Consider the following 70,537-nt stretch of genomic DNA (forward strand, 5'->3'; position numbering starts at 1 on the left):
ATCACCTCCAGGTTCTGTGGGATCTGAGGCTCTCTGCCCTGCCCTCCTCTGAATAGAGCTGCAGAAGATAAAATTACTCAGCTGCATCTGGAACAGACTCCTCAGCTACGGGGCATCCCCCAACTCCCCTTGCAGTAACAAGCCCCTTCTCTTTCAGGGTCTTCCTTTTTGGTGTAGAGGACAAGTACCGCAGGGGCTGGCACCTTAGGCCTGTCCTCCTTTTCACTGTCTATGTAGAGAATAAACCCTAAATCTAAAAGTGGTTCATCGTGACTTTACAGGTCAAATCAGTCAGGACTTGGCCTCTGCCTGGCCTTGTTGGATGTGAGCTTGACAGTGGCCTATTGCTCCACCTCTCGTTTTAACCAAGGCTGAATCAGAGAATTTGGGATAGAATTTGTGGCTATCACACAGGTCTAATAATGCCCCTCAGCTTGAGAGAGACAACTGATTTATGGAACCTCAATAAATATTGGTGGCTGGCTTTGAAATTAAGACACCGGGATTATATCTGGAAGGTTTCCATTTAAATGGGTCACATGAAAGGTTTAATCCCTGAAGGAATATATATATATATATATAGATAGATAGAGAGAGAGAGAGAGAGACAGAGAGAGAGACAGAGACAGAGAGACAGAGTTTTGCTCTTGTCATCCAGGCTGGAGTGCAATGGCATGATCTCGGCTCACTGCAACCTCCGCCTCTCAGGTTCAAGCGATTCTCCTGCCTCCAACTCCTGAGTAGCTGGGATTACAGGCACCTGCCACCACACCCAGCTAATTTTTGTATTTTTAGTAGAGATGGGATTTCAACATGTTGGCTAGGCTGGTCTCAAACTCCTGACCTCAGATGATCCACCCGCCTCAGCCTCCCAAAGTGCTGGGGTTACTGGTGTGAGGACACCTTGTTTCCTGATGGAGAGCCAACAAGATGTAAGTTACCAGTGTGCTGGACAAATACCCAGAAGCTCTTTCCCAAAAACCCTCTAGAAGAATGAGGCCAGGGAGTAGATTTCTTTGACCACAAGGGCGTGTGTGGAGAAGCTTCGGTGATCAGTAGCAGTGAGACAGTAGGATGGGGTTCTTGGAGTTGCTCCACAGTGGCGGCACAGGAAACTTCCAGATCGTCCAAACTGCACTCACGCTATTCCCTGCGTGCCTGCTCACCTGCCGCAACTTCTTGCAGAACTTCACAGCCGTACCCCAGAGCATCACTGCCAGACAGGTGATAACTGGACCAACAGATTTCCTGTCCAAGCCATGTCAGGGATAGGGACCTGCTGGGGGTCTCCATTCTGCTGAGCAAGGACCCAAAGCCTGAGCAATGCTTGAGGGTCTCTGAGCCCCAGTGGCAGATCTTAAACCACAGCAGCTCCTCCTCTTTGGGCCTGGGCACTGAGGCCTGCCTGGATATATGACCAGAGCACTGTGGCCTCCTCCAGCATCACTGAGCAGGGGCAAAGCTACAGCGGAGTGCTGAACCTTCAAATCACCTTTTAAACTTTCTTTTAATCAAGATATAACCGGCCGGGCGTGGTGGCTCATGCGTGGTGGCTCACGCCTGTAATCTCAGCACTTTGGGAGGCTGAGGCGGGCGGATCACCTGAGGTTAGGAGTTCGAGACCAGCCTGGCCAACATGCAGAAACCCCGTCTCTACTAAAAATACAAAATTAGCCGGGCATGGTGGCACATGCCTGTAATCCCAGCTACTAGGGAGGCTAAAGCAGGAGAATCACTTGAACCTGGGAGGCAGAGGTTGTGGTGAGCTGAGATTGCACTATTGCACTCCAGCCTGGGCAACAAGAGTGAAACTCTGTCTCAAAAAAAAAAAAAAAAAAAAAAAGATATAACCTTTCACATTAAATGTAAATTTAAGTACTGCTGGATAATTTTTTTTATTTTGTTTTGCCTATGTTTGAATTTCATATAAACAAAACCACATAGAATGTATTCCTCAGGCTGGGCATGGTGGCTGGGTGACAGGGTGAGACTCCTCCTCAAAAAAAAAAGAATGTATTCTTTTTTTTTTTTTAGACAGAGTCTTGCTCTGTTGCCCAGGCTGGAGTGCAGTGGCATGATCTTGGCTCACTGCAACCTCCGCCTCCAAGGTTCAAGCGATTCTCCTGCCTCAGCCTCCCAAGTAACTGGGATTACAGGTGTGTGCCACCATGCCTGGCTAATTTTTTGTATTTTTAATAGAGATGGGGTTTCACCATGTTAGCCAGAATGGTCTCAATCTCCTGGCCTTGTGATCCGCCCACCTTGGCCTCCCAAAGTGCTGAGATTACAGGTGTGAGCCACCGCGCCTGGCCTCCTTTTTTTTTAGAGACAGATTTTACTCTGTTGCCCAGGCTGGAGTGCAGAGGTGCAATCACAGCTCATTGCAGCCTTGAACTCCTGGGCTCAAAAGTTATTCCCAAATTTTAATTTTTTAAATTTTTTGTAAAGATGTGGGGTCTAATTATGTCGCCCAAGCTAGTCTTGAACTCCTGGGCTCAAAAGTTATTCCCAAATTTTAATTTTTTAAATTTTTTGTAAAGATGTGGGGTCTAATTATGTCGCCCAAGCTAGTCTTGAACTCCTGGGCTCAAGTGATCCTCCTACCTCAGCCAAATATATCTTGGACCAGGTGCAGTGGCTCACGTCTGTAATCCCAGAACTTTGGGAGGCCGAGGCAGGTGGATCACCTGAGGTCAGGAGTTCGAGATCAGCCTGACTAACATGGCAAAACCGCATCTCTACTAAAAATACAAAAAGTAGTGTGTGGGTGTGGTGGTGCACACGTATAATCCCAGCTACTTGGGAGGCTGAGGCAGGAGATTCGCTTGAACCCAGGAGGCAGAAGTTGCAGTGAGCTGAGATCATACTATTGCACTCCAGCCTGGGTGACAGTGAGACTCCATAAAAAAAAAAAAAAAAAAAGAAGAAGAAGAAGAAAATTGAAACATTTCAAGCAAACTGGGTCTAGATTTGTGTGGATCATCCGTCTAGGTTAGAGGTCTCCTAAGGCAAGGGACTGGACTGTGTGCTTTGTAAAATGTCTGAGATAATGTGCTAATTTTATCATCCTAACATTATAAAGGTTTGTACCATTTAAAATAAGTAGGCTGGCTAGGCCATGGTGACTCAAGCCTGTAATCCCAGCACTTTGGGAGTCCAAGGCGGGTGGATCACTTGAGGTCAGGAGTTTCAGACCAGCCTGGCCAACATAGTGAAACCCCGTCTCTACTAAAAATACAAAAATTAGCCAGGCATGGTGGCGGGCACCTGTAATCCCAGCCACTAGGGAGGCTGAGGCATGAGAATCGCTTGAACCCAGGAGGCGGAGGTTGCAGTGAGCTGAGATGGCTCCAGTGCACTCCAGCCTGGGCAACAGAGCCAGACTCCCTCTCAAAAAAATAAATAAAAGGCTGATGTTCATGACAGCAGGACCACTGGACCCCCACAGCTATCAATAGACCCACACAATGCAGCGTGGCAGCTGCCGGCTGACATCCCCTTCTCTTCCCCTCCAGTGGGACCTGGTGTGTGCGTACAAGTCTCGGAAGTGCATTGTCCAGTCCATATACACGGCCGGACAGGTGGTGGGGGCCACTGCCTTCGGCATCTGTTTTGACAGGTAAGGGAAGGAGGCCCAAGGAGGTCCCTGGAAGTGTCTGACCGAGCTGTTGCTCACACTGTCCCCAAGGAATCAGGATCCTCCCTGAGAAGATCCCCCTTCCCTTAGTCCTGCTCAGCACTTCAAGCAGAGGGGAGAGTGCTCCCCCCACCCTGCTGGAGTCCTGGGCCCCCTGCTTTTCTAGTGGCTCCCCGTCCACTAGGCATGCATCTGTCGCAGCTGGAGTGATGGCACCTCCCCTTTTTGTTGTGAAATGAATTTAAATCACTAATATCTAATTATTTTCTGCTTGCTGCCAAGTTCTGGGTCAGGTGGCAGAATGCCTTTTGTCAAGCAGAAGGTGCCGAAGCCCCATGTGCAGTCACTTTTCTGATGACCTGCGTGATTTCACCGGCAGTGTTGCCTCCACAGTTTGCTTCCTGAGGAAGGGGGGGATACTACGGTTATGGTTATTGTGAGTGGCCAACTTTATAGAGCACCTATGCCTGATTCGTAGGTTCTCAGTAACCCCACATTCTCGTAGGTTCCCATTTTACCTATGAGGAAATGAGGTTTAGCACTGCCCATCTTAGAGAAAGCTGATTCCAACAGGGACACTGAACCAACGTCCTTGGAAGCAACGATGATTTGCTGTGAGGAGGAAGCTCTGTGCTTGGTGCCGCATCTAGATGGCTAATCCTGGTTGCAGCTGGGACAGCGGAAGCTGCCAGGGCCCGTGTCTCAGGAGGCCAGCACTGGGCTCTACCTCCTTGGGTTTTGTCAGCACCTCAAATGAATCACCCTGGCGGGCTAGAGAGAGCATTTAAATGGACATCAGAAGAGCTGGGTTCTGGTCCCTCTGTTGCTAACCTTCCGTGAAACCTTAGGAAATTAACTTAGCCTCCTTGGATCATTTCTGCAGGATTGAGGGGCTCTCCCAGCTATCCCAGCTGCCCCCGTCTTCCTAGTCCCCCATGGCTGGGTCTCAGGGACACTCAGCCTCCTCCTAACCATCGTACTCCAGGCAGGAGGAGCCAGCCAATCAAAGGCCTTACTAATCAAGATGGAGGCCAACGGGAGGGCCCTGGGCTCTGTGCTCACCCCCACCCTGCCCAGAGTGAAAGGAGGGGCCCAACTCATTTTTACAGGAGGGGCTGCCCATGTGCTCATCACTGCCCCCTACCGGGGACATCTACACTTTAGGAACAGGCAGAGGGGAGCAGTGCCAGGCAAAAGCCCTATGCAGATAGATGATAGCGACACTTGGCAGCCAAAGAGCGGCCCCTGGCCCAAGGAGGAGGCAAAAGGCTGGAAGAGCCCTGGCAGCATCGGGTCCTGGGTTCAGTCCCCAGGCTCAGCGCGGCCGATGCATATCGGTTGCAGGTGTGGCCACAGGACATCGCTGCATGGAGTGGCACTGCTGGTGGTTGCCACAGGCACCTGTAAAAAGTAAAATAGAGGTTCCTCTTCAAAGACTTTCCTCCCCGTCTAATCAGGAATAAATAGTAACTTCTCTCAAAAAAAAAATTTATTCAAAGACCTGTGCTAACATTCTTGAATATCTGCTAGCCATAATAAAGAAATCAATGTACTTTATGTTCTTAGCTCCCACAGTTTAGCCTAAATATTTGCCCTGGTATGCTTATACTGGTCCAAGCAAGCATTAGGTCATAGCCTGTTCCTCTTCCTTATTTGAAAGTGTTTTTATCTTTCTCAGCATTCCACAAGTTACTTCCTCCTTCCTTCGTTCTCCTCGACCTTTGCCTCTTTTAAAAAGTTCTAAGTTGCTAGCCAATCAGAACAAACACAGAATGTGAGGTCCCGTTCCAGCCAATGGAAACCGGACACAGCAGTAGGGTGGACGCGTTAGGTTATAAATGACCCTGTCTCCTTTGTTCGGTGTACTCTCGTGGCAAAACTGCTGACAAGTGCACCCTTTCTCCAGGAAGTAAAAATGGCCTTACTAAATAAATTAAATTTATGTTCAAGTGCTATTTCTTTATGGCACTGGAGAATAAGCATTTCAAACATACTGATACCACCTCCGTGCCCATGTTTGCAGCCCACTTCATGCTCTGCTTCCTCAGTGGGTTGGTGCTCACCAGGGATATCCTCACAAGCCTCTTCCTCAGGGAGTACCCCAGGGCGGCTGTAGTTCCAGCCCTAGCTCCTCCACTAACCAGCTATGTGACCCGGGGAATGTTGCTTAACCTTTCTGGGCCTCAGTTTCTCCACTGGTAAAATGGAGGTGATTATGATAGTACCTTCTTCATCTCACATCTATTTATGAATAACGCCTGGCACACATGAAGAAGTCTTAGCTCTTTTAAGGTAGTGGGTTGAGGGCCCTAGCCCTAGGCTCAAATTCCCAGCTCCATCACTTACCTGTTACATTTTTTTTTTTTTTTTTGAGACAGAGTCTTGGCTTTCACCCAGACTGGAGTGCAGTGGCGTGATCTCAGCTCACTGCAACCTCTGCCTCCTGGGTTCAAGCAATTTCCCTGCCCAGCCTCAGTAGCTGGGATTAGGTTTGATTGTTCAGGGAGCAAACTGCAGAGCCAGAAGATCCTGATTTCAAGTTGTTCCTGTGGCCGGGCGCGGTGGCTCACGCCTGTAATCCCAGCACTTTGGGAGGCCGAGGCGGGTGGATCACGAGGTCAGGAGATCAAGACCACGGTGAAACCCCGTCTCTACTAAAAATACAAAAAATTAGCCGGGCGCAGTGGCGGGCGCCTGTGGTCCCAGCTACTCCGGAGGCTGAGGCAGGAGAATGGCGTGAACCCGGGAGGCGGAGCTTGCAGTGAGCCGAGATCGCGCCACTGCACTCCAGACTGGGCGACAGAGCGAGACTCCATCTCAAAAAAAAAAAAAGTTGTTCCTGACTGTGATCTTGGACAAGTTTACCCACTCAGGCTCAACTTGCCCTCACCACTGTTGGGGAAAACAAGCAAGATGCTCTTATTGAGTGTTTATTACTTGCCAGACACTGCACTGGCACTTGGCATGTTTAACTCATTACTCCTCAGAAGGACTCCTTAAGGTATCTTCGCGACTGAGGCAGAGAGGTTAGTGACTTGTCCAGGGGCACACAGTTTGTGTTAACATTCGTTAAAACTGAGGCCAGGCACGGTGGCTCATGCCTGTAATCCCAGCACTTTGGAAGGCTGAGATGGGAGGATCGCATGAGGCCAGGAGTTTGAGACCAGCCTGGGCAACATAGTAAAACCTCGTCTCTACAAAAAAAAAAAAATTAAAAATTACTAGTCCCAGCTACTTGGGAGGCTAAAGCAGGAGGATTGCTTGAGCCCAGGAGATCAAGGCTGCAGTGAACTATGATCACCCCACTGCATTCCAGCCTGGGCAACAGAGCGAGTGCAAAGGACCTGAGGCAAGGAGGCACCTGACACACTGAGGCATCCAAACAGGAGGTCAGCACTGATACTGAATTAACTCCCTGTTATCCACCTCCCACCCACGTCCTCCTCGCAGACATGAAGACCATTCAGATGACGTTCAGTTTATTTGGGAAAGGGAGGCTCGCTGGCTCTTTAGCTTGTCTTTACCTCTACACCATGGAGCCCTTCCCCACTGAAGTCAGGTGAGAAGACAGATGGAGCTCCAGGACCTAGAGGGCAGCCTCCGTCCCTCAGAGCTCTGAGCTGGGCCTCTGGGGAAACCAGCCTCCATTAGAAGAGGGCTTTGTGGTGGTCACATCTCAAAGGAGCAGATGCACAGGACTATTTTATTATGATTTTGATCATCATACAGTCGCGTTCCCAGTTCTTATGGCAAGCTCTGTCTCCGCAGGCGGATGGGGGATGAGCGTTGGGATTCGCAGCACTCGCCTGGGCTCCTGCCTCGCACCCCTGCCTCGCGCCCCTGGTCTACATCCTCAGCAACCACAGCCCACTGCTGCAGTCCTTAGAGTTTGGCCTGGTCCCAATTTTGGCAGTCGCCGCAGGCTCTTTCCTAATGGAGACCAACAACCTGTCATTGCTGGACACTGCCCAGGAGACGGAGCAGAGGCGGGACCCTGCCCACCCCATCCATCCAGCATTTTGGAAGGCCCATGTGGCCTGTGGGGATGGGGCAGTGGCAGGGGCAGGGGCTGATGGAGAATCCCCTGGCCAGTGTCAGGACCCAAGGGCAGTCCCCACTGTAAGAACAGCTTCCAGTTTATGAAACTTTGTAAACTGCCCGGGAGTCTGACAAGGCACGTGGAGGTAAATCATGCAGGGGTGTGGGCAGTCCTGCCAGATTCTCCCCTCACTGAATGCATGGTCACTGTGGGCATGGAAGAAACCCATCACATGGCCAAATTCCCTGCAGATCACCGTGGTGAGCGAGCCGGGTCAAAAGGCTGCCATTCAAGATGAATTTCAGCCATGATTTCCATTTCAGAAGGAACATGAGTCATCTAATCTATCCACGGAATACTTCTTTGCAAATATTGCAACCAAGCTGGAGCCTGGCTGACCTCAACTGGGCCCCTGGGTGCACAGGCTCCAGCTGGGCTGAGCTGGGGCACCTCCCTGGGGGCAGCTCTGCTCTCCCATCTCCCGCCCTCCTCTGAGACCAGAGGCCTCCTCCTCCTCCGGGCAGTGACGGAGGCCCAAGTGCGCCTCCACCTACAGAGCATTCCCGTTTGGACCACAATATCAAAGCTTGTTCTTCTGTGCTTCTCCTGCCAGGATGAAGAGGGCTTCTGACAAAAAAAGAAGCAACAGTGAAAACCTCACAGAGAATGGGGTGGTCGCACTTCTCCCAGAAACGACGAAAGTGGAATACGGCTGGTTGCGGTGGCTCACACCTGTAATCCCAGCACTTTGGGAGGCCGAGGCGGGCAGATCACTTGAGGTCAGGAGTTCAAGACCAGCCTGGCCAACATGGCAAAACCCTGTCTCTACTAAAAATACAAAAATTAGCTGGGCGTGGTGGCGGACGCCTGTAATCCCAGCTACTCAGGAGGCTGAGATATGAGAATCTCTTGAATCACTTGAACCCAGGGGGTGGAGGTTGCAGTGAGCCAAGATCATGCCACTGCACTCCAGCCTGGGCGACAGAGCAAGACTCTCTCTCAAAAAAAGTGGAATGCACTGTGTAACAGCTTCGGACTCACACCGATATTCTCAGCAGCCCCAGCTTCTCTTCACAGCTTACCATGTTTTAAAATGTGAAGCATCTTGCCAAGGAAATGCTGTGGCATTTCCAGGCCCAAGTGAGCCTGGCCTGACCTTCAGATGAGAAAAGCAACAATCGTGCTGTGATATGGGACCACTGAAAGGCAAATGAATAATCTGATGTCCAACTGGGAAAAGACATTTATCGGTCAATCAGAGACATCTGAATGTGTGGGATGAGTTTTAAGTAAACATTAAGAAAACTGTTGATTTCGTTAAGTTTGACAAAGGCATCAGGTCATATAAGCAAATATAGGCATACCTCCAAGATATTGCAGGTTCCATTCTAGACCATCACAATAAAGTGGGTCACAAAAATTTTTTTGATTTCCCAGTGCATACAAAAGTTATATGTACACTAGGCTGGTTGCAGTGGGTCGCACCCATAACCCCAGCACTTTGGGAGGCTAAGGCGGGCAGATCACTTGAGCCCAGGAGTTCAAGGCCAGCCTGGGCAACATGGTGAAAGCTCGTCCCTATCAAAAATACAAAAAAAATTAATAATAATAACCAGGCATGGTGATGTGTATCTGTGGTCCCAGATACTCAGGAGGCTGAGGATTTCTTGAGCCTGGGAGGCAGAAGTTGCAGTGAACCAAGATTGTGCTAATGCACTCTAGCCTGGGTGACAGAGTGATACCCTGTCTCAAAAACAAACAAACAAATACAAAAATTAGCCAGGCATGGTGACGGATGCCTGTAGTCCCAGCTACTCAGGAGGCTGAGGTGGGAGGATTGCTGGAGTCTGGGAGGTCAAGGCTACAGTGAGCTGTGACCGCACCACTGTACTCCAGAAAAAAAAAAGAAAAGTTATGTGTACACTATAGTCTATTAAGTGTGCAATAGCATTATATCTAAAAAGCCAAGGTACATGTCTTAATTTTAAAGTGCTTGATTGCTAAAAAATGCTAACAAGCTCATCTGAGCTTTTAGCAAGTCATACTCATTTTGCTGGTAGAGGGTCTTGTCTCAGGGTTAAGGGCTGCTGACTGATTAGAGTGGTGGTTGCTAAAGGTTGGGATAGCTGTGTGATCATTTCTTTTCTTTTTTCTCTTTTTTTGAGACAAGATCTCACTCTGTCACTCAGACGAGTGCAGTAGTGCAATCAGCTCATTCACTGTAACCTCGAACTCCTAGGCTCAAGCGATCCTCTCGCCTCAGCCTGCCAAAGTGCTGGGATCACAGGTGTAAGCCATGCCACCTGGCCAATTTATCATCTTCACAGATAAAATGGAAATAGCCTGCTATCATCATAATAAATACAATTAAAACAATGAAGTTTGCCACATAAATTGACTCTTTCACGAAAAATTTCTCTGTAGCATGCAATGCTGTTTGATTGTATTTTATCCACAGAAGAACTTATTTCAAAATCGGAGTCAATCCTCTCAAACCTTACCACTGCTTTATCAACTAAGTTTATGTAATATTCCAAATCCCTTGTTATTTCAACAGTGTTCTCAGCATCTTCACTAGGAGTAGATTCCATCTCAAGAAGCCACTTTCTTTGCTCATCCATAAGAAACAACTGTTCAAGTTTTTTCATGAGATTGCAGCAATTCAGTCCCATCTTCAGACTCCACTTCTTATTCTAGTTCTTGCTATTTCCACCACATCTGCAGTTCCATCCTCCACTGGTCTTAAACCCCTCAAAGTCATCCATGAGAGTTGGAATCAACTTCCTCCAAACTCCTGTTAATGTTGATATTTTGAAATGTTCTTAATGCCACCTACAATGGTGAATCCTTTCCAGAAGATTTTCAGTTTACTTTGCCCAGATCCATCAGAGGAATCATTTTCCACGGCAGATACAGCCTTACAAAATGTCTTTTTTTTTGAGATGGAGTCTTGCTCTGTCACTGAGGCTGGAGTGCAGTGGCACGATCTCGGCTCACTGCAACCTCCGCCTCCCAGGTTCAGGCAAGTCTCCTGCCTCAGCCTCCTAAGTAGGTGGAATTACAGGCGCCCACCACCACATCCAGATAATTTTTGCATTTTTAATAGAGACAGGGTTTCACCATGTTGGCCAGGATGGCCTCGACCTCCTGACCTCAAGTGATCCACCTGCCTTGGCCTCCTAAAGTTTAGATTACAGGCGTGAGCCACCGCGTGTGGCCACAAAATGTATTTCTTAAATAATAAGAGTTAAAAGTTGAAATTATTCCTTCACCCACGGGCTGCAGAATGGATGTTGTGTTCGCAGGCAGTGAAAACAGCACTCATCTCTGTGCAAATCTCCATCAGATGTCTCCGGTGACCAGGTGCATTGTCAATGAGCAGTAATGTTTGAAAGGAATCTTTTTTTTCTGAGCAACAGGTGTCAACAGTAGGCTTAAAAAGATTTAGCAGGGGGCCGGGCGCAGTGGCTCATGCCTGTAATCCCAGCACTTTGGGAGGCCGAGGCGGCGGATCACCTGAGGTCTGGAGTTTGAGACCAGCCTGACCAACATGGAGAAACACCGTCTGCATTAAAAATACAAAATTAGCCAGGCGTGGTGGCACATGCCTATAATCCCAGCTACTAGGGAGGCTGAGGCAGGAGAATCGCTTGAACCTGGGAGGCGGAGGTTGCGGTGAGCCGAGATCGTGCCATTGCACTCCAGCCTGCGCAACAAGAGTGAAACTCCGTCTCAAAAAAAAAAAAAAAAAAAAAAGATTTAGCAGGGCCAGTTGTGGTGGCTCATGCCTATACTTCTAGCACTTTGGGAGGCTGAGGCAGGCAGATCACTTGGTTCTAGGCTCTAGATTTAGTCTCTACTGTCTAACCAGGTTGTCACTGCCACACGTAGCTATAGAAATTTTTAAAATTAGTTAAAAGCACATGAAATTTACAGTGCAATTCCTCAGCTTCTCCAGCCCCATTCCAAGTGCTCAGTAGCCATGTGAGGCTGGCAGCTGCTGAATCCAGCGGTGCAGATCTAGAACGTTTCTACCATCGCCCTCCTCTCACTGCTTCTGCTCCAGCGTTGGCGTCCCACTGAGGCACTGGCACAAAGACTCCCTCATTTGCAAGAGGAGCCCCTCTCGTAATAAGTCCTAAATGCTTTTAACACATAAGGTAATGCATGATGAATATGACTGTTATGGGTGATTTCCTACCATTCTAGATGGAAGTTCTGTGCAAGAGAGGATGACTATGCAGAATTGCAAAAGAAGGAAAAAAGTTTAAATAATGCGTCCATTGTTATCTCCTCAGGGCCACCCTTCTTGGGTTCCCAGGACTACTTCTCTCTTAGCAAGCACTCACTCAAGGGCAAGCCAAGGTCAGTTGTCATATAATCCTAGCCCACACCCAGCTCACTCAGGAGAGGAAACCCAGCCAGCTCTCCTGGCTCCCCAGCCAGGGCTGTTCCTAGCATAGTCCTCCCTTCTCACAGCCATCAGCAGGTCTCAGAAGGCTATGGTGAGGATTATAATACAGCCCCACTGAGCAGAAATGGAGCAGCTGAGACACCCAAGTCCAAAGAAGGGCAGCTCACCAGAGTGGTCCCAACCTGCTGCTGGCTTCAAGCAAAGGAACCCTCTGGCATTAGCTGGGAGCAACTGTGAACACAGCTGGCTTCATGGACATGCAACCTGTGCAACTGCATAGAGCCCCGAGTTCAGAAGAGTCCCACACTTGGTTCATGTTCTGCTTGAACTCCTGGCCTCAAATAATCCACCCTCCTCAGCCTAGAAGAAAAAAGGAAAAAATCTTTGTGATCTTGGGCTACTCAAAATTTCTTAGGAAACAAAAAGCATAAACCATAAAAGAAAAAAATGATAAACTGGATTTCATCAAAATTAAAAACATCTCTTCAATGGCCAGGTGCAGTGGTTCACACCTGTAACCCCAGCACTTTGGGAGGCTGAGGCGGACAGATCACTTGAGGTCAGCAGTTCAAGACCAGCCTGGCCAATGTGGTGAAACCCCATCTCTGATAAAAATACAAAAATTAGCCAGGTGTGGTGGTGGACACCTATAGTCCCAGCTACTAGGGAGGCTGAGGCAGGAGAATTGCTTGAGCTCAAGAGGTGAAGCTTGCAGTGAGCCGAGATCGCATTACTGCACTCCAGGCTGGACAACGGAGAGAGACTCCGTCTCGGAAAAAAAAAAAAAAGAACAAGAAAAAGACAGGCCTTTTGGGTCAGATTGAGAGGCTTAATCTTCGTCCTAAAAGTAAGAGGAACTCACTGACAGGGTCCTAAACGGACGGGGAATGCTGACATGATCAGATTTGAATTTTAAGCAGATGACAGAGTCCTCAATAGGGAGAACTATGGGAGGTAAAGGGGGCAACAGTCATGGCACACAGGGCTGCCTAAGGGGTAAAGATAACTTGGGGGAGGTGGCCAACAAGGTGCCCATCCCAGCTGCTGTTGTTATTCCCTCTGAGCTCCCGCCACCTTCACCATGGGTCTAACTCAGTGCCTCAAACATAGTAGTAACTCAGTAAACAGTTGCTAATAGGTTCAAGGTTCAGAGTTTTGGGTTTTTTTTTCAGACAGAATCTTGCACTGTCACCCAGGCTGGTGTGCAGTGGTGCAATCTCGGCTCACTGCAACCTCCACCTCTTGGGTTCAAGCGATTCTCCTGCCTTAGCCTCCTGAGTAGCTGTGATTACAGGCACCCGCCACCATGCCCAGATAATTTTTGTATTTTTAGTAGAGATGGGGTTTCGCCATGTTGGCCAGGCTGGTCTTGAACTCCTGACCTCAGGCGATCTGCCCGCCTCAGCCTCCCAAAGTGCTGGGATTACAGGCGTGAGCCACCGGGCCTGGCCCAAGCTTTGTTTTTTTAAATCTTGCCTCCCACTATGCAGAAAGCCTCAGTTTCAGATAACAGCATGGGGGGACTTTGGGAGGAAGAAAATTTGAATAACAACAATATTGATGTTGGCAAGGATGTGGAGAAAAGGAAACTCTTTTTTTTTTTTTTTGCGACAGAGTCTCGCTCTGTTGCCCAGGCTGGAGTGCAGTGGCACAACCTCGGCTCACTGCAATCTCTGCCTCCTGGGTTCAAGTGATTCTCCTGCCTCAGCCTCCTGAGTAGCTGGGATTACAGGCACGTGCCACCATGCTGGCTAATTTTTGTATTTTTAGTAGAGATGGGGTTTCACCATGTTGGCCAGGCTGGTCTCTAACTCCTGACCTCAAGTGATCCACCTGCCTCAGATTCCCAAAGTGCAGGGATTACAGGTGTGAGCCACTGTGCCCGGCCAAAAAGGGAACTCTTATACACTATTGGGGGATTGTAAATTAGTACAACTTCTATGAAAGACAATACAAGGATTTCTCAAAGAACTAAAAATAAAACTAACATGTGCTTCAGCAATCTCACTATTGAGTGTCTACCCAAAGCAATCATTACATCAAAAAGGTACCTGCACTGGTACATTTACCACAGCACTATTCACAAGAGCAAAAATAAGGAATCAACCTAAGTGTCCATCAACAGATGATTGGATAAAGAAAATGTGGTACATATACACCATGGAATACTATTGGGTCATAAAAAAGAATGAAATCATGTCTTTTGCAGCTACATGGATGGAACTGGAGGACATACATGGATGGAACTGGAGGACATTAAGTAAAAGAAGTCAGACACAGAAAGACAAATACTGCACATTCTCAATTCTAAGAGAGAGCTAAGTAGTATGTACACATGGACGTAGAGTGTGGAATGGGGGTGGACGATCAGAGATTACTGAATGGATATAATGTGTGTTATTTAGGTGACGGATACCCTAAAAGTCCTGACTTCACCACTACACAATCTATGCATGTAACAAAATTACACTCGCACCCTATAAATTTATACACATGAAATAAATAAATATTGTAAAAGACAATACTGGAGAAACTCAGACCAGACCCTGAGGACCATGCTACACTGCCGCCACCTGGTGGCAATATACCTACAGTGTAGGGCAGTGCCTCCCAAAATCCCCAAATTCCCGGCTTCTGGAGAGCACCAAAAATAAACAAAACATGTACTCACACTACTGAACTGTACACTTACAAACGGTTAAGATCATACATGTTATGTGTTTTTACCACAATTAAAACACAGATGACTAGGCGCGGTGGCTCACCCCTGTAATCCCAACACTTTAGGAGGCTGAGGTGGGCGAATCACCTGAGATCAGGGGTTCGAAACCAGCCTGGCCAACATGGTGAAACCCCGTTTCTACTAAAAATACAAAATTAGCCAGGCGTGGTGGTGCATGCCTGTAATCCCAGCTACTTGGGAGGCTGAGGCAGGAAAATTGCTTGAACCTCAGAGGCGGAGGTTGCAGTGAGCCAAGATCGCGCCACTGTACTCCAGCCTGGGCAACAAGAGCGAAACTCTGTCACAAACAAACAAACAAAAAACAAACCACATAAATAAAAGTGTAAAATAAATGAAATAAAAGTATAAAATAGGCTGGGCATGGTGGCTCACGCCTGTAATCCCAGCACTTTGAGGGGCTGAGGCAGGTGGATCCCTTGAGCCCAGGAGCTCAAGACCAGCCTGGGCAACATGGTGAAACCCCGTCTCTACAACAACAATGACAACAACAACAACGAAACACTGTAAAACCCCATCTCTACAAAACAAACAAACCAAAACCAAAAATTAACCGGGTCATGGTGGTGTGTACCTGAAGTCCCAGCTACTCGGGAGGCTATGGTGGGAGGATCACGTAAGCCCAGGGAGGTCGAAGCTGCAGTGAGTCATGATCAAGCCACTGCACTCCAGCTTGGGCAACAGAACAAGACCCTGCCTGAAACAAAACAAAACAAAACCTAAACCTCCTCTTTGGCATCCTTGGTGTGTGTGTGTGTGTAACTATAAGCATAATATATATTATTATTTATATATGTTATATATTATATAAAATCTTATATATGTCACATACTATACATACTTCTGCTATCTGACTCAATTCTCTCAAAGCCACCCTTTATCCTTTTGCAGTTTCCAAACATATAAATTATCAGAGTTAAAATCATGTTCCATCTGATTTCCACTCTGTGCTCATTCCAGGTGGGCTACAATACATGTGACCATCCACCCTGTGTGTGCCAACAACAGCGTACAATTAGACCCTGCCATTAACCTCTTCTATCATTTCACACTAATGTGAGATCCATGAGGTCCCCATTTGCAATCAGAGTCCAGGAAACCAGCTACAGGAGCTGGTTGTAAATTTCACTCCATTTTTGCCTGAGTGTTCCCCACAACAGTTTCTGTAAACCCACCCAGATGCAATATAAAGGAACTGGTCCACAGTTACTTTCTGTTATTTACCAGCTTTGTGACCTCCAGCGAATCGCCTCTCTTTTATTGTTGACAATAAAAGACCGTGAATCACCTGTCTTTTATTGTTGAGTTGTAAGAATTCTTTATATGTTCTGGATACTAGACACTTCTCAAATATATGATTTGCAAATATTTCCTCCCATTCTGTGGATTGTCTTCTCACTTTCTTGATAGTAATCTTTGATGCACAAAACTTTTTAATACATTATCTTTTAAAAGACAGTAAGTGTTTATTATGATTAAAGTAACATATTTTCTTTCTTTCCTTTCCTTTTCTTTCTTTCTTTTTTTTTTTTTTTTTGAGACAGAGTCTTGCTGTGTTGCCCAGGCCAGAGTGCAATGGGCAATCTCGGCTCACTGCAACCTCCACCTCCCAGGTTCAAGCGATTCTCCTGCCTCAGCCTCTCAAGTAGCTGGGATTACAGGCACCTGCCACCACGCCCGGCTAATTTTTTGTATTTTTAGTAGAGACGAGGTTTCACCATGTTGGCCAGGCTGGTCTTAAACTGCTGACCTCATGATCCACCCGCCTCAGCCTCCCAAAGTACAGATTATGCATTTTTAACGCAACCCAAACACCCATCACACCACAGGAGGCCATGCTGAAGCCAGTACCATCAGAAACAGGAAGAAGGCAAGGATGCCTACTGTGATTCAACAATGATTCCAAGGTTTGGTTCAATGCACCAAGACAGGAAAATAAAATGATCAGTATCAATATTTGAGAAGAAGGGAAAAATGTATTTTTGTTAGAAAATGTTATTATAATCTAGGAAATCTGAGACTCTCCTAAAACATTAATATTATTAAGAGAATTTGGTCAAAGTGACTGGTTGAAAGAATTATGTCCAAGGCTGGGAGTCGTGGCTCACACCTGTAATCTCAGCACTTTGGGAGGCTGAGGCAGGTGGATTGTTTGCGGCTAGCAGTTCCAGATCAGTCTGGGCAACATGGTGAAACCTCGAATCTACAAAAAATTCAAAAATTAGCTGGGCATAGTGGCGTACACCTGTAGTTCCAGCTACCTGGGAGGCTGAGGTGGAAGGCTTGAGCCCAGGAGGTGGAAGGCTTGAGCCCAGGAGGTTGAGGTTGCAGTGACCTGTAATCATGCCACTGCACTCCAGCCTGGTCAACAGAGTGAGATCTTGTCTTAAAAAAAAAAAAAAAAAAAGTCCAATCCAAAAGCCAGTAACTTTCCTTTGAACTGCCAGTGACAAAATAGAAAACAATATGGGAGAAACATTACATTCATAAAAGCAACAGAAGATATTGTATCAATAAATTGAGCAAAAACAGGGTCTATATGGGAAAAACTATAAAACTGGATTGACAGACAAAGACAAAAAGCCTTAAAAAATGAAGAGATATACCAGGATCCTGTTTGGAATGCTTAAAGTATTCGTTTCTCCTAAATATATAAAAATATTTAAGTCCTTCCTATCAGAATGGAGGGGGATAGGATATACTGTATAAAATGACTTTAAAAGTTTAAAATGGTTTCCTAAAAACTAGGCCAGGCACAGTGACTCACACCTGTAATCCCAGCACTTTGGGAGGCCAAGGCAAGAGGATTGCTTGAGCCCAGGAGTTCCAGACAAGCCTGGGCAACATAGCAAGACCTCGTCTCTATTAAAAAACAAAAATATTAGCCAGGTGTGGCTGGGCGTGGTGGTGTAATCCCAGCATTTTTGGAGGCCGAGACTCGTGGATCACCTGAGGTCAGGAGCTTGAGACCAGCCTGGCCAACATGGTGAAACCCCATCCCTACTAAAAATACAAAATTAGCTGGGTGTGGTGGTGGGCGCTTGCAGTCCCAGCTGCTGGGGAGGCTGAGGCATGAGAATCGCTTGCTTGAATCTGTGAGGCGGAGGTTGCAGTGAGCCGAGATCGCTCCACTGCACTCCAGCCTGGGCAACAGAGTGAGACATTGACTCAAAAACAAAAACAAAAACAAACAGCCAGGTGTGGTGGTGCGTGCCTGTAGTCCCCGCTACTTAGGAGACTGAGGTAGGGGGATGGCTTGAAGCCAGGAGATTGAGGCTGCAGGGAGCTTGATCACACCACTGCATTCCAGCCTGGGCAACAAACCAAGATCCTGTCTCAAAAAAAAAATAGTAAAACGCTTCAACAGTTTTGGGAAGTTACTATAAAGCTACTTGGGGCAAACTCTACTAAGTGCTTACCTAGTATTAACTCCTTTCTTAGTAACAAAATTTGTATATTGATGGGGTAGCAATGGGCTTCCTCAATAATATTACAATATAACTTATAAACCTATAAGGAGGCTTTCTCAGCCTCCTTTAAAGATATGGCTATGTGGCTGAAGTACAAGCAAAAGTGGTTGGGAAGGACTTCTAGAAAGACTCCTCTTCAAAAATGGATAGACAACGGTTTGCAAAAGTCATTTTTTTTGTTTCTTTTTTTCCTTTTCATTTCTCTTTTCACTCTCTTTTCTTGTTTATGTTTTTAAAATTTTATTTGCCCATTCTTCTTCCTACTTTCTGCTACCTGGAATGAAATGTGAATCTGATGGCTGGAATTCCAGAAGCCATCTTGGACTATGAGGTGACCTTAAGGATGGAGATTAATTCGAGGACAGTGGAGCGGAAAGATGGAGGCCTGATGAACGTGAAGCCACCATTTTAGCCCTGGGCTACCTATCTCTGAAATTATTTTATCTGACAAGAGAAATAAACTTCTGTTTTGTCTCAGCTACTATTGTTTTAGGACTTGGCTGTCACAGATCTAAAACCCACCTGATTTACTCCTGCAATCAAAATATTATATTGACACAGAAAAGACAACAAATAAATCAGTGGAATAAAATAGAAAATCCAGAAACAGTTTCAAGTGTTTATGGGGACGGATACATGAAAGATCACAATTCAAGTCAGTTGGAGAAGAATGTTTTATTTACTAAGTATAACTGCCGACATGCTGGCTGTTTGTCAGGAATAAAACAAAGCTAAATCCTTCCTCACATCACAGATAAGATTAGTTCTAGGTGGATTAGCAAACTAAAGGCAAAACGTAAGTAAAATTAATAAAACAAAAATTGGAAGAATATTTGCATAAGCTTAGGTCGAGAAGACCTTATTAAACAAAGCAGGAAACCTAAAACCCATACAGGAAAAGAATTGCACGGTGTTGTGTGGTAGAAAAAAAAAAAAACCCACAAAGTTAAAAGACAGGTTGGGAAAAATATGTATGTAACACATTTGATATCCATTGGTTATTGCTGATGGTGGGAAACTGCAAACATTTTCCGTAAAGAGCCAGATACTAAATATTTGAGGCTTAAGGGTGTGAACCCTAAAAGAGGTTCATGATGGATGTGGAGTGGCTAACTAGGCCTAAATTCAAAATACAGCCAAGCAGCCATTGGCTGACTAGAGGTCACAGGTACTTCGGTTTTTGTTTGCTTTTTTTTTTTTTTTTAGGCGGAGTCTCGCTCTGCCGCCCAGGCTGTAGTGCAGTGGCACGATCTCGGCTCACTGCAACCTCTGCCTCCCGGGTTCACGCCGTTCTCCTGCCTCAGCCTCCCGAGTAGCTGGGACTACAGGCGCCCGCCACTACGCCGGGCTAATTTCTTTCTTTTTTTTTTTTTTTAGTAGAGACGGGGTTTCACCGTGTTAGCCAGGATGGTCTCGATCTCCTGACTTCGTGATCCTCCCGCCTCGGCCTCCCAAAGCGCTGGGATTACAGGCATGAGCCACCGCACCCGGCCTTTGTTTGCTTTTTGAGACACGATCTTGCTCTGTCGCCCAGGCTGGAGTGCAGTGAGGTGATCACGACTCACTTCAGCCTCGACCTCCCGAACTCAAGCGCTCCTCCAGCCTCAGCCCCCGGAGTGGCTGAGATCACAAGAACCCGCCACCACCTCTGGCTAATTTTTTGTAGAGAAGGGGTTTCGCCATGTTGCCCAGGCCGATCTTTAACTCCTGGGCTCAAGTTAAGGGCGGAAACCACCCCTCATACTGTATTACGCCCAATTTCTGCCTCCAAAGAAAGATAAAGTAAAACTAAAAGGCAGAAATGAAATCTACAAGCAGACAGCCCGGCGCCACACCCTAGGCTTGGTAAAGATGGACCCCTGACCTAATCGGTTATGTTATCTATAGATTACAGACATTGTATAGAAAAGCACTGTGAAAATCCCTGTCCTGTTTTGTTCTGATCTAATTACTGGTGCATGCAGCCCCCAGTCACGTACCCCCTGCTTGCTCAATTGATCACGACCCTCTCACGCACACCCCCTTAGAGTTGCGAGCCCTTAAAAGGGACATGAATTGCTCATTCGGGGAGCTCAGCTCGTGAGACAGGAGTCTTGCTGATGCCCCCGGCCGAATAAACCCCTTCCTTCTTTAACTCGGTGTCTCAGGAGTTTTGTCTGCGGCTCGTCCTGCTACAAAGTGATTCGCCGGCCTCGGCCTCCCAAATGCTGGGATTACAGGCGTGAGCAACCACACCTGGCCTGGGATGGTCATTTTTAAGGCTCTTGATACATATTGCTAAATTGTTTTCTAGAAACGCTCTACCATCCCACCAGCATTGTATGAGGCCTATGGGTGAGATTTTTGGCTCAAAGAATTAGGATGTATTTCAAGGGGAGAACCCTCTTCTCATCTTACCCCTAAACTCTATCCTTGAGTGACCTACCTTCACTCCCCAGCCTCCAGTCACCCACTGGGAATCTCTACCTGGAAATCCCAGAGGCACTCAAACTTAACGTGTCCAAAACTAAATTATCTGTCACCTTCCCACCTCATATCCCTCCCCAAATGCCCCAGATTCAGAAAACATACCCATCACTGTGGCTGGCACCACAGTGATAATCACGATAACAACCATGGCAACCAGATTCCCTACTGAAGCCATTCTTTTAGGATGAACCAAGGGCACGACAGGCAGAGATGACAAGGGGAATGGAGAAGGGGGTACAGTAAATTTTAGACAGTCGAAGGCACGCGAACGACAGCGCCTGCGCACCATGGAACAGGGCAAAACGGTGACAAACATGCGCCACTGAGCTTCACCGAGCAGCCGATGCCCAGAAAACAGGTATCCGCACACAAACTCAGTTTCCGTGTAGGCAACTCCCGGGCTTTCCGGGTCACAACCGGCTTTCTCGACCCGTGAGAGAGAACTGCGCAGCTGCTGACTAGCGGGCCGCCAGGCGCGTGCGTAGAGACGCCCACACGCCCACTGATGCGCACGCGCTCTGGGCCGCGCGTGCGCGCGTCGGGTCCCGGAATGAGCCGGGCAAAGCAAGGGGAAGGATGGGGGTGGGGGTGGGGGCGGGAGGCGGCTCCAGGTTTCGCGCATGCGTGCACTGAACAAACCATTTGGCGGGTTTTCCCGGCCACTCTGTTCTGCCACCCTCACTGAGAAGCTCAGCGGTAGCTTTTAGAAAGCAGGACGTTCTCTCCACGAGAGCGTCCTCTCGAGACTTCTGCTCCCTCCATTCAGGGCGTTTGGGGGCCACCCCTTCATTTTTTTAAAAAAAGTATTTCTCTGTGACCGACGGCCGGGGCCTTCTGACGGTCGGAGGTCCTGCTTGGGCCAGTCACCTCCTGTCACGGTTCGCGGAGGGTGGAAGGATAAGAGGGCGAGGAGCTCATCGCTCGCCACGCCCGTGGGTTTCTTGGGCGCAGGTCGGAGCTGGGTGGGCCGGCTCCCCGACCCCTGGCTTGGGCGACCATGTCCGCATCAGCCCAGCAGCTGGCGGAGGAGCTGCAGATCTTCGGCCTAGACTGCGAGGAGGCTCTAATTGAGAAATGTGAGTCCCGTACCCCTCCTGCCCTGCAGCCGTGCTCCACGCTCTCGCCCGAGTTCCTCGGCGCCTAGAACCGAAAGGGGAGCGCTTCCAATTTCCTCTTCCCCTGGAGCGAAGTTCTCGGTGTCTGTGAGATGAAGAGTCAAACTGAGTTTTGAGATTTAGGATGTGAGGACTTTGAAATGCCCACCGGGTACCGCTTGGATGTCAAATCAAAAACAGGAATATGCAGCACGATTTTAAACCAACTCGAAGTTCCCGAAAGGCGGAATTGGGATATGCTAGATCGAGACTAGGCACTGGTGGCACCTGAGTTTGGGAAATTGTTGAAGCCCCGGTAACAAAGCAAGAGATGTGGGGGTTTTGAAATGTAGCTTTTTATTCTTGGCTCCTCCCTTTCCAGCCTACACCTTAAACCTCTGCTGATCTATAAGTTCTTTTATCAGAGCTGTTGGTGGTCTGTGCAAATATGAATCTCTTGAGGTGGGTTCCTAAAATTGAATTTGAGCTGTGGAAGGAGATTTAGGGAGCTTTTTGGCTCCCTCTGTTTACAGATGGAGAAACAGACTAGGAAAGCTAATTGCCTGAGCTGTCTGTGAAGCCAGGTGTCCTGCCTTGGAGTCCCGTGCTACATCATACGGGTCCATCGTGTTGTAGAGCAGTGTAAGGAGTCATTTGAAGCAAAGCCTGGGAGATGTGGAAGTTCTAGAATCGGTATGAAGGTGCATCTGCCTTAACCACTCAACACTTTGAACTTCTTATATATAAAAAGATAACGAAACATGTTAATTTATGGTGAGAAATTCCTTTCAGAAACCAGAGTACTTCAAGTATTCATGCCCAGTGCCTTCTCTCTCTTTCTCTTTTTTTTTTTTTTTTTTTTTTGACAGAGTCTTGCTTTATCACCCAGGCTGGAGTGCAGTGGTGTGATCTCTGCTCACTGCAGCCTCCACCTCTCAGGTTCAAGCGATTCTTCTGCCTCAGCCTCCCGGGTAGCTGGGATTACAGGCGCCCGCCACCAGGCCCGACTAATTTTTTTTGTACTTTTAGTAGAGAAGGGGTTTCACCACGTTGGCCAGACTGCTCTCGAACTTCTGACCTCAAGTGATCCACCCACCTTGGCCTCCCAAAGTGCTGGGATTACAGGCATAAGCCAGTGTGCTCGGTCCTTCTCTTTTTAAAAGAAGACTAGCCGGGCGTGGTGGCTCACGCCTGTAATCCCAGCATTTTGGGAGGCCAAGGCAGGTGGATAACCTGAGGTCAAGAGTTTGAGACCAGCCTGACCAACATGGAGAAACCCTGTCTCTACTAAAAATACAAAATTAGTCGGGCGTGGTGGTGCATGCCTGTAATCCCAGCTACTCAGGAGGCTGAGGCGGGAGAATTGCTTGAACCTGAGAGGCGGAGGTTGTGGTGAGCCGAGATCACACCATTGCACTCTAGCCTGGGCAACAGAAGCGAGACTCCGTCTCAAAAAAAAAAAAAAAAAAAAAAAAAGACTTAAATGGAAAACCTGATCATAGAAATGTATGTAGTAAGCATGAAATCAGCATGAGAGAAATTAGTTATGTGAACCAGATTTGTAAAGGCTTCAGGCCAAGATGCCAGTTGCTTTCATCTCATGGCAATGGCTTTGGAATTGTGGACTTTGGATCACCAGTAACTTCAGTGGCACCTTAATGTTTCCTGACAGTCAACAGTATTTCCCTGTTTTTTTTTTTTTGAGATGGAGTTTCTCTCTTGTTGCCCAGGCTAGAGTGCAATGCAATCTTGGCTCACCGCAACCTCCGCCTCCTGGGTTCAAGTGATTCTCCTGCCTCAGCCTCCCGAGTAGCTGGGATTACAGGCTCCTGCCACCACGTCCGGCTAATTTTTTGTATTTTTAGTAGAGACGGGGTTTCGCCATGTTGGGCAGGCTGGTCTCGAACTCCTGACCTCCAGTGATCCTCCCACCTCAGCCTCCCAAAGTGCTGGGATTATAGGTGTGAGCCACCACACCCAGTCTACTTTTTGTATTTTTAGTAGAGACAGGGTTTCACCATGTTGGCCAGGCTGGTCTTCAACTCCTGACCTCAGGTGATCCGCCCACCCTGGCCTCCCAAAGTGCTGAGATTACACTGCGCCGGGCCCCTGGTCTCTTCACTCTGAGTCTTCCAGAAGACTGTTTTCCACCTTCTCCTCCTGTAACATCCTTCTGTCCCACCCTCACTCAGCTGACAAACTTCTATTTTTTGCTGAAAAAAATAGAAGCATTAGAAAACTTCGATCAGCTACCACCATTACGTCTCACTGACCCATATCTGTGGCATATACCTAGCCTTCTTTCCTATTTTTTTTTTTTTTTTTTTTTTTTGAGACAGAGTCTCGCTCTGTCGCCCAGGCTGGAGTGCAGTGGCGCGATCTCGGCTCACTGCAAGCTCTGCCTCCCGGGTTCACGCCATTCTCCTGCCTCAGCCTCTCCAAGTAGCTGGGACTACAGGCGCCCGCCACCACGCCTGGCTAATTTTTTTGTATTTTTAGTAGAGACGGGGTTTCACCATGGTCTCGATCTCCTGACCTCGTGATCCGCCCGCCTTGGCCTCCCAAAGTGCTAGGATTACAAGCGTGAGCCACCGCGCCCGGCCGCCTTCTTTCCTATTATAATGAATAAGATCTCCATATTCCTAGCAAAATCCAAGCCCTCCACTTGAGTCCTAAACCCCATTCCTTCTGAGGCAATTAAGGACATAACTGGTAATTCTCCTGTCTTACATATTTTCTATTTTCCTTGCCACAAGATTTTTTTCCTACTAGTATAGAAATGTGCTTCCAATCTTGCCTTTAAAATACTCTGTTGACCCTACTTCCCACTCCAGTTCTCTCCTTCCCAGTTACAGCAGACCTCAAAAGGGTCGGCTGGGCGCGGTGGCTCACGCCTGTAATCCCAGCACTTTGGGAGGCCGAGGAGGGCGGATCACAAGGTCAAGAGATGGAGACCATCCTGGCCGACATGGTGAAACCCCATCTCTACTAAAAATACAAAAATTAGCTGGGTGTGGTGGCGCACGCCTGTAGTCCCAGCTGCTTGGGAGACTGAGACAGGAGAATCTCTTGAATCGGGGAGGTGGAGATTGCAATGAGCCGAGATCGTGCCACTGCATTCCAGCCTGGCAACAGTGCAACTCTGTCTCCAAAAAAAAAAAAAAGGGGGGGGGCCTTGCCATCTTTAAATATTTCCTCCTTAAATCCATTTCAGTAAGTTCTTTTGTTGCCACCACTTCACTGAAGCTGCTCTACTCAAGGTCACCAGTGACCTTCACCTTGCTAAAACCAGTGATGAATTTTCAGTCCTCATCTGGAATTAACACGGGCACTTGACACTGTTTGTCATTTTTTCTTTTTTTAAACACATTTTTCTTTTAGCTTCTTAGACACTACTAATTTTTCTTTTTTTTTTCTGAGACAGGGTCTTGCTGTGTTGCCCAGGCTGGAGTATAATGGGCAAATCACAGCTCACTGCAGCCTCAACCTCCTCCTTGGCTCAAGCAATCCTTCCACCTCAGCCCCCGAGTAGCTGGAACTACAGGCACATGCCACCAAGCCCACCTAATTTTTGTATTTTTTATAGAAACGGTTTAACCCTGTTGCCCAAGCTGGTCTCGAACTCCTGGGCTCAAATAGTCTGCCCACCTCCGCCTCACAAAGTGCTGGATTACAGGCGTGAGCCAGCTTACTCCTAATTTTTCTTCAGCTTTGCTTGTGTCACCGCTTCTCAGGCTTTGCGGATTCATCCTCAGAGGCCCTAAGGCGCCCCAAGACTCAAGCCTGGGATCCTTTCTCCCTTCTAGATACACTCACTCCCTTGGTGATCTCACCTGGGGTTTCATAGCTTTATATCCCATGTATTTACTGATGGTTCCCAAATTTATACCTCTGCCCACACCCCTTGCCAGAACTACAGGCTGGTTTGTTCAGCCTACTGTCTCCAGTTGGATGTCTAAATGGCACCTCAAACTCTGCATGTCTAAAACTAAGCTCCTGGTATCTCCTCTCTGTCCTCAAAGTGGTTCCTCCAGCTGTTTTCCCCATCTCAGTTAATAGGGATGCCACTCTTCCTGTTGCACAGCCTAAAAATATCAGCAACATCCTTGACTTCTTTCTTTCCCTCATACCTTACATTCAGTTAGCAGATCCCACTGGCTTCACTTCCAGTATGTAAAGTCCTATCCAGAGTCCAACCACTTCTTGCCATCTCCACTGCCACCACCTTGATCCAAGCCACCATCATCTCTCACCTGGGCTTTTCCATGATTCTTTAATTGTTCCCCCTGATTCTGCCCTTATCCCCTTCTGTCTCTCCCCAGTAGTGAGCTTTGTGAGGACAAGGATGCTTCTGTTTTCTCATTGCCCAAAACAGTGCCTGGCACTAATAGATTCTGAATAAACATTGATGGAGTAAACCAGGATTATTTTTGCTTTTCTAGGTGAAAGCTTTGAGAAATGAACTAAGTTTTTACTCATCCAATTTTCCTTTCTACAGTGGTAGAGCTTTGTGTTCAGTATGGACAGAATGAGGAGGGAATGGTAGGCGAGCTTATAGCCTTCTGCACCAGCACACATAAAGTTGGCCTTACCTCAGAGACCCTGAACTCTTTTGAGCATGAGGTAAGAACAAAATGAAAGCAAACTAATAATGTGATTCTCCATTTTTGCTCTACAGGGGAGGCATTGTGATATGTTGAGAGGAGTGTGGGCTTTCGAGTCAGGCCTGGATTCCAGTCCCAGTGTGAGCTCAGACAAATTATGTCCCTGAGCCTCAGTTTCCTCTTCTGTCATTGGGTCTAAAAATCTGTATTTTTTATGATTGTTATAAGAATTAAATGGGGCTGGGCACCGTGGCTCACGCCTGTAATCCCAGGACTTTGGGAGGCCGAGGCAGGCAGATCACAAGGTCAGGAGTTCAAGACCAGCCTGGCCAACATAGTGAAACCCTGTCTCTACTAAAAATACAAAAATTAGTTGGGCATGGTGGTGGGCACCTGTAATCCCAGCTACTCGGAAGGCTGAGGAAGGAGAATCGCTTGAAATGAGGAGGTGGAGGTTGCAGTGAGCTGAGATCACGCCACTGCACTCCAGCCTGGGACAGAGCAAGACTCCGTCTCAAAAAAAAAAAAAAATGAGAATGGACATAAAGCACTTAAAACTATGCCCAGCAGGTGATAAATCTTCACCAAATAATTGGTGTTATTAGGATTGTTATGTGTTATAGACAGTCATGGGATGTCTTTGTTTTTAGTCTGTATGTATCTTAATTCTTTGAGGAATGTTAGATCTTTGATTATATTTTGAATACCTTTTATTATCTCAAGGCTTTGGAAAACACCTCTGCTATTACTTGACTATGAAGTACTGTATTCACTGTCTTTTCTTTTTCAGTTTCTGAGCAAAAGATTATCGAAAGCCAGGCACAGTGCCTGCAAGGACAGTGGCCATGCGGGAGCTAGAGACATTGTTTCCATTCAAGAGCTGTATCCTTTTCTGCTGAAGGTCTTTGCACCAAGCTACATGTTGTATTTTATAATTTATCTGTAGTTGCATGTGTAATTTAAAAACAAATAATAACAAGGCTGGGGACGGTGGCTCAGGCCTGTAATTCCCAAGCCTAGGAATTTGTGACCAACCTGGGCAACATGGTGAAACCCCGTCTCTACCAAAAGTACAAATTTTTTTTTTTTTTAGTTGGAGTTTCACTCTTTTTTCCCAGGCTGAAGTGCAATGGTGCAATCTTGGTTCACTGCAACCTCTGCCTCCCAATCTCAAGTGATTCTCCTGCCTCAGCCTCCTGAGTAGCTGGGATTACAGGTGCGTACCACCACACCTGGAAAATTTTGTATTTTTTTGGTAGAGACAGGGTTTCACCATGTTGGCCAGCTGGTCTTGAACTCCTTACCTCAGGTGATCCACCTGCCTAGGCCTCCCAAAGTCCTGGGATTACAGGCGTGAGTCACCGCACCTGGCCAAAGTACAAATTAAAAATAATAATAATAAGCTGGGCATGGTGATGTGCGCCTGTAGATCCAGCTAGTTGGTAGGCTGAGGTGGGAAAATCTCTTGAACCTGGGAGGCGGAAGTTGCAGTAAGCTGAGATCAGGCCACTGCACTCCAGCCTGGATGACAGAGGAAACCCCATCTCAATAATAATAATAATTGTAAAAATTACCTAATATTGAGATTTCTTCTAGCAATCAGCCCTTGGCTTATATGAAAGTTTATTTTATATATATATATATTTGAGATGGAGTCTCGCTCTGTCGCCCATGTTGGAGTGCAGTGGTGCGATCTCGGCTCACTGCAAGCTCCGTCTCCTGGGTTCATGCCATTCTCCTGCCTCAGCCTCCCAAGTAGCTGGGACTACAGGCGCTCGCACCACGCCCGGCTAATTTTTTGTATTTTTTTTTAGTAGAGACGGGGTTTCACCATGTTAGCCAGGATGGTCTCTGTCCCCTGACCTGGTGATCCGCCCATCTTGGCCTCCCAAAGTGCTGGGATTACAGGCATGAGCTACCGTGCCCGGCCATTATTGTTTTTCTTAACCAGTGTTCTTAGACTTGAAGTGGAAGAAGAAGAGGAAATCCTCTTGAACTCTTACACCACACCCTCAAAGGTAAGTGAACAGTGTTTGGACATTGCATTTTACAAGTAACATTTTAAAATAGGTTATCACAACATTTGAAGATCTAAGGGAAAAAAATCAACCACTCTTAGGCATTTCCTACTATATTTCCACTTACACGTCTTCCTTTCTGATATGTCTAAATGTTTTACATAATGGCAGTCCTTATAAACATACAGTTATCCTGCTTTTCTCAGCACAACATAAAACATTTCTATACATATAATTTCTCCATAATTGCCCTTTTTGAATAGTTGCATAGTTTTATACTATAATTGAATAATTCAGTTCTGTGTTGGATCCCAGTGTGAAAGATCAAGTAGGGTAGTGGAAAAGCATTGCCTTCAAAGTCTGAGTCAGAAGACCTAGGTGACCTGGAGTGAGTTGTTTTATCTCTTTGAGCCAGTTTCCTTATCCATAATATCAGGATTCATTCATTCAGTTATCCAGCAACAACTATGTGGCCGGGTGCGGTGGCTCACACTTGTAATCCCAGCACTTTGGGAGGCTGAGGCAGGCAGATCACAGGTCAGGAGATCGAGACCATCCTGGTTAACATGGTGAAACCCTGTCTCTACCATAAATACAAAAAAAAAAAAAAAAAATCAGCCGGGCATGGTGGCGGGCGCCTGTAGTCCTAGCTACTCGAGAGGCTGAGGCAGGAGAATGGCGGGAACCCAGGAGGCAGAGCTTGCAGTGAGCCGAGATCGCGCTACTGCACTCCAGCCTGGGCGACAGAGCGAGACTCCGTCTCAAAAAAAAAAAAAAAAAAAACAACAACTATGTACTGCACGAGACACTGGCTAAACAATGGTGAATGAAACAGACATGGATGGGCTCTGCCCTCAAGAAGCTGACAGCCAGTGCACAATATCCCCCATCCTGGAGGGCTTGAAGAGGAAATAAATAGGTAAAGGATCAGGCCCTATGCAATGTATTCAGTAATAGTAACTATTCTTTATACTAACTAAATAAGTTTGTAGAATTCATAAACATGGAGTGAGCCTTAATTATTCAAAGTAAATTACATCATAAGAAAGATGTAATTTACATTGCCCTACGCAATGTATTCAGTAATAGTAATTATTATTATTCTTATTTTTTTTTGAGATGGAGTTTTCCTCTTGTCGCCCAGGCTGGAGTGCAATGGCACGATCTCGGCTCACTGCAACCTCCGCCTCCTGGGTTCAAGCAATTCTCCTGCCTCAGCCTCCCGAGTAGCTGGGATTACAGGTGTGCGCCACTACGGCCAGCTAATTTTTGTATTTTTAGTAGAGACTGGATTTCACCATGTCAGCCAGGCTGGTCTTGAACTCCTCACCTCAGCTGATCCACCTGCCTTGGCCTCCAAAGTGCTGGGATTACAGGTGCGAGCCACCATGCCCAGCCCAGTAATTATTCTTTATACTAACTAAATAAATTTGTAGAAATTCATAAACATGGAGGGAGACTTAATTATTCAAAATAAATTACATCATAAGAAAGAAGGTAAGGGCTGGGTGCAGTGGCTCATGCCTGTAATCCCAGCACTCTGGGAGACCAAGGTAGGAGGATCAGTGACCAGAGATCATGCCACTGCTCTACAGCCTGGGTAACAAAGTGAAACCCTCTCTCAAGAAGAAAGAAGGTAAATAGTTTAGATATGCCTGTGGAGAGCAAGAGGGCCAAAAATGTGCCCCATGAAGTTGCAAACACAAAACCAGGTGCATATAATATTAAAATAATTAGGTGTTTGTTAGAGTTTCTTAAGATTGGAGAGACTATAACTCATTTGATTTTCCCCCTTAAGTGGTTTTCTGAGTCCATATCCCAGTGAAGGACACCACCGTTCTTCCATTGGCTCAGGCCAAGAACCTTGGAGACCTCCTTAAATCCTTTTTCTCTCACACCCCACATCCAACTTAGCTACCAGTCCTGTCATCCCTCTCCAGGGTCTGGCCACCTCTCACCATTTCCACTGTCACCACCAGGTCCACGGCATCATTGTCTCCTGAATGATTGGGACAGCCTCCTAACTAGTCCCTTGGCTTCTTTCTGCCGTGTCCACCTCTAACCAACTCTCCACCCAGCAGCCAGAGTGCTCCTTTCCAGCGAAAGGTCAGGTTTTCTTGCTCACATCTCTCCCACTGGCTTTTCATCTTTCCTCCTAATACGCAAAGTTTGAACCAGCATGTGTGAGGTTCTGTAGGAGCTGGCCCCCTCCTCCTTCTGTCCTCTTTCCCTGCTCCCCTTCGCTCTCTGCTTCTGCCATGCCAAATATAGGTTCATTTCCTGTCTCCTTGTCAGAGGGAACAAGCCTGCCTAAAAGAACAAAGCCCTTCCTCTGTTTTATTTTCTTGCTTTATTTTTCTCCTTATTATTCTCTTGCTTTATTACCACCAAACATGTTATATACTTTTTTGTTTTAGTCGGCCTTCCCTCCATTAGATGGAAGCTCCTTGAGAATAGAGACTTTGTTTTTACTTGCTGCTCTTTTCCCAGCACCCTGGCACGTTAATAGTTGTTGAAAGACCTCTGAATAAGGGAACGTGGTTGGCTCTCTCAATTGCAGTACCAATGGGACCACCACGGTTTTATCTGGTTGACAGCTTCACAGATTGAAAATTTTATCTAATTTGTCTGTGTATCCAGAATTGATCAAATTCTGGAGTCTGACTCATGGTAACCCAGATGTCAGTTGACTGATGCGTAAGCCAGATGCAAATTTGTTTACTTTACTATTGAAGTAGATACCCTTCCAATGACTGAAATCCCATATTTAGGATACCCCATTCCTGCTATGGAAATACTTAGGACACTAAATTGTGAATCAAAGTTTGTGACTGTGAGGCTGAGTGCAGTGGCTCACACCTGTAATCCCAGCACTTTGGGAGGCTGAGGCAGGTGGATCACTTGAGGTCAGGAGTTCAAGACCAGTGAAACTCCATCTCTACTCAAAATAAAAAATTAGCTGGGCATGGTGGTGGTGCCTGTAATCCCAGCTACTCAGGAGGCTTAGGCAGGAGAATCACTTGAACCTGGGAGGCGGAGGTTGCAGTGAACCAAAATCACACCACTGCACTCCAGGCTGGGCAACAGAGCGAGACTCCATCTCAAAAAAAAAAAAAAAAAAGTTCGTGACTGTGAATTCCACGCTAAATGAGTTGGAGTGAAATGTTGAGCAAACAATATGTCTGGGCTAGAGATACCTAAAATGCTTAGAACAGTACTCATCACGTGGAAATTGTTCAGTCACTATTAGGCCATGCATCAATGGCAGCATGATAAAATAGTCAAAGTGTGGCCAGGCATGGTGGCTCACACCTGTAATCCCAGCACTTTGGGAGGCCAAGGTGGGCGGATCACCTGAGGTCAGGAGTTCGAGACCAGTCTGGCCACCATGGTGAAACCTCATCTCTACAAAAGTACAAAAATTAGCTGGGCATGATGGCGGGTGCCTGTAATCCCAGCTACTCGAGAGGCTGAGATGGAAGAATCACTTGAACCCAGGAGGTGGAGGTTGCAGTGAGCCGAGATCATGCCATTGAACTCCAGCCTGGGTGAGAAAGTGAGACTCCATCTAAAAAAAAAAAAGTGTGAATGTTGACCTTTCCATACAAACGGTGCCAGGCTGAGGTTGCCTGACCCTTGTCAGGTCTTGGGAACAGGTGTCCCTCTGCTATAGGGGTAAATATGATATGTCAGTGATTTTAGCTTATCACTGTTAAATATTTCAGCTGTACAATTGACAGCCGTTCTTTTGCTTCCGTGTTCACCATAAATCTGCTGATGATTTGGCTGCCATGATGCTAACAGGGAGAGAATGTGTTAGCCTGAGGACTTGACGTTCCCATACCCTTAGCAATTATATTTCTAGTAAATTAATCAACTGGCATCCTTGGTTATAATTTGATTTTCTCTGTGGGTGTGAGAATGTGCTTACCCTAGGATATGAAAATATGGTACCATTGGTGACTACATTTCTGATTAAAAATGATGAAACCGGCCACTGCGGTGGCTCACGCCTATAATCCCAGCACTTTGGGAGGCCGAGACGGGTGGATCACCTGAGGTCAGGAGTTTAAGACCAGCCTGGCCAACATGGCGAAACTCTGTCTCTACTAAAAATACAAAAATATTATCTGGGCGTGGCGGTGGGCGCCTGTAATCCCAGCTGCTCGGGAGGCTGAGGCAGGAGAATTGCTTGAACGGAGGCGGAGGTTGCAGTGAGCCAAGATCGTGCCACTGCACTCCAGCCTGGGCAATCAGAGCAAAACTCCATCTCAAAAAAAAAAAAGAAAGAAAGAAAAGATGAAACTAGCCAGGCACAGTGGCATATGCCTGTAATCCTAGCACTTTGGGAGGCCAAGGTGGACGGATCACCTGAGGTCAGGAGTTAGAGACCAGCCTGGCCAAAATGGCGAAACCCCATCTCTACTAAAAATACAAAAATTATCCTGGCACGGTGGCGCATGCCTGTAATCCCAGCTACTCGGGAGGCTGAGGCAGGAGAATTGCCTGAACCCAGAAGGCGGAGGTTGCAGTGAGCTGAGATCATGCCACTGCACACTCCACCCTGGGCAACCCTCCGTCTTAAAAAAAAAAAAAAAAAAACCATGATGAAGCTGGCATTAAGTGTTAATAATGAATCTTATGAGCTTGGTTAAAGGGACTGGAGTTGGTGAACACTATTGGATTTCAGCCCTGAGGCTGAGGACTAGGACACCAGACTGTGCCTTGTTTACCGAAGTGCTGTCACCTTGCCACGTCCTGCGAGACAGACTGTCATTCTCTCAAAATATCCCTGCCCCACAACACTGGCCCTAGAGTGTTGTAGCCCACTGTATATTAGGAGACTCTTTTGGAGGGACAGTTTGAGAAAATGTATTAAAATTATAAAATCTCTTTTTTTTAATTATAAAAAAATAAAGACACGGTGTCACTATGTTGCTCAGGCTGGTCTTGAACTCCTGAGCTCAAGTGATCCTCCTGCCTCGGCCTCCCAAAATGCTAGGATTACAGGCATGAGCCACCATCCCTGGCCAAATTCGTAAAATCTTTTTCTATCCTTTGACCCAGTAATTCTCCCTAGGGGGAAAAAAAAAACCTCTTCTGAAGAAATAATTCAAATTATAGGAAAAGCTGTATGCATAAAGATACGCATTTTAGCATTTTTTAAATTTAAAATCTTAATTTGCCAAATCACTTTTCACCTGAGAATCAGCATCACTTGTAATCACTGAAAATTACAAGCAACCCATAATCCAGCAATAGAGAAGTAATTATGTAAATCATTGTAGTCAGTTTAATTAAATAACACGGCTACTAAAAAGGATAAAACCTGTAATCCCAGCACTTTGGGAGGCCGAGGCAAGGTGGATCACCTGAGATCAGGAGTTCGAGACCAGCCTGACCAACATGGCGAAACTCTCATCTCTACTAGAAATACAAAATTAGCTGGGCATGGTGGTGCGTGCCTGTAGTCCCAGCTACTCGAGAGGCTGAGGCTGGAGAATCACTTGAACACGAGAGGTGGAGTTGCAGTGAGCCGAGATCGCGCATTGCACTCCAGCCTGGGCAACAAGAGCGAAGTGAAACTCCGTCTCAGAAAAAAAAAAAAGAGGGAAAAAGATTGGGCCAGGTGCAGCAGCTCATGTGTGTAATTCCAGTATTTTGGGAGGCTGAGGCAGGTGGATCACTTGAGGTCAGGAGTTCGAGACCAGCCTGGCCAACATGACAAAACCCCATCTCTACTAAAGATACAAAAATTAGCCAGATGTGGTGGCAGGCACCTGTAATCCCAGCTACTCGAGAGGCTGAGGCAGCAGAATCGCTTGAACCCAGGAAGCAGAGGTTGTAGTGAGCCAAGATCTTGCCACTGTGCCCCAGCCTGGGTGACAGAGTGACTCCATCTCAAAAAAAAAAAAAAAGATAAAAAATGTAACAGTGTGGGAAAATGTTGATAATTAATATAGAGTGAAAAATTCAGCACGTAAAATACTTAGGTTTATATTTAAACTAAGATTATGAGTATAATTTGTATATTCTAATTTGTGTATTTGTAATCTTAATATACAAATTATAAGGCACCACACCTGGCTTTTTTTTTTTTCCTCCTCAGGTGTGAGGTCTCGCCATTGCCCAGGCTGGTCTTGAACTCCTGGGCTCAGGTGATCCTCCCACCTTGACCTCCCAGAGTGCTGGGATTACAGGCATGAGCCACCACCCCTGGCCTAGAAAAATATTAAAATACTATTAAGGAATATTCAAAACTGGTTATTATATCAGGGTGGTAGAATAAGGGATTTTTTTTTTTAATCTATCTTCCATTGCAGCTGGTTTTGATGGTTTTGAATCTGTTCTCTGACATTCTGTCCTGCAGTTGCCACCAGTTGACCACTCGGCAGTATAACTTCTTAAACTTGCAGCCAGGAGGAGCCCTAGGGCAGGGAAAGCTGCAGACTAGGGGGCTTCCTGGCTGCTATCCAGGCAAGGATTTTGTTTTCTCTATTATAGTCGATTATTCTAGACTTTAGGGAGCAATAGGTCTCTGGACTATAGGTTTCAGCCACTATTCTGGGCTTATCTTTGGATTCTTGTTGATGAGTCAAAAAAAAAGAAAAAAAAAAGGAGTGACCATCTATATTAGATGTTTGCTAACTCTTCAAGTATGAGCTCAACCTTGTTATCTGCCTGGAGTCATTTCCTTTGAAAATGTGTGGTAGACTTTGCCGAAATAAGTAGTAATGTCCCATTCCTTCTCAGGAAAATGTGTACACGTAGATCAAAACTATGCATTGTAAAACTAATATCTGTTTGAAAACAGAGAGGTGGGGACAGAAAGTAAACATATGAAGGATTTGACAGGACAGATTACCAGCCTGGTGGTCATTTTTGGAAAATATTTGCTTTCTTGTAATTGCCTTCAAAATAGGGACAGTGTCCTGAATGTTAGTTACAGTTGTTGAAGATTTCTTTTTGAGATTATGCTTGGATCATGGGGCCTTAAGAAGAGAACCCACCCAGTCCTATTTTGTGCCTTCGTTTGGACATGCTCTCCCTTTTCTTCCAAGGAACTATACACTTAATTAGTATTGGGTCGGACTGAGATTTTGTTTTCCTTTTTTTTTCCCTAGGGTTCTCAGAAGCGAGCTATCTCTACCCCAGAAACCCCCCTAACAAAAAGGAGTGTGTCAACTCGTAGCCCCCATCAGCTCCTCTCACCGTCAAGTTTCTCTCCAAGGTATGGATCATAATTCATTCAAGTGCCATAAAGCTGGCCTCCCCTCCCCTTTCTCTGGCTATCTGAGGAAGGCTAACAGCAGAGTTATTTATTAACTATAGGTGGGTATGTACATCAGTTATTTATTAACTATAGGTGGGCATGTACATCTGCAGTGAATTGGCTTGAAAGCCTATTGCTCTCTGCCTTCCTTGCTTTCCTTTTCTTTGTGGAAAATTACTGTTTCTTACGGTAATTAAGGAAACTCACTTTCCACCCACTTTTCTAGGGCTCATTTCCTAGATCAGGAACTGATATCTTCTATTGAAAACAACCTGTCTATTCAGAAGTCTAAGAGTCTTAACAGGTCTTGTCAGTAGACGCAAGTAGGTTTCCACCTGCTTCTGTTTGTGTTTTCCTGGGTTTCTTTTTCTTTCTTTTCATCTAAAGTTTTTTGTTTTTTTTTTTTTAAAGAAAAGCACATATCTTTGTTCATAATGTTTCATAACCTGTTTATTGTTTCAAATTCAGGTTACAACTAGTTTCTGAGAGTTTTCTTGTCACTGTGAATCTGCACTGACTTAATTGGTATTTTGTCCCTCTGCCACCATTGCACATAAATCCACAAAGATCATATGTAATTTTTTGAAATCCGTAAATGACATGTCTCATATTAGAAAATTCCACAGGCAAGTGCTCTGCTGAGTAGATGGGTTTTTAGGAGTTTCCACATCAAGATGAGGCTCAGGAGCAGTAGTATTAACCCTTTAGGGAAACACCAACTGTCAGGAGTCATTACCTCTACTTTGGATCACTTCTAGATGAACCAGAGCTTAAGATTTTTCAACTCTATCACTTTTTTTTTTTTTTTTTTTTTGAGGTGGAGTCTCACTCTGTCACCCAGGCTGGAGTGCAGTGGCACCATCTTGGCTTACTGAAGCCTCTGCCTCCCGGTTCAAGCGATTGTCCTGTCTCAGCTTCCCGAGTAGCTGGGTCTACAGGTGCTCGCAACCACGCCCGGCTAATTTTTGTATTTTTAGTAGAGACGAGGTTTTGCCTCTTGGCCAGGCTGATCTTGCACTCCTGACCTCAGGTGATCCACCCGCCTTGGCCTCCCAAAGTGCTAGGATGTCAAGCATGAGCCACCGCTCCCGGCCTTTTTAGCTCCATCACTTTAGAAAGGTGGTGATAGAAGCTCTGCAGTCATTCAAGGTAAGTGGTTATTGGATTTTTTTTTTCTTTCTTTCTTTTTTTTTAAGATAGGCTTTTACTCTGTTGTCCAGGCTGGAGTGCAGTGGCACAGTCATAGCTCACTGTAGCCTTGGCCTTCCAGGCTCAGGTGATCCTCCTACCTCAGCCTCCTGAGTAGCTGGGACTACAGGTGTATGCTACCAAGCCCAGTTAATTTTTGAAATTTTTGTAGAGATGGGGTTTTACCATGTTGCTCAAGCTGGTCTCGAACTCCTGGCCTCAAGCAATCTGCCTGCCTTAGCCTCCCAAAGTACTGGGATTACAGGCATGAGCCAGCATGCCTGGCAGTAATTGGATTTTGAAGGACAGTTTTACTTTAGGGTAGTCTACTGCTGCTTTGGGGAGTTCTCAGACTTTTTGGAAGAAAGCTTTCTAGACTTAAGAGCATCTTTGCAACCTGGTATGTAGGGATGGTTCTTATAGACGTGCCAGCACCACTGCAGGAGTTATATTCTCCAAATGTCATTACAATGCTCTGAAACCTATAGATCTGTTTACAACTGTCCCCATGTGAGCATCTTGCTGCATTAAAGGGCCTGCTGTAATGGATGGCTCATGGAGCTTCCCAGGGAAGAGCTTGGAGAAGTTGGCAAAATGCTGCCTAGTCATTTTTTAATGCACACTAATAAAGCTGACAGCAGAAACTGATTTTGTAATGTATGAAAGTAACTTCTAAATTATTCACGTAGAGGTGGCACTGGAGGTTGAGCTAATTAATCGAGCTCATTTTCTGTAGCCTGTGAAAAGAAAGAATGATGGCATTAATTCTGATGGTGCCCCACATAAAACTCGTTCCTGCAGAGTTTCAGTGCATTAAACAAAGCCTATTTTAAATAGACCTCTCTGTATGGCATGTTTACAACCAGAGGATTAGAAGACCTCACTGTCATCTAAGCAGATCAGCAATATCCATGTGTTCTTAGAGGTGTAATTTACCAGTCAGGGAGTGGAAACGTGAGAACTTGGCAGTTGAGCCTAGAAAAATGGGAATGTTTGCACATCACCAGACTGTTAATTCATTACTTCCCTATCTCCATAGACACTGGGGAAAGTTGATTAATTTTAACTTCATTTTATTGTTGTTTCTACCTTGAACCATATTGTGAGTTTTTATATATGCTCAGCAAGTTTTGGCTTATCCACAGTTGCAGGCTCAGATGATGTTCCAATAAATGCTAAAAATCCATAAGAAGAAAAAAATGGGACTTAAAGTTTGCCTTTTAATCAATTCAGAATCTGGGGATTTTTTTGCCTTGCGTAGTATTAATGCCAAGAGAACGACAACTTTTTAAAATACGTTTCTGTCTCTAAACTTCTCTAAAAATGTTTGGTATTCCTCAGCCTGGTATTCCTCAACCCCTCATTCCTGAAATTCCTTAAAGGTCTGGGTATGTCCAACCCCGTTAAATTGATTTGATTTATAAACTGTGAGGCCACCTTCCTTTTCTCCAGTCCCCATTTCCAAAGGTAACCTCATTTTATTCTTCTCTCCCTTTAGATATGAACACAGTAACATTAACTTGTTTTGCTTCCAATTAGTGCTACTCCCTCCCAGAAATACAACTCACGAAGTAACCGAGGAGAAGTGGTTACCTCCTTTGGCTCAGCACAGGGAGTATCTTGGTCTGGGAGAGGAGGAGCTGGACACATCAGCCTGAAGATCTTGGGATGTCCAGAGGCACTAACTGGGAGCTACAAATCCATGTTTCAGAAGCTGCCAGACATTCGAGAAGGTGATTGTTTTTTTCCCTTTGAAATTCTGGTGGATATAAAACCACCTAGAAGGGTGTAGAGTAACAAAGCTTCAGCTAGGCTGGTAGAACAAGTTCCAAGGTTGCCTTTCAATATATGAGTTGGTAGATGTCCTCATGGAAGCTCTAGTAATGGAGGGACACTGGCGATACTATCAGTGATTGCCCCAAGTCACTTCACTTTGCTAAAAAGCACATAACCATTCCCAGCAGCAAAAACTTGAATGATGTAAAGGAATTCAACTTAAAGATATTCATGGCTCCTTCCTTAGAAGTCTTCTTCAGGTTGGCCTTGACTTGCCTAAAACCTCAGTGAGGACTTGAGTAAAGGGCAGACTTGGAGATGGGGTGGGGTTCATGCTGATTCCCTGGAATTGTGCTATGGGGTCTCCTGTGGCCAGATGGAAGGCCAGATTCAGCAACCAAATATTGGAAAATTGGCAAGGGTTTTAGAAGGTTTAAACTGGCCAGATGTCCAGGCACCCTTCCTGCTTCTGTAAAATGACTGACTTCAATATTTTACAGCGTGCTGTATTTTCTCTTCTTGGCAAGTGAAATGTCTTAAACATAATACTTTTTTTTCCACTTCTGGGATTGCAGTTCTGACCTGTAAGATAGAGGAACTTGGCAGCGAACTGAAGGAACATTACAAGATTGAAGCTTTCACTCCTTTGCTAGCCCCAGCACAGGTAAGAGTTGTTCTAATAGTTCTCACTAATTAATATTACATTTTTAAATCGATGACCAAGAGGCATTCTTCTTCCTTCCTTTTTTACTTCTTGTCTGTGTTCTAGTTTGAACATCTATCTTGGTTGAATTTGGGAAAATGGGCCCTTCTGAAGAAAGGTTTGTAAGTGCTGTCTGGTTTTGTGGCCAGAGAGTGATTTTCTTCCCACTTGGATTAGAGTCTTGCACATAAGCAGACATTGAAGGCCTTGTTTCCCTTGGTGGTGAGTCAGGTAGCTCCCCGGGGATTTCCCACAAATAGAAGCATTCACATATCGAGATAAAAGAACAGCAGCGAGAATGGGGTTTTCAGAATCTTATTCTCTGGACAATGACTCACAGTCTCTCCCCTGGTTTGGTCTCTTGTTACAAACTGCTGCCAATAGTATCTTTATATCATAGTTTAATCTGGCATATATACCAGTGCTTTCTCTCTAGAACGTTTTCTAATCTAAGGGGAAATATATTCTAGAAGTTTCTTTAAAGTACCTTTGTCAATGTTTACATTCAAAGAATAACCAGTTGGGGAAGTGATGCAGAACTGTGTCATAGAAGGAAGTGTTAGAGGACTTGGAAGGAAGTAATTGAGGGAAGGCAGGGAAGCACAATCACTGGGAAAGATGAGACTTCCTCTGTTTTCTCCCAAGAGTGGGAACAGAACAGAGGAAGCCATGGGGACAGAGATTTTAGCTCAGTTAATAAAGAACTTCCTGTTAAGAGGTTTTATGGTATGTGGCTAAGGATATGGCTCTAGAGCCAAATTTCTGGTCTCAAACCCAAGCTTCACCCACAGTTTGACCTTGACTAAATTATCTAACCTCTCTGTTGCTTGTTTTCCTCATCCGTAAAATGGGTACAGTAATATCCACCTGATGGTTGTTGCAAGGATTAAATGAGTTAATACATATAAAATGCCTAAGAATACATTTTAGAACAGTGCATGGTATTTAGTAAGCTCAAGAATTGTTAGCTATTATTAAGTAGTTATAGCTGTCGAAAGATGCAGTGGGCTGCCCTGGGGTGGTGAGGACGGGGTGGGGTGGGCATCCAGGGGCAAGTTCCCCTACACTAGAGATGCTCACACTTAGGCAGCCTCCTAGGAGGGCTCAAGTGCTGGGTGGGTGGGTGGACAAGATGCCCTTTCAGAATTCTTCCATCCTGAGAGTCAGTGATGATGCGGTAGTCACCTCAGGGTCAAAGCAATGCCCTGCCAAGAAATGTATTTGTTGTTTGCAGTTTGTTTTGCTATTCACCCTATTGACTTCAGATTTTGAGTTCCTGCTCCAAAGACTGTCATTCTTATGCTGTGACCTTCCTTTGGTAGGAGCCTGTCACTCTGCTGGGCCAGATTGGCTGTGATAGCAATGGGAAGCTGAACAACAAGTCAGTGATTCTTGAGGGAGACCGGGAACATTCCTCGGGTGCTCAAATTCCAGTGGATTTATCTGAGCTTAAGGAATATTCTCTGTTTCCTGGACAGGTGAGATTGGAGGAGTTCCACCAGGATGCAGGCGTACTCTTTACCCCTGTAGTGTAGGTGCTGTGCCATGCGCAGCTGCTCCTCAGTTCCTGTCTCTGCTTCCATGGGGTGCGGCTGGAGCACATGCCCCAGAGCAGACACCACTGTTGGGATTCCTATTTCCCCCATGCTCTGACCGAAGCTCTGGGACCTGACTGCCCAGACTCAAATCCCAACTCCCCGCTCCACGAGGTGCATGGCTGTGGACAAGGTACTTAACCATCTAAACTACAGTGTCTTCACTCACAAAATGGAAATAATTCTTACCTCATAGGATTGTTGTGAAAATTAGATCACTTATATAGAGCATAATTATTATTACTAATGCAATGCCCTTAATTTGTTTTCTGCAAAAATGCCCTAAGTTTATGATTACAGAATGAGAGTCGTTGGACAATGCTTTTAACTGCCTCAAAATAATGTATTCCAGACCTCATTGATCTCCACTGCTTAGCAATCCTGTTTGTTTTTGTCTTTCAGGTTGTAATTATGGAAGGAATCAACACCACTGGTAGGAAACTTGTTGCCACCAAACTCTACGAGGTACACAGTGGTACCCCCACTTGCTTCTTGGTTTGCTTCAGGCAAAGTATGTCTGGAAGCTGTCTGTTCTAGAAACTGGTCCTTTTTAGGAGCCCATTTATTTGTTAGTCAGTTCTCCATCTGTAAGTGGGAACCTACCCCTAGGCCAGGGGTCAGCAAACTCTTTCTGTAAAGGGCCAGACAGTAACTCTTTTAGACTTTGTAGCTATATGGTCTCTGTCACAATGACTCAACTCTGCCTTTGTCTACAAAAGCAGCCATAGAGGACTCTTAAACAGATGACTGTGGCTGTGTTCCAATAAAACTTTATTTAAATAGTGGGCTGTAGCCAGATTTGGCCCAGAGGCCATACGCTTACCTATCCCTGCTCTAGGCAACAGTCCTCCAGAGATTTTCATAGAATGCCAGGAAAAGTAGCAAGAAACCCTTCTCTCCCATCCTTGCCTAGAAGTACACTGATACTTTAGGCACCTGTTTTGCTCCCACTTGTTGCTGGGTGTTTTATGACAATTGAGTAGTGACCTCCCATTACCTGGGTTTCTTTGCCGTCTGAGCAGTATAGAAAAATGGCAGGTCCCATCAGATCCAAGGAGCAAGACAGAGGCACATCCTTCCCCTGCCCTCTCGCTCCTCCCCACTGTCCTCCTGTCACACACCTGCACCACCCCCAACCCGGTGCCCTCCCCTTTCCTTACCAAGGTGATGCCTGGTGCAAGACCTTACTTGAGCTTTTCCCCTGTTTTTAGGGTGTGCCACTTCCATTTTATCAGCCCACTGAAGAGGATGCAGGTGAGTTTCGGTTCAAATATTGTTTTGCCAACAGTGAGGGTGGTAGACATGAGTCCAGGAGTGTAGTTTCCCGAGCCCAAGAAAGCTGCAAAAGCTGCTGAAGAGCAATGTGACCAAGCAGTGAGGGTGCCACCATCATGAGTTCGTAGGTTTTTTGTCACAAGACCCCTGGTCTGAGCCCAGTGAGCGTTAGTCGGCTATCGCCTGAGTTCTGCCTTCATGAGGCATGTTGTTTAAAGACTAATGTTTAACAGGTATTTTTGAAGGTTGCCTTGGAAAGGAAAAAGATCTACAATTTCAAAAAGAATTTCCTTACATGCAGCGTGGGCCAGATGCGGTGGCTCACACCTGTATTCCCAACACTTTGGAAGGCCAAGGGGGGAGGATCACCTGAGGCCAGGAGTTGGAGACTAGCCTGGGCAACATAAGGAGACCCTGTTTCTACTAAAAATTAAAAAAAAAAATCAGCTGGGCTGGTGGTGCGTGCCTGAAGTCCTAGCTAATCAGAGGCTGAGACAGGAGGATTGCCTAAGCCCAGGAGTTCAAGGTTGCAGTGAGCTATGGTAACACCATTGCACTCCAGCCTGGGTGACAGAGCGAGACTCTGGCTCTTAAAAAAATTAAAATTAATTAATTTTTTGAAAATGTAATGTGGCATCCTGGATTGGATCCTTGAAGAGAAAGGGAACATCAGTGGAACAACTAGCAACGTCTGAATAAAGCCAGGAATTTACTTTTTTATTTTTCTGGCTCTAACACTCAACCTCAAAAATCCAGGAATTTAGTTAACAGTGATATACCAGCATTAATGCCTTAATTTTGACAAATGTTCATGGTTACCTAACATGTTAAGATTAGGGGCCACTGGTGAAAGACACACAGGAACTCTGTACTATCTTTGTAACGTTTCTACAATTCTAAATTTGTTCTAAAGTGAAAACTTAAAAATAATTTCTTTTTTTTTTTTTTTTTTTTTTTGAGATGGAGTCTCACTCTGTCCCCAGGCTAGAGTGCAGTGGCAAGATCTTGGCTCACTGCAAGCTCCGCCTCCCTGGTTCAAGTGATTCTCCTGCCTCAGCCTCCTAAGTAGCTGGGATTACAGGCACACACCACCACGCCCGGCTAATTTTTGTATTTTTACAAAACCCCATAGAGATGGGGTTTCACCATGTTGGTCAGGCTGGTCTTGAACTCCTGACCTTGTGATCCGCCTGCCTTGGCCTCCCAAAGTGCTGGGATTGCAGGCATGAGCCACCACGCCCGGCCAAAAAGAATTTCTTTAAAACCCTAGTGTTATGTGGTAACTAATCTAGTTGTGGAAAGGCAAAAAGAAAGTTTGACAAACTTTGCTTCTAAATATTTCAACATAATTTCAGCACTTCGCAGGGCTGAGGTGGGAGGATCACTTGAGCCCAGGAGTTTGAAACCAGCCTGGGCAATATGGCGAAAACCTGTCTCTACAAAAAAAAAAAAAAAATACAAAAATTAGCTGGGCATGGTGGCATGTGCCTGTGGTCCCAGCTGCCAAGGAGGCTGAGGTGCAGGGGTCACTTGAGCCTGGGAAGTCAAGGCTACAGTAAGCCATGATCATGCCACTGCACTCCAGCATAGGTGACAGAGTAAGACACTGTCTAGATAGATAGATAGATAGAATTTATTTATTTCAAGGTGGCCGGGTGTGATGGCTGACATCTGTAACCCGGCACTTTGGGAGGCCAAGGTGAGAGAATTGCTTGAGCCCAGTTTAAGTTTAGCCCCCTGGCACATAGTGGGTCTGCATCTCTACTAAAAATAAAAAAAATTGGCTTGGTGTGGTTGTGCACACCTGTATAGTCCCCGCTACTTGAGATGCTGAGGTAGGAGGATTGCTTGAGCCCAGGAAGTCAAGGCTGCAGTGAGCCATGATTGTGCCATTGCACTCCAGCTTGGGTGTCAGAGTGAGACCCTGTCTCAAAAAAAAAAAAGTATGTATTTCAAGGCATTTTTTTTTTTTTTTTTTTTTTTTAGAAAGAGGTTCACTCGTTGCCCAGTCTGTAGTGCAATGGCACCATCTCGGCTCACCACAACCTCCACCTCCCGGGTTCAAGCAATTCTCCTGCCTTAGCCTCTCAAGTAGCTGGGATTACAGGCATGTGCCACCACGCCTGGCTAATTTTGTATTTTTAGTAGAGATGGGGTTTCTCCATGTTGGTCTGGCTGGTCTCAAACTCCCGACCTCAGGTGATCTGCCCACCTCAGCCTCCTAAAGTGCTGGGATTACAGGCATGAGTCACCACACCCAACCCTCAAGGCATTTTTGTAAACACAGTAGAGCACTGTTAAGGATTAGCAACCAGATCACTGATACTAGCATGTTGTCAACACCCCATGCATGTAACAGTGGCCAGGGCCATTCTTGGAGATGACCTAGAATCAGGAGTGAAATTTAGGACTTTGTGATATTGCACATTTTATCAGAAAATACAAGTTTGGCTGGGCATGGTGGCTCACGCTGGGGCAGGAGGATTGCTTGACCACAGGAGTTTGAGACCAGCCTGAGCAACATGGTGAAACCTCATCTCTACAAAAAGTACAAAAAATTAGGCCGGGCGCAGTGGTTCACGCCTGTAATCCCAGCACTTTGGGAGGCCGAGCTGGGCGGATCACACGGTCAGGAGATAGAGACCATTCTGGCCAACAAGCTGAAACCCCATCTCTACTAAAAAATACAAAAATTAGCTGGGCATGGCAGCATGTGCTTATAATCCCAGCTACTCAGGAGGCTGAGGCAGTAGAATCGCTTGAACCTGGGAGGTAGAGGTTGCAGTGAGCCGAGATCGCCACTGAACTCCAGCCTGGCGACAGAGCTAGACTCTGTCTCAAAAAAAAAAAAAAAAAATTAGCTGGGTGTGGGCATGGTGGCATGTGCCTATAGTCCCAGCAACCCGGAAGGCTGAGGTGGGAGGATCACTCCCTTGAGTCCAGGAGGTCAAGTCTGCCATGAGCCGTGATCATACCACCATTGCACTCCAGCCTAGGAGTCAGAGTGAGACCCTATCTCAAAAAAAAAAAAAAACAAAAAAGAAAATACAAATTTATAGGGGCAAGGGTGGCATGCTGGTATTAGGTCAACTTCAGGTAATGAAATCAACCTGGCTGAGATACCAGGAGCCTGAGCTGTGTACCAGGGAAGCCTTTGGAAGCAGTTTAACAGGTTGTTAATGAACTTTTTTACAAGGAATTAAATGAGGCACTCATGGAGATACAGAATAAGATATGGCCCTCGCCCTCCAGAGACTCACTGCTTACACTGGGGCTCACATCTCCTGTAGGCTTCTCAGAGCCAAACTTAACTTTGTCTCCTACCCCACCAGCACATGAACCTACTCTTCCCCTTGAATGCTCTGTCAGTTCATGGTATTATTACTATGATAGACTGAATCATAGCCCCAGGAATCCCTGGAACCTGTGAATGTTTTACCTTTTGTGGTAAAGGAGACTTTGCCCGTGTGATTAAGTTAAGGCTGTTGAGATGGGGGATTAGCCTGGATTATCCAGGTGGGCCCATTATAATCACAAGGGTCCTTATAAGAGGAATGGCAAGAGAATCAGAGTCAGAGCTTAGAAATGTTAGGCTGCTATGATTTGAGGAAGCCTAAAGAAAAATTTTATTTCGAAATAGAGAAATCTTAGGCTTCTGGCTTTGCCGCTGAAGGTGGGGCCATGAACCAGGGAATGCAGGTGGCATCTGAAAGCTGGAAAAGGCAAGGAAATGGATTCTTCTCTAGAACCTCCAGACAGGAGGAACTCAGCCCTGCCCACACCTTCAGTTTAGGATTTTTGACCTCCGGAACTGTAATATAATAAATATGTGGGCTTTTTTTTTTTTTTTTTTTGAGACAGAGTCTCACTGGAGTGCAGTGGGCATGATCACAGCTCACTGCAGCCTCAACCTCCCAGGCTCAAGCAATCCTCCCACTTCAAGTAGCTAGGACTATAGGCTCAGGAGGTATGCACCACCCTGCCCAGCTAATTTTTGTATTTTTTGTAGAAACAAGGTTTCACCATGTTGCCTAGGCTGGTCTCAACCTCCTGAGCTCAAGGGATCCTCCCGCCTTAGCCTCTCAAAGTGCTGGAATTACAAGCGTTGAGCCACCACACGCAGCCAAATTCGTGTTGTTTTAAGGCACTAAGTTTGTGATAACTTGTTATAGCAACAATAGGAAACTAACACAACAGCATGTTAAGAAGCCAGGGATCTTTGGATTTTGTTGTTGTAAGCCACAGAAACTGGCTCAGACTAACAAGAAAGCAGGAATTTATTAGGGGAGATCCAGGTAGCTCACAGACTGGACAAGTGGCTAGAAACCCAGGCTTGGAACCAAGATGAGAGCCCAGGAACTCTAGCATCCAGGTAGCAGGAATTCCCCAGCTGTCTCATCTGGGCACTTCGGCTGGAATAAGTTAGCTCTAATCTTTTCTCCCTCCTTGGATTGTTCATCTCAAGATTGCGGACCCTGGGAGGAGAGTGTGAATGGCATAAACTGGGTCATGTGCCTGCCCTTGGCTAGAGGAAGACAGAGCACCCAATTTATAGCCCCATGTAGTCTGCCTTGTGGAGGGGAGGGCTGATTCTCCAAAAGGAAAGTAGCTGCCGTTAGGAAAAAGGCAAAGCGTGATGGGTGGCCCCTGCACCCCATCACCCTGGAGTCTCCCGTTGCAGTCTCCCGTTCCCCCGCCTGTCTTTCTGGGCTCTTCAGTACCTCACATTCTCCAGCCACACTGGACCACCAGACATTTCCTAACACTGAGCACACTCAGGTCTCAATGCTGTCCTGTACCCTGCCTTGCCCTTGATCCCCAAAAATTCTCAAATGTGTTAGCAAATTCCACTTTGGTAAATTCTTTCCTGACTGCCACTTTCCTGGAATCGTTCATGTGCACAGCTCGTAAAGTTTCTACTGCGTGTTCTAGGTATTCATGTATCTGCCTGTCTCTGTCTCTACCACCTAGTGGAGTGTTCTTGGAGGGTGGACATGAGGTCTTCCTTACCTTGGGTCCCCAGAGTTGCACACATAAAGGACTCAATGAGTTGAATCCTGTGGCATTTACCATCATTGTCCTTTCTCCTCCCACCATTCTAATACTAGTCCTCTTCTCATCAAGACCTATAACCTCTGTCTTAGACTTTGAGCAAAGCATGGTCCTGGTTGCCTGTGGACCATACACCACGTCTGACAGCATCACGTATGACCCCCTGCTCGACCTGATTGCTGTCGTCAACCATGACCGGCCAGATGTCTGCATCCTGGTAAGAGGCACCAGTGGGAAAGCTGAGGAGTCAGCCTTGGAAAATGGCTTTAATGCAGTTCTAAATTTTTAGGAAGCATGTCAGTCCCTCCTTTTAGAAAACATCTTTTCATTCTTAATCTACGTCTTTGGAGAGGTATACATGATCTATGGGCCTTTGCTAGATTCAAAAGCCCAACTTTGGCTGGGCGCAGTGGCTCACGCCTGTAATCCTAACACTTTGGAGGCCAAGGTGTGTGGATCACTTGAGGGCAGGAGTTCTAAGCCAGCCTGGCCAACATGGTGAAACCCTGTCTCTACTAAAAATACAAAAAAATTAGCTGGGCGTGGTGGCAGGTGCCTGTAATCCCAGCTACTTGGGAGGCTGAGGCAGGAGAATTGCTTGAACCTGGGAGGCAGAGGTTGCAGTGAGCTGAGATTGCACCACTGCCCTCCAGCCTGGGCAACAGAGTGAGACTCCATCTCAAAAAATAAAAATAAAAGCCTAACTTTTTTTTTTCCACCCTTCGTTGATTTTACAGTATTCTTACCTCTTTCTCATTACTCCAACTTCTGAACTAATCTCTTTTTAAATCTCAAAATACTATTATTAGCATGGTGATCAATTTCCCTTGCTAGGTTTAGAAAGTCAGAAAACCCAGTGTGCATTTTTTTGGTTGGTTGGTTGGTTTTGAGACGGAGTTTCACTCTGTCACCTAGGCTGGAGTACAGTGGTATGATCTCGGCTCACTGTAGCCTCCACCTCCTGGGCTCAAGTGAGCCTCCCCTATCCTCCCTGAGTCTTCCGAATAGCTTGGACTACAGGCACATGCCACCATGCCCTACTAATTTTTGTATTTTTTGTAGAGAGATGGTTTCACCATATTGCCCAGGCTAGTCTTGAACTCCTGGGCTCAGGCAATCTGCCCACCTCAGCCTCCCAAAGTGCTAGGATTACAGGCGGGAGCCCAGTGTTATAGTGGTTATGGGGCTCTGGGAGCCTCCCTCCATCCAGGGCACACGTGTTTCTGCCTGTGAAATTGGCTTGGTGCCCCCGCCAACCCATCTGCTAGCTGTCCCCAGGCTCTACAGGCAGCCTTGGAGGGACAGATGAGCCCTCCATAGGGAACTGCCAGAAGAAGTGATCTGAAGTCGTTCACAGACACAAGTGATTCTGATTTGTTCTTTTGGTGTCTTTGTTTCTCCCCGTGCAGTTTGGCCCTTTCCTGGATGCTAAGCATGAACAGGTGGAGGTGAGTGGGCTGGGGTGGGAAGGGGTCCTGGGTACTTGCGTTCAGTCAGGCTCTCACTTTTCATTTTTTAGTGTTTATCCCACATCTGTAACAAACACATTAAGTCCTGTGGCTAATCACAAAATCATTTTAGCAGAGCACTTTATTAATAAAGATCTGGAATCCAAGGGCTTCCTTTCACCAGAATACAAGGCTGTCTGGAAGCTGGGGGAGGGACATATCAGTCCTAATGTTCCTTTGTTTGTGATGCCTGCTGCTAAGGCACAAGAGCACTAGCACAGATGCAGGTGTCTGGCAGTCACAGGCTGCCCTGTGAAAGAACCTGTCCTGGCCAATACCCCAAGCTTATAACTCATCTTGCTGTCCTTTGCATAAAACACGAATGGTCCTTCCTGGGACATCTCCATGGCTGAGGTCTGGGACCTCCAATCCTTTGTCTCACGATACTTTACCTTCCATGGAAAATATTTCAAAGCACTCTTCCTTTTAGTCTCTTTCAGATTGCATTCAAGAGGGTTAATTCCCACATCTCTCCTGCCTTCGACTAGACTTAGCTCCTTAAGACAAAGACCACATCTTTTTCATCTTTGCGTCTCCTTCAGCTCCTAGCCCAACAGCTGACATCTATGGGTCACCTAACAATGTTAAACAAGTGAATAAACACCAAATATCTGCCGTCTAAATCTATCTCCTTTCCTTTCTTGCAGAATGGTCTACTGACAAGTCCATTTGAAGACATTTTCAAGCAGTGTCTACGAACAATTATTGAAGGCACAAGAAGGTCAGATTTCAAAACACTGGACAGAACCTTAAGCTTCCTATGTTTCTCCAGAGCTTCCCATTAAGAAACTGAAACTGTTTAAAAGTCATGGCAGGGCCAGGCTCAGTGGATCACACCTGTAATCCCAGCACTTTGGGAGGCCAAGGCGCGGGTGCATCACCTGAGGTCAGGAGTTTGAGACCAGCCTGCCCAACATGGTAAAACTGTCTGTACTAAAAATACAAAATTAGCCAGGCATGGTGGTGGGCACCTATAATCCCAGCTACTCGGGAGGCTGAGGCAGGAGAATCACTTGAAACCGGGAGGCAGAGGTTGCAGTGAGCCAAGATGGTGCCCTTGCACTCCAGCCTAGGCAAAAAGAGCGAAACTCCATCTCAAAAAAAAAAAAAAAAGTCGGACGTGGTGGCTCACACACTTTGGGAGGCCAAGGTGGGCGGATCACCTGAGGTCAGGAGTTCAAGACCAACCTGATCAACATGGTGAAACCCTATCTCTACTAAAAATACAAAATTAGCTGGGCGTAGGCCGGGCTCGGTGGCTCACGCTTGTAATCCCAGCACTTTGGGAGGCCGAGGCGGGCGGATCACGAGGTCAGGAGATCGAGACCACGGCGAAACCCCGTCTCTACTAAAAATACAAAAAAAATTAGCCGGGCGTGGTGGCGGGCGCCTGTAGTCCCAGCTACTCGGAAAGGCTGAGGCAGGAGAATGGTGTGAACCCGGGAGGCGGAGCTTGCAGTGAGCCGAGATTGCGCCACTGCACTCCAGCCTGGGTGACAGAGCGAGAGTCCCTCAAAAAAAAAAATTAGCTGGGCGTGGTGGCACATGCCTGTAATCCCAACTACTGGGGAGGCTGAGGCAGGAGAATTGCTTGAACCTGGGAGGCAGAGGTTGCAGTGAGCCGAGACCACACCATTGCACTCCAGCCTGGGCAACAAGAACAAAACTCCTTTTCCAAAAAAAAATCATGGCAGTTCCTATTCTTCCTTTTGAACTACCGAGATCAGCTAGAACCCTTGAACTTCAAGTGCAAGTTAAGAGGCATCTCTGTAAAACACAAAGATAAACATACTTGAAAGGACAAGGCTGCATCGGCTCTCACTCTTTGGTTGCTCTTTCTCTTCTATACTTGGTTCCTTTTCTCACTCCCTTTTTTGTATAAACTAATATTCCACGGGAATCTTCCCAGGATAGTTTTGAGAAGTGTTTGATGACTTACGCAGTGAAATCCTGTGAGACCCCAAACATCTCGTTGTGTAAGTGATTGTTTTGGGTGAGCCCAAGTTCCTCCCAAGTCAGTGCTTCCCCAGGGTGCGTGGGAGGCCGCCAGTGGCTACAGCTGGTGGTAGAAACTCTCAGTGAGGGTGGGGCCTTGAATCCTTGCCATAGACCAAACGGAAGGAACTGTGAGAGGTCACAGCAGTGATGAGAGAGCTGTGCAGTTCTCATTTGAGAGGAAAGTCACTGTTCCAGGAAGAGGCTAAAGCCGGGAGTGGAAAGTTATTCAGAAATCTGACAGCCTCCATTCCTGTCCCTTTCCCCCAGTGCCAGAGTTTGAAAGAAGCTGGTATAGGTGGTAGATCTCCTCACAAGATCTGCATGCCTGTAGCTGAGCTAATAAAATACAAGTATTCCTGAGGCTAAGCTTTTAAAAACAAGTCTGTCACAAAGGTGGTTTTTAAAATACGATGTCTAACCTTCCGCCTTTTAGCCATGAAAACTGATCCTAGAATCAATAAGTTGTAACACTACCTTCTTGTACCAGCAGTGTGGGCCAGGATGGTAGATGTCACAGCTGGAATAAAGAACATCCCCCAACTCACCCCAGAATCAGAGACTTGGGTTGTGCCAGTGACAACCATGGCTGGTTCTGCCCTTTCTTCCCTCCCTCCCTCAAATGAAGGTGATTCAGGTGCCTTCCCTCTTCCCCAGATTTGCTGTGATCCTGGTCAAGGTCATCAGGCCTGGTGAGTGGTTAGAACTCCTCAGGAGATAGGCCCCCAAAACACAGGAGCAGGGCTGTGTTCTCCTTTTGTCAGCCCTTGGGGACAGGCAGGGACTGTGTCGTAGTGCCCTAACACTGGCTGGGTGCTTTCAGTTTGAGGTCGGGTTCTGTTTTTGGTTCCTTACCCCATGTGGTATTGACAGCAGTGATAGAAATAAAGCACAGATGAGGCATTGTCACACTGGGGATGAGAGCCCAGCACCACCAGGCACTTTCATCTATGGCCAGTGTGTGCCACGGGGCAGGGGGAGCTGCCCCACCCTTCTAGAAACAGTATATAAACAGTTCTTGGGCAGAGGATTTCTTTGTATTCCTGAGAGGTCAGAAATGCAGAGCATTAAGCTGAGTCATCATTAGCAAAAGTCAGAGCCAGGCTAAGCGCAGGGGCTCACACCTATAATCCCAGCACTTTGGGAGACTGAGGCGGGCAGATCACTTGAGGTCAGGAATTCAAGGCCAACATGGCGAAAACCCATCTCTACTAAAACTACAAAAATTAGCCAGACGTGGTGGTGGGTGCTTGTAGTCTCAGCTACTCAGGAGGCTGAGGCAGAATTGCTTGAACCCAGGAGGTAGAGGTTGCAGTGAGCCGAGATCGCAGCACTGTACTCCAGCCTGGGCGACACGGCAAGACTCCACCTCAAAAAAAAAGAGAAAAAAAAAGCCAGAGCCAGTGAGAAAGCACCTCAGAGGAAGCCAGCAAAGCCCGCGGTTCTCGTCTTGTTTGCGGGAGCAGCTGGAGGACCCTCCCGCTGTGACGTACGAGGTTGTGCAATGCTGAGCATAGTTGGGATGTTTTTCTGATCCCTCCTTCTATAGCCGCTTTCTAACCATGAGCAGGACGTCTATTTCCTCCTTAACTATTGCCCTTCCAAAGCCTACACTGAAACAGGGCAATTTTGTCCCTTGAGAGCAGCCAGCTGCACCTCAGTCCTTTGTGTTCATCATAGACGTCAAGCCCTTGAGATGTGGAGCACAGATTGTCCCATTCAAGTTACCCTGCAGCCTGTTTACCAGACCCTGGCACCCAAATGGTGGACTGGATCATCCTAGTGAGCTTCTCAGTGTCAAAGGGACAATAATGAATATGCAAACACCTTTGGTCTCAGGATTCTGATTTTCTGTTATAGATGTCTCAGTTCGCACTCTAAGAGAACACCACAGTGATAAGGGTGACAGCTGTCACCAGCACCTTTGTCACATGTGAAAGTGTATGTATGTCTGAGAAGTCCACACGTTTTAAGCAAGAGACGGAGATGGAAGTGAGAGCTATTGGTGGATTTTAAACTTGCCCGCAAAGTAATACTTTATACCTATTTTATTTATAAACGGCCCCTCTGCCAAGGTCATCTAAGGGAACCAAGGAAACGGGGCTTTCTTTCTCTTTTGTGTGGCCGGGAAAAATAAATAGTTGGCCCCCAGAGTTACGACTTTCTTCTTCACTTGTATGTTGTAACCCTAGAGATTCTCCTGCTCCATCAAAGGAAACATCTGCTGTCATCTGTGCTTTTACTGTTGCTGTTAAATATTTCTTTCATTTTCGCATGACAGCCTGCTGAGAAATAGAAACTCAGGGCATTACTTCCATGTGTGAGAGGGGAGGGATGCGATGGCTCAGGGAGAGGCCACTTGGGTTTTTCTGCCTCCCGCTGGAAATGTCTGTGTCTTGGTTGTCCAGTAATTATGGCCCAGTGTTCAGTCAGTCAGAGGGTTTCAGCTGGATCTTCTAAATACGAAGGCAGGCCAGGCGTGGTGGCTCACGCATGTAATCCCAACACTTTGGGAGGCCAAGGTGGGTGGATCACTTGAGGCCAGGAGTTCGAGACCAGCTTGGCCAACATGGTGAAACCCTGTCTGTACTAAAAATACAAAAATTAGCTGGGTGTGGTGGTGTATACCTGTAGTTGCAGCTACTCAGGAGGCTGAGACACAAGTATCACTTGAACCCAGAAGATGTAGGTTGCAGTGAGCCCACATCATGCCACTGCACTCCGGCCTGGGCGACAGAGTGAGGCTCTGTCTCAAAAAAACAAAAAACGGCAGTCTCAGGGTCTTTTTAGTATTCCTGCCTTCTCCCTAGGAAAGATGCCTCAGCTCCGTGCACCCTACCAAGGTGTGGCAGGGACACTGTTTAATGCCTGCAAGCTACACCTGCTTAGAAGATGTAATGAGTCCAAGCTGTAGTTTAAACTCTGGCTCTGAGGCTGTGATTCTTTATTCACATCCTTGTCTTTCTAGACTTTCTAGATCTCCATTTCTTTGCCCCTTTTTCTGCCAAAAAATAATCTCCATCCTCTCAGTAGAAAACCACACAGAGCAACAAGAAAGTGTCCCAGGCAATCGGAGCCTGTCCAGATGGATGGGTGTGAAGTAGAACAAATTGTCCTTCATTCCCAGTGTCCCATGGGAAACAGCGTCTGTTCATAACAGAGTGCAGTTCTGAGCTGCCTCCCTGGGAGTGGGCTCTGCCTCCAGCCTGAGGCATCCCGCCTGTTGTGCAGCTGTTCTAACTCAACTGCACTCACTTTTCTCACTCTTCTGTTTGTTCTTTTGCCATACTAGCTCCGGCTCCCACCTTGTCTTTGTCCCGTCATTGAGAGATGTGCACCATGAGCCTGTGTACCCCCAGCCGCCTTTCAGCTACTCCGATCTGTCTCGAGAGGACAAAAAGGTAGCAGCACCCACTCCTTGACTAGCAGGCAGCCAGAATCCAGCATGCCTCTGCCACTGGCTCTGGCCCTGAAGGGGAGGGTGGAGAGGCCTCTTTAGGGCATGCGTACAGCCTGAATCTTAAGCTCTTTTTTTTAAACGGGCAAATGTGTCCATAAGTTTGATGTATGTTGGTTTGGTCCCCCTTTCCGTGGTCTCCCCAGCCCTCAGACAACCCCCACTTTTCATGGGAAGATGTTTCTAGCTTTGGCATACAAATGTTTGTTTCAATCTGTTCTCATTTTAGCAAGTACAGTTTGTGTCGGAGCCCTGCAGCCTCTCCATAAATGGAGTGATCTTCGGCTTGACGTCCACGGATCTGCTTTTCCACCTGGGGGCCGAGGAGATCAGTAGGTAAGAAGTGTGTTCCAGTCCCCAAGCAGGATGACTGGCTTTCTGGTCCCAGCCCTTTCTGCAGCCAAGAAAATCAAGGGGCTGCTTGACAGTCTTGACTAGAGAGTCCTGAAAGCAGCAAGCTGTGCCAGACCCTCTGGCCATCTGAGTTTCTCTGTACCCAAGGGGAGGGATTGGATGCATTAGTTTCTGTTACCACCTCTCTAAACTGCGTTTGAGACCCCAAAGAACCACGTCCATTCTGTCTTTGCACTTAAAGGCATCAAAATTCATCTACATTTTCTTTTCTGCTCCCCTTTTTTTCATTTCCCAAATTTGTGACCTGAAAACAAATGTGGACATCCTGTTTGTGGAGAATAAACTGGGAATTTTCTCTGAAGGGTTTTCTTCATTACCAGTATAACAGCCAACTCTACAGAGAATCAGGCCCTGACAAATTTGTTGAGTTGAAGTTGGGCAGCGCCATTCTGCCGTCATCCTTGATGGGAAGGGGCGTGTGAAGCGACTCGCGTGTGAAGCGAGACGGGTGCGGCTCCTTGGCTGAGGTTTGAGATTCAGGTCAGCCTGGCTACACACCCGCCTCACAATGGTGCCAATTTTGCATCCTCTTGCACAGTACGGTGCTGGCTAATGGCCTTCCTTGATCTTGATTACGAGGGATTCCTGTGCTTTCCCTTCTCAACCCAGTGTCCTGCGTCCCTCCTCATGTGGGGACAGACCGAGCTCCTTGTGGGTGGGTCTTTAAACTTCCCCAGAGGCATCCTCCTCTTGTTGCTGGGCCTGGGCCATTTAGCTTCTCTCTGGTTTATTAAATTCTCCGGTCTTCCCTGAAGAGAAATGGGCTGAAAAACAGGGTTCTGTGTTCATGCTTTCTTTTCTTTCCCAGTTCTTCTGGAACTTCAGACAGATTCAGCCGAATACTCAAGCACATCCTGACCCAGAGGAGGTGAGCTTGCCGCTGGGACCCCCAACTGTGGAGAGAGTGCCTTGGGGTCATGGAGCTATGACAAGCATGACTGTAAGAGCCTTCACCAGGCTACCAGCAGGGAACTTTACCCTGTGATGACAAGCCTGCATTCTGCCCCCCACACACAGAGAAAAAGTCGGTCTGTGGATGCCAGCAGCACGGAAACCAGTACCTAGGGGGACTCTGTCTGAGAAGGGGGCCCCCCGGTCAGCTACTGCTGACAATTTTTCTCTGTCTCTGTAGCTACTACCCGCTCTACCCGCCCCAAGAAGACATGGCCATTGACTATGAGACGTTCTATGTCTACGCACAGCTGCCTGTCACCCCAGATGTCCTCATCATCCCGTCAGAGCTGAGGTACTTCGTGAAGGTAGGTTTGAACTCTGCTTTTTCCCAGAAACACCAGAACCCAGTCTTTGATTTTCCCTTCTAGACCACCCGGCACTCACCCCTCGTGGGTCTGCTGATGGGGATGGGGCCTCTAGCACCCTGCCCTGTGGCCTTGTTTCTTTGGGGAGGTGGTGGGACCAGAAAACAAACAACTCTGTCAGTAAAATGCTTGAGCAAACAGTGTCCTCTCCTCCCTCCCCAAGAGAACGAGAGCCCAGGTGACTAGGAAGGCCCTCAAATAACGGCTTTCACCAGGCCACATAGAGGTGACCTGGGGAAGATTTCATATGTACACTTGCCTGTCCTCTGCCTCCCAAATTCCGAGATGACCTCCAAGTGGGCTCAGCTGGGAATATCTTGAAGAAGCTATTGGGTCATTCTGATCTCTGCCACCCTTCCTTTAGCCCTGCCCGCCTTAGAGTTAGGTCCCTTACAAGGAATCTGCCTAGACCAGTCCCCCTCTTGCCAAATGAGAACTAGTTCAACCTCAAGAGGTTAAAAAAAAGTTTTGCACATGAGAAAGCAGTAAACAACTAGATCAGGTTTGTCTCCAAGTTTGGGAGCTGATTGTAATTCTGCCAAGTCACCTCATTCTTCTGTTTGAAAGACTTAAAAGGAATTCAAAGCTTTCTAGTAACAAGTTAACGTATGTGATTGAGGCTGGGCGCAGTGGTTGACAATTGTAATCCCAGCACTTTGGGAGGCCGAGGTGGGTGGATCACCTGAGGTCAGGAGTCTGAGACCAGCCTGGCCAACATGGTAAAACCCCATCTCTACTAAAAATACAAAAATTAGCCAGGCGTGGTGGTGTGGGCACCTGTAATCCCAGCTACCTGGGAGCCTGAGGCAGCAGAATCGCTGGAACCCGGGAGGTGGAGGCTGCAGTGAGCTGAGATCTCACCACTGCACTCCAGGCTGGGCAACAGAGCGAGACTCTGTCTCAAAAAAAAAAAAAAAAAAAAAAGTGACTGAAAATGTATCTGGTTGTTTGGTTGCCTTCGTTTCCATTTTCTAAAACCCTCTTGGGGTCCAGCCATCTGATGGCACTTCTTTTTCACATTGGTTCCCAGTTAGTTGAGGCTCTCCAAACCTGTCTCCTCTCCTCTCCTCCCCAGGATGTCCTCGGCTGTGTCTGTGTGAACCCCGGGCGCCTTACCAAAGGGCAGGTGGGAGGCACCTTCGCCCGACTCTACCTCAGGAGGCCGGTAGTGGACGGGGCAGAGAGGCAGAGTCCGTGCGTTGCTGTGCAGGTCGTCAGGATCTGAGGCTTCTGTCCTCTGCTGTTCTCCGCTGTGTGGGCCCTTAAAGTCTTAGCCAAGAGCCAAGACATAGCCCTGTGACAAGGTGAACAGTTGGATGGGAAAGGAGAGAGGAGCCAGCGAGGGAGGGGCAGCTGCAGTGACCAGGTCCAGCAGGGAGTGATCGTGCAGCCGGGCCTGCGTGTGAGTGGTGCCTCTCCTGGAAGGAAGCTCTTGCTTCTCAGTCCATGCTCCGTGTCCAGAAGTAAGCCAGCTGTGGATCCTGCCCACTCAGAAAAGGCGAGAAGTCTTCGTGATTTTCTGCATGAATCAAACACAGACACGACTTTAGGAGAAATTAAATTCTGAGTGTGACTTCTGAGTTTGATCTTTCTTCTATTTTCTTTTATTTATTTATTTTTTTGAGACGAAGTCTCGCTCCGTCGCCCAGGCTGGAGTGTAGTGGCGCGATCTCGGCCCACTGCAAGCTCCGCCTCCCGGGTTCACACCATTCTCCTGCCTCAGCCTCCCGAGTAGCTGGGACTACAGGCGCCCGCCACCACGCCTGGCTAATTTTTTGTATTTTTAGTGGAGACGGGGTTTCACCATGTTAGCCAGGATGGTCTCCATCTCCTGACCTCGTGATCTGTCCACCTCAGCCTCCCAAAGTGCTGAGATTACAGGCGTGAGCCACTGCGCCCGGCCCCTTTCTTCTATTTTCTTTATCCTGGTAGTAGACAAAGAATGTTGCCCATTTGACCTATGTCCAGAGAAGGCAGAGTGTCAGTCACACTGGGTTTCTGTCTAGCTCCAGTCCTGTCCAGTGGGTAACTCTCAGCCCCACCCCTCATCCCCCAAAGGCCCCAGCGACCTCTATGCTGCAGAGGTGCACTGGGCGGGCCCTAGAGCTGGGCTGCAGAGCAAGCAACTGGCCGGATGCCTGGGCCTCCCTGTGCGGTTCCTCACATGCATGCTGTGGTCCCAGCCTGACCTCTCCATCTGGAGGGGGCCGCCTCGCTGGGCTGTTCCAAAGCTGGAGTCCTGGTGGCAGCTGCTTTGCCAAGTCACGCAGTAGCCAGGGCTTGCCTGCAGCCCAGAACACTCAGACAGGGTCAGGCCTTCCAGGGTTCACAGCACGTCCTATGCCCCTGTGTCCTGGCATCTGGGGAAAAGATGTCACTGGCCAGGCGTGGAGTGGCTTCCTGCCCTAAGCTGGCAGGCTGTCCTGCCTCACATGCCAGAGCCAAGACCGGCAAACCCCAGCTATCAGGGCAGGGAAGTGGGCAAAGGGGCAGCGAGCTGCTGATGTCTATGCCTTGACTCAGAGATAAATAGGTGACCTAACAGTGGCCAACTTTTGCCTCTCACCTTTCTGACGGTGAAATGGAATCGAGCCCCAGACCTGACCAGGGTACAGTAAAAGGTCTCCCTTTAAACACAAGGAGCAGCTGTTTTATTTCATTGGTTTTATAGGCGCCTCTCTGAGGCCAAGAATTAGGAACTCATCCCTGTGTGGGGAGTGGATTTTTCCCTTCTTCCCCAGCTCCTCCACACATGAAGCAGCCAGCTATGTTCCACGGGGGCACCATGACTTGTCAGCCTCCGGATGTGGAATTTTGGGAGCCCAGGCAACGGTTGCCTGGATACCAGTCATGTGACTGTTGGAAATGATCTGGGAGGGCCGGGAGGGCCGCAGCAGGCATTTAAGAGTCAGACAGAGAAAGCGGGATGCGAACCCCTAGAGCAGACAGGTCTGGCAGGCGTGCCTCTGCCACCAGACAGTTCCTTTTTGCTCTTGTCAGGAAGGTGTCAAGTGACTGCTGGCTGACCGTCCCTAGACCCCACTTCAGCTGTGTCACCAGTTTCCCCAGGCATCTGTCGTCCCAGGCATTCTCAAGCAGGCTCTGGGGGCGTGTCAGTGATGGAGGGTGGAGGGTGCCCAGGAGGTCAGGCCCGTCTGCCTCACAGCCCCCTTTGGTGGCCTCTCCCTGATCTGGTCATGGCCTCTGCCCTTGAGACACCAACTAGACGGCCCTGAAGAAATAGTCCTGAGCTCTTGCCAGGATTTGCCTCCCATGCCCATGCCCCTGCCCTGCCTCTGCCCTGGCAGAAGGAGCCACCCTCCCTTACCCGCCTCGTGGCTTCCCTTTAGGGTTCTAGTCTCTGAGAGGAAGAGCTTCCAAGGGAACAGAAGCCACTCCTAGTTGCTGTACCTGGGAACCCAAGTGGCTGCCAAGAACGAAGCGAGAGAATTAGGGCCTCGAGGGGCACCCAAGGGTGGGGGCCGGCAGGGCCATGGCGCGGATCCTGCATCCAGCTCTGCCTTCTGCAGCCACTGGGTCTTGGGGTTTCCTTTCCTTTGACCTCGGGGCACCCGGCCCAGCTCAACCTGGCTCTGCTGCTTCGCTACTGCTGGGAGTAGCCATGTGGGCTGATTTCTCACTCCACCAACCCCACCCCGACGGAGTCTCACTCTGTCACCCGGGCTGGACTGCAGTGGCGTGATCTCGGCTCACTGCAACCTCCACCTCCCGGGTCCAAGCGATTCTCCTGCCTCAACCTCCCAAGTAGCTGAGATTACAGGCGCCTGCCACCACGCCCAGCTACTTTTTGTATTTTCAGTAGAGATGGGGTTTCGCCATGTTGGCCAGACTGGTCTCAAACTCCTGACCTCAAGTGATCCAGCCCCCTCAGCATCCTAGAGTGCTGGGATTACAGGCGTGAGCCACCATGCCCATTTTAAAGTGTACGATTCAGTAGTTTTTAGTATGTTCATGGTGTTGTGCAGGCCTCGCCACTATCTAATTCCAGAGTATTTTCATCACCCCAAAGGAAACCCTGCACCCATTAGCAGTCTAATCCCATCCCCTGGCAATCATTAATCTAATTTCTTTTCTGTAGATTTGCCTATTTGGGGCATTTTGTATAAATGGAATCATACAATACATCCTCTTTTTTTTGAGACGGAGTTTCGCTCTTGTTATCCAGGCTGGAGTGCAGTAGCACAATCTCAGCTCACTGCAACCTCCGCCTCCTGGGTTCAATGGATTATCCTGCCTCAGCCTCCTGAGTAGCTGGGATTACCGGTGCCTGCCACCACGCCTGGCTGATTTTTATATTTTTAGTAAAGACAGGGTTTTGCCATATTGGCCAGGCTGGTCTCAAACTCCTGACCTCAGGGTTCAGCCTCCTGAGTAGCTGAGATTACAGGTGTGTCTCGAACTCCTGACCTCAGGTGATCCACTTGCCTCGGCCTCCCAACCTCAGGTGATCCACTTGCCTCGGCCTCCCAAAGTGTTGGGATTACAGGCATGAGACACTGTGCCTGGCCCATGCTCTTTTCTGTCAGGTTTTTTTTGTTTGTTTGTTTTTGAGACGGAGTCTCACTCTGTCACTCAGGCTGGAGTGCAGTAGCACGATCTCTATTCACTGCAACCTCCACCTCCCGGGTTCAAACAATTCTCCTGCCTCAGCCTCCTGTGTAGCTGGGATTACAGGTGCCCGCCACCATGCCAACTGATTTTTGTATTTTTAGTAGAGACAGGGTTTCACCATGTTGCCCAGGCTGGTTTCGAACCACTGACCTCAAGTGATCCGCCCACCTTGGCTTCCCAGAGTGTTGGGATTACAGGCGTAAGCCACTGCGCCCGGCCTGTCAGGTTTGTTTCACTTAGCCTGATGTTTTCAAGGTTTGTCCCTGCAGCAGCATGTATCAGTCCACCATTCTTTTTTATGGCTAAGATCCCACTGTATGGCTATATGGTATTTTGTTTATCAGTGCATCCACTGTCGGGTTTTTCCACTTGTTGACTATTATGAATAGTGGACGCTTGTGTACAAGCTTTGTGTGAACACCTGCTTTTAGTTCTCTTGAGTATGTTCCTGGGAATGGGGAGGGGCTTTAGATTTATGAAGGAAGACAAGGCAAAGAGAGGGAGGGAGGAGGGCGAGAGAGGGGTAAAAAAAGATAGAGGGAAAGAGGGAAGGGAGGCAGTGATGGGCCCGGAATGGTGCTTCGGAGCCAGATTGTGAAGTCTTGCTAAAGCGTTTGGACCCGATTCTTTCTGCCCCAGAGAATCTTGGAAGGGTTTGCCTCCCATCCTCTGTGCCTCACCCTGACCACCCAACAAGGACCAACTTAAGAGGAGTCCCAGGTGCAGCCCCAGTACCTGGTAGCATGTAGGAAAGGGGTGGTTTGAGGGGAGAAGGGCTCAGGGGAGGGGCCTGGGTCTGTTGGGGCAGGTTGGGAGGAAGGGGGCACCAAGTAGGCCATTGGAATACTGGAAGCAGCACTCCAGTGAGACATGGGCGTTGGAGGGGTAGATGTGGGAGTCACTGCAGTCAAAAGCCACAGAACTGAGTGCTGGGAGGGTGGCCGAGAGAGGGATGGGCAAGATCCGCACCACGGAGAGGACTCTGGCCAGCACTTGCACTTAGCATCACCGATCAACAAGGCAAAGGGTGGGACTGGCCTGAGGGCAGGGGAGGGAAGAGGGAAGGCAGCAGAGAGGGTGCTGGGATTTCTGGCTAAAGAGACCGGAAGATACCCATGGTTGTTCATGGCGAGACTCCCAGCTGCATTCAGGCATTTGGGTCCTTCTGTCACTGTCCTTGGTCATTCTGGGTCTTCAGTCCCCAAGCGACCATGCCTACTGCTGCTTTCTTGGGTCGGCCCTGGAAATGCCCAGGGGCCTAGGGGCTGGCCTGCCCTCAGACCCAGCTGGACCGCCGCGGACTCTGAATTCCCCCATCCTGCCCCACCTCTTCCTGGGGCTCTAGGCTCCTCCCCACCCAGAGCCTGCCTGACAGCTGAGGCCCTGCAGCTGCCCAGGCCAAGGGGCCCCTGTGAGGTCTCAGGGACAGCTGCTGCCCATAACCCTGCTGACCCTGGCCCCTGCACACTGCTCCCTGAGATTCCAGGCTTCTGCCCAGCGGCCATTAGGGCCCCACCAAGCCCCATCTTCTCTGCTCACTCCCATCGCTCCCAGATCTTCCCAGGGACTGAAGCATTTTGGGCTGAACATTTTCATGCTGAGTCAGCAGGACCCCACCGAAGAGTGAGAAAAGCTGCTGGGTAGAGGCACCCCTAGCCCCACTCCTGCCCCAGAGGAAGTGCCTTTCAGGGGTGGGTGAGGGGTACACCTGCCTCCATCAGGCAGGCTGGGCCCTGCTCAACAGGGTGGGGACCCTGCCCTCCCACCACCTGCCTCCCACCACAGAACAGGGCACAAGGGTGACACAGGGGGAAAAGGGAGAAGGCACCGTCACTCCTGATTCCCAACGAATAGGGGGAAAAGGCACAGTCACTCCTGATTCCTGGCAGCTTCTTCCCTTGAAGGTCCACTTTCCCCCTGAGGACTCGAGACCCCTTCAAATTGCCCCTTAGAATGTTTCTAGTAATAGTAGTTGCCTCTGGGGACGAGTGTCCAAGGGCTAGGGGTCAGGAGCAGGAGGGCTCGGAGAAGGATTTGTCATGTCCACACTCATCCCATTTGAATTTTTTTTTTTAATTTTTTTGGAGACAGAGTCTCACTCTGTCGCCCAGTCTAAGTGCTGTGGTGCCATCACAGCTCACTGCATCCTCAACCTCCCAGGCTCAAGTGATCCTCTCGCATCCGCCTCCTGAGTAGCTGGGACCACAGGTGTGCACCACCACACCCAGCTAATTTTTGAGTTTTTGGTAGAGACAGGGTTTCACCATGTTGCCCAGGCCAGTGTTAGACTCCTGGGTTCAAGCAATCCTCCTGCCTGAGCCTCCCAAATTGTTGGGACTACAGGCATGAACCACCACACCCAGCTGTGTTTGAAATTTTTTACCATGTGTCTGGATTACTTTAAAAGAAGGTGGGGGCTGGGCGTGGTGGCTGACGCCTGTAATCCCAGCACTTTGGGAGGCCGAGGCAGGTGGATCACGAGGTCAGGAGATCGAGACCATCCTGGCTAACACAGTGAAACCCCGTCTCTACTAAAAATACAAAAAATTAGCCGGGTGTGGTGGCGGGCGCCTGTAGTCCCAGCTACTCGGGAGGCTGAGTCAGGAGAATGGCGTGAACCTGGGAGGCGGAGCTTGCAGTGAACCGAGATTGCACCACTGCACTCCAGCCTAGGCGACAGAGCGAGACTCCATTTCAAAAAAAAAAAAAAAAAAAAGGTGGGATGGGCATAGTGGCTCATGCTTATAATCCCAGCAATTTGGGAGGCTGAGGCAGGAGGATCGCTTGAGCCCAGGCAGTGGAGTTTGCAGTGAGCTGACATTGTGCCACTTGCACTCCAGCCTGGGCGATAGAGCAAGGCTCGGTCTCAAAAAAAAAGAGGGGGTAGGGTGGGGGGAATAGACATATACAAATGTTTATATGTAGATCCAGCTTTCCATAAGCACTCCACACCCCGCAGCTGTTGTAGCATCCACCCCCTTGGGAGGCAGGCTCTTAGAATCCCTGCTCCCTGAGGGCAGGGACTGTTACGTTCACTGTTGTCTCACTGGTCCCTAGACAGTGCTTGGCACATAGTAGGCCCACAAAGAAACTCCTGCAGAAGCAGTGCCCTCCTGTGACATGCCTCCTCTCCACCTTCCAGAAGCAGGCAGCTTGGAAAGAAAAGAGGTGGGAGGCCCGCCTTGGGGGACAGCACAACACCTGCTAAGGGCCGTGCAGGGTGGGGGTCTCTTCTCGGCAGCGGGATGCAGAAATGACTGAGTGGACAGAATCTCTGCTGCCACCCAGAGCTGCCACTCCAGCACAGAAACCTGTAAACAGTGGACACTGCAGAGCATCAGATGGAGCCAAGTGTGTCAGATGGAGAAAACCAGAGCAGGCCAAGGGCAGAGGTGCCTGGAGTTGTGGTGGGTGCTGCACAGAGGGATCACCAACTACCAGCTTTTATTTCCTAAACATTTGTCTCCCATACACCCCCTTCTTGCTATCCCCGGCATCCTGCCATCCACCCATCCGTCCACCCATCCATTTACCTAACCATCCATTCTTCCATCCATCCATCCATCCATCCATCCATCCATCCATCCATCCATCCAACCATCCATCCATCCACTCATCCACCCACCCATCAACTTAACCATCCATCCATCCATCCATCCATCCACTCATCCACCCACCCATCGCCTTAACCATCCATCCTTTCATCCATCCATCAACCCACCCATCCACCCATCCATATTCACTGGGTGCCTACCACATGGCACACACTCTGGGGGACTGGCTATGATCCAATGGAAAATGGACATGAACCAAGTGACAATGGCATGGAGAGATCCATGGTCCAGAGTTTCCCACAGTATCACAAGGGGACCCAACATCAATAGGGGTCCAGAAAGCTTCCCTGAGGGGAGACATCACAGCTGAGAGCCACGGGAGGCATGGGGTGGCCAGGTGAGGTGGAAGGAGCCAATCACAGGGCTCATGGAGGAGCATATGCAGGGACCTAGCCCTGGAGGCTGGGCACGGCCGACAGCTGACAGGCACAGAGCACTGGCTGGAGGCTGAAGAGGCTAGCAGGGGCCCTGCTGCAGGTTTGTGGCCATGGCAGCACACGAACAGGGCACGTGGCAGTCAGAGTGGTGTTTTTGTCTACCACCATGTGGGGTGGAGAATAGGCAGGCAGCACATCATCCTGGCCCTCAAAACTCTTGCGGGCTCCATTGTCCCCCACCCCCACCCTGCCACCCAAGTTATAAGCCTGGACTGGGCCTAACTCCCCCTTCTTCCTCCATGGCCCTCCATGGGGGCTAACCTATCACCTAATCTCAGGCTTTCAACTTCATTATCTCCATCTCCAGCTCTCACACCGCTCTTAGGGCCGTTTTCTCTCCCCCCTACACTAATGTCCCCAGAAGTGGCCTCTGCCTCTAGTCTGGCCTCCCTTCAGGCCCCCCTCTCCAAAGCTGCCCGGCACCACCTCTGCAGAAATTCTGCAGTTCATTCACCAAAAAGAAACACATGTGGCTCTTAAGCAAATGAAAAGGTGACCAGCCTCATGCATCATAAGAGAAACGCAAACTCTAACTACACCCAAATTCCTTTGTTTTGTGTAGTTTTTGCCTTTCAGATGGACAAAAATAAAATTAGGTGGAAACCAGGGGCTGGTGAGGCTGAGGAGAAACAGCCCTGTTGACTGTGTGGGGGCCTGGTACCTGGCACAGTCTCCGAGAAGGACAAGCTGACAGAGCTGACAAAATGACCACTGCAAGCTGGGCATGGTGGTGCGTGCCTGTAGTCCCAGCCACGCAGGAGGCCAAGGCGGGAGGATGGCTTAAGCCCAGGAGGTCGAGGCTGTAGTCAGCTATGATGACACCATTGTACATTGTACTCCAGCCTGGGTGACAGAGCAAGACCCTGTCTCTAAAATAACAATAATAAGACACCACTGCACGTATCTTTTTGCCCCCCAATCCTCCCAAGTCCCTTCTGGGAATGTATTCCGCAGCAGCGCTCACGCATGTGTGAAAGGGCTTTTGTACAGATGACTCACCGCAGCACTGCCTGTCTTCAGAAAGGGCTGGAAGCAACCTGAAGGTCCCTCTGCCGAGAAGTGCATCTGTAAATTACCATACATCCTTGTGCTGGAATACCGTGCGGCTGTGAAAATGAGGACACACTCTATGTATTGATGTAGAGTGGTCTCCAAAATATAACGTTAACTGGAAAACGCAAGGTGTCAAACAGCATGAACAGCAGAGGCTCAGTGAAAGGGCTTGTCACAGTCCCCAGCAGGACTGCCCTCTGCCAGCTCCCACCAGGGCCTGGAGTACTTTGGAACTTTACTTGTCTAAATATTGACATTTGTGTTAAAAAAAAAAAAAAAATGAGAGGGGCTCTGCTCGTTCATGCAAGAATATCCCTAGATGTGTTTACAAGAAACTGATAACACCAGTTGGCTATAGCAGAATGGAGAACTGTCCCTGGGGGACAGGGATGAGACTTCTTGCCTCTTAGGACTTCAGAATTTCTTTTTCTTTCTTTCTTTTTTTCTTTTTTCTTTTTGAGATGGAGTTTCACTCTGTCGCTCAGGCGCCCAGTACGGTGGTGTGATCTTGGCTCACCACAACCTTCGCCTCCCAGGTTCAAGCAACTCTCCTGCCTCAGCCTCCTGAGTAGCTGGGATTACAGGCACCCACTACTATGCCTGGCTAATTTCTGTATTTTTAGGAGAGACGGGGTTTTGCCATGTGGGCCAGGCTGGTCTCGAACTCCCGACCTCAGGTGATCCGCCACCCCCACCCCCAGCTTGGCCTCCCAAACTGTTGGGATTACAGGTGTGAGCCACCACATCCGGCCAACTTCTGAATTTTGAATCACATGAAAGCATTACCTCAGCCAGGCACTTTGGCTCACCCTTGTAACCCCAGCACTTTGGGAGGCCGAGGCAGACGAATTGCTTGAGCCCAGGAGTTCAGGACCAGCCTGGGCAACATGGTGAAACCCCGTCTCTACAAAAACTACAAAAATTAGCAAATGGCATGTGCCTGTGGTCACAGCTACTCAGGAGGATTGCTTGGGCCCAGGAAGTTGAGGCTGCAGTGAGCAGTGATCACGCCGCTGCATTCCAGCGATAGAGCAAGACCCTATCTCAAAGAAAGAAAAAGAGCATTACCTAATCAAAAAGTTATTATTATTATTATTATTATTATTATTTTGAGACGGAGTCTCACTCTGTCGCCTAGGCTGGAGTGCAGTGGCACAATCTTGGCTCACTGCAACCTCCGCCTCCCAGGCTCAAGTGATTCTCCTGCCTCAGCCTCCCGAGTAGCTGGGACTACAGGCGTGTGCCACCACATCTCGCTAATTTTTGTATTTTTAGTAGGGATGGGGTTTCACCATGTTGCCTGGGCTGGTCTCCAACTCCTAACCTCAGCTGATCCACCCACCTTGGCCTCCCAAAGTGCTGGGATGACAGGTGTGAGCCACCGCACCCGGCCTCAAAAAGTAATTTAAATGAAAGAAAATGCAGTTCTGATGGCATTGTACCTCTACACACAGATCATCGTTGCCTTTCCCACAGCATTCGGCAACTCTCATGAGTGATCACCTGCCTTTAGCTGTTCTGCAATGGGCCCTTCATTCTCAGTGGCAAGTGACAGACCCAACCCTAACTGTATGAAGCCAAAACTGGAATTTGTTGGCTCGTAGAATGGAAACTGCTTCAGGTCTGACTGGATCCAGGAGCACAGGCAATGTCATTGAGATTCATTCTCTTGGTGCTGTTTTCTTCTATGTTGGCCTTATTCTTAGGTAGGCTCTCTCCTTAGGGTAGCAGAGCTGGCCACCAGCAGCTCTGGGCTGGCATCTTGACATTTGTGACCCTAACAGTCCCAGCAATTTCCTGGGCTGATGCTCTTTGATGTCATATGCCGGAGCCATTCCCATGACTCAGATTGGCTAGGCACAGGACTCAAACCCACTTTTAGAGCTTGAGGGTTGGGGGTCAGTCACACTGGAGACTAGAAAACTGAGGGACAGTCACCAGAGTAAGAGATGGATGCTGGGCAGGGAAAACAGTGCTTACCCACTACCCTCTTGGCCTGTCCCCTCTCCTATGCCATGGGCAACTGGACCTCTCTTGTTTTCTGATCATACCATGACTTTACTTGCAATCCTCCTGGACTTTGCCTTGCCAGGACTCTGCCTGCTTCCCCTGGCCTGGCAAACTCCTATTCATCCATTTATGTCTTGTTCACATATCACCTTGAAGCCCTTCTCACTCTCCCATCTGCTTTCCTACCTGTAGCAGACAGATCTCATGGCTGTCCTCTTTGGTTTTTCACTCAATTCCCAGTCATTGGCTGAATCCCCTCCGTGCTGGCCTGGGAGGGATAGAGGGCAGAATCAATTGTTTGTTTCTCATTCAGGTTATCTGTTCCTGAGGGCTGGGTCCGGCTTTGGCCACCTGTGTCTTCTCTAGTCCAGCATAGCCCTAGGCACAAGAGAGATGCAAGCCTAGGTTTTCAGAATGAGTAATGACAGGATACCTGGAAGGCACAGAAAGTGTGGAAGACAGCCTCTGCTGACTCCACAATTTACTCCCTAGGACAAAATGACAGTCTTGGGGCTGGGACGCTCCCAGAGGGCTCTGGGAGGAAGTGCTTGGGCTGGTCCCTGCTAGGACAAGGCTGTCACCACTCTGGAAACCCCCATAGCCCTGGGCCCGAGGCCAAAATCCAGATGCAAAGGAAAGTCCCCCCAGCAAGGCCCTGCCACCCAACTCCCAAGGAGGGGTCCCACGCAGAGGCAGCAGCTGGAGGCAACTCCGAGGGTGACCTCTCATCTCAAATCCCAGCCTCCAGTGGGTCACAGTTCTCTGAAGTGGGGTGAAGAGCGAGGAGGGCAGGGCTGCAGTCGGCAGGAGTCCAGGGGAGGAAGGAAGCAAAAAACAATCAAGAAAAAAGTCCAACCCAGGTCTGGGGTTGGCTCAGGCCACAGGGCCCTGCACGCTGAGCTCAGGCTGGGATGTTGGAAGCTTCCGGAGGGTGGCTGAGCACCTTCTTAGCTCCCTGCCACCCTGCATCCCAGCAGAGGGACTGGGGCACCTCCAGAGACCCCTGTCACTTCTTAGCGTCTCCCCTAGATGCACCCCCAAGATGCGCCTCCCCTAGATGCCAACCTTCCCTGTGACTCTGCTCCCAGACCCCAGGTCCCTGTCATCTCACCTGCCTCCCAGGGTCCTGGGTTCCAGGTTTCGCGGCCATGGAGAGCTGGCTTCAGCCTCCCTGGGGGTAGGAGGGAGCTTCCCTGCTGGTCCCTCCAATCTGGCCAGCGTTGCGGGAGGGGGCTTCCAACTCCATCCCCCAGGTCCCATGGGGGTGCTATGGCGGCTGATGATGGCGATTTCCAGGAAGGAGAGGCTGGGAGGGGAAGGAAGGGCTGAGTCAGTCCCTGTGTAGTGATCACAGTGGGGGAGGCGGCTGTGGGGTTGGTGGGGGAGCCTATTGGGCCCATCTCAGGACAAGGGAGAGGCTCCAGGCTGAGGAGACAGAAGCCAAATACCCTGCTCTGGGTGTTTATCCATCGTGGCCTGCTCTGCCCCTCCCAAATGCCCCTTTTTTTGTTTTTTGTTTTTTTTAGACAGAGTCTCGCTCTGTCGCCCAGGCTGGAGAGCAGTGGCGCAATCTCAGCTCACTGCAAGATCCGCCTCCCGGGTTCACGCCATTCTCCTGCCTCAGCCTCCCGAGTAGCTGGGACTATAGGCGCCCCCCACCACACCCGGCTAATTTTTTGTATTTTTAGTAGAGACGGGGTTTCACTGTGTTAGTCAGGATGGTCTCGATCTCCTCACCTCGTGATCGGCCTGCCTCGGCCTCCCAAGGTGCTGGGATTACAGGGGTGAGCCACCGCACACGGCCGTTGTACAAAAAATTTTTTTTTTTTTTTTTTTTGAGAGACAGTCTTGCTCTGTCACCCAGGCTAGAGTGCAGTGGTACAATCTTGGTCACTGCAACCTCCGCCTCCCAGGCTCAAGCAATTCTTCTGCCTCAGTCTCCTAAGCAGCTGGGACTACGGGCGTGTGCCACCATGCCCGGCTAATTTTTGTATTTTTAGTAGAGACGGGGTTTCACCATGTTGACCAGGCTGGTCTCGAACTCCTGACCTCAGTTGATCCGCCCACCTCAGCCTCTCAAAGTGCTGGGATGACAGGTGTGAGCCACCACACCCAGCCCCAGATGCCCTTTTGGATCCTGCCCCTGAGCTACCAGGATGTCCAGGAGCCCTTCTGCCCAGGACAGTCCAGACCCTGGCTGAGGCATCAGACCCTGGGGTCCAGGCTCGGGGATGCAGCGCTTGGCCTGAGTGTCTTGGGTCAAAATGCAGGCCACGCTTCCCCATGACTCAGGCTATTCCAGCCTCCCTACCCACACCCCAGGCCCCTACATCTAGCCTGAGAACTTGCACAAAAAAGCCAATTTTAGTAAATGAAATCCTGTTTTATACATGGCCTTATGAATGGCAGGGCTCCCATGGCGATGCTGGGTGTGCACACAAAGATCCTGTCCATTCAGCAGAACCTCCTCAGGGATTCCCTGGGCCCCAGCCAAGTGACAACCACATCTGTGAATGGGGAGAAGGAAGCGCCCTCCCTGCATGCTTGCACAGCGCAGAACCCAGGGCCAGGCGCCGATCACTCCTGCAATGTGGACTTGGTCGGGCCCCCTGCTCTGAATGATAGCAGAAGTGGATTGAGCGGCAAGGGGACTGGCTGGCACTGGGCGGAACACGTCACATCCAGGTGGGTTGAAAACAGTCCCCAGAGTGGACTGGCTGGCACTGGGCGGAACACGTCACATCCAGGTGG

The 70,537-nt window shown here is 48.1% G+C and overlaps 2 protein-coding genes across 4 annotated transcripts in view; one reads left to right on the forward strand and one right to left on the reverse strand.

Moving 5' to 3' along the window:
* Positions 1–21,396: 21,396 nt before the first annotated feature.
* POLA2 (DNA polymerase alpha 2, accessory subunit) lies at positions 21,397–57,620 on the forward strand. 3 transcript variants are annotated; one of them, XM_032153401.2, is made up of 18 exons: positions 21,397–21,845; positions 26,362–26,486; positions 27,258–27,349; positions 28,428–28,485; positions 35,610–35,716; positions 38,486–38,679; positions 39,298–39,386; positions 40,748–40,903; positions 41,423–41,485; positions 42,232–42,274; positions 47,440–47,564; positions 48,757–48,795; positions 49,503–49,576; positions 54,143–54,251; positions 54,537–54,643; positions 55,530–55,589; positions 55,854–55,980; positions 57,116–57,620. In XM_032153401.2, the coding sequence occupies exons 1-18, from the start codon at positions 21,767–21,769 to the stop codon at positions 57,263–57,265; spliced, it is 1,797 nt and encodes a 598-aa protein (XP_032009292.1). In that variant the 5' UTR covers positions 21,397–21,766; the 3' UTR covers positions 57,266–57,620. The 3 variants fall into 3 exon arrangements, with proteins under 3 accessions (XP_032009292.1, XP_058294903.1, XP_058294904.1); XM_058438920.1 differs by lacking the exon at positions 40,748–40,903; XM_058438921.1 differs by lacking the exons at positions 21,397–21,845; positions 26,362–26,486; positions 27,258–27,349; positions 28,428–28,485 and adding an exon at positions 30,573–30,591.
* An 8,109-nt stretch (positions 57,621–65,729) lies between these two features.
* The window catches only part of LOC116468995 (uncharacterized), a 9,397-nt gene continuing 4,589 nt past the window's right edge, over positions 65,730–70,537 (reverse strand). The window contains exons 3-5 of the mRNA XM_058439709.1: positions 68,898–69,092; positions 67,973–68,054; positions 65,730–65,829 (exon numbers count right to left, since the gene is read on the reverse strand). Of these exons, the coding sequence (XP_058295692.1) occupies positions 65,796–65,829; positions 67,973–68,054; positions 68,898–69,092 (311 nt within the window). The 3' untranslated portion in view covers positions 65,730–65,795. The remainder of the gene's footprint in view (positions 65,830–67,972; positions 68,055–68,897; positions 69,093–70,537) is intronic.

The sequence above is a fragment of the Hylobates moloch genome, unplaced genomic scaffold (genome assembly GCF_009828535.3).
Source record: "Hylobates moloch isolate HMO894 unplaced genomic scaffold, HMol_V3 SCAFFOLD_5, whole genome shotgun sequence".
Taxonomy (NCBI): Eukaryota; Metazoa; Chordata; class Mammalia; order Primates; family Hylobatidae; genus Hylobates; species Hylobates moloch.

Excerpts from the sequence above, each read along its gene's own strand:
- POLA2 (XM_032153401.2), top strand. The coding sequence starts at position 21,767 with ATGTCCGCATCAGCCCAGCAGCTGGCGGAGGAGCTGCAGATCTTCGGC. Across the intron at positions 55,590-55,853 it reads CACATCCTGACCCAGAGGAG|CTACTACCCGCTCTACCCGC; the intron begins GTGAGCTTGCCG and ends CTGTCTCTGTAG. Across the intron at positions 55,981-57,115 it reads AGCTGAGGTACTTCGTGAAG|GATGTCCTCGGCTGTGTCTG; the intron begins GTAGGTTTGAAC and ends TCTCCTCCCCAG.